This window comes from Neofelis nebulosa, chromosome 4 (assembly GCF_028018385.1).
Source record: "Neofelis nebulosa isolate mNeoNeb1 chromosome 4, mNeoNeb1.pri, whole genome shotgun sequence".
Lineage (NCBI taxonomy): Eukaryota > Metazoa > Chordata > Mammalia > Carnivora > Felidae > Neofelis > Neofelis nebulosa.
The window spans coordinates 2,461,786-2,533,531 of NC_080785.1; positions in this window are offsets into that span (position 1 = coordinate 2,461,786).

Genomic DNA, 71,746 nt, shown 5'->3' on the forward strand with positions numbered 1-71,746 from the left:
TTCCTGCAGTGGTGAATTTACGTGCAAGGACTGTCCTGGGGAGACTGAGGCGTGGGAGGGAGGAGCGGACCACTTCTAAGAGCTCTTCTCAGACAGGGTCCTAGTATCTTAGTGCTTCTGTGGCTCCTCTGGTCAACAAGGTCTTGATCACTAGATATTGCTTCACACCCAAACAGGAGGGATCTAAACTACCCGTGGGAATGCATCTGAACAGAAACAAGGAAGGCACAAAAAAACCCACCTCGGAAACGAACTGGATGGATGCTGAGAAAAGAGCATTGCAGGGTCCTGTTATTCAGAAAAGCAAAAACAAAGCAATTGCATATTTTTGCTGGAGTCTGGAATGCACGAGAACAAAGGTGATCTGGCCACTGTTGTCAACACTGGCCACTTGGGGCCTCTGCATGTCAGAGGTGGCTGCGGAAGAATCGTGAAGGTCCAGGAAACGGCTCCCTAGAATGAGGCCAAAGTGCATACAAGGCTCACCCAAGCAGTTTGGAACTTTGTGTCAGCAGAAGGGCCAGTTCAAGTAGATTTATGGTCATCAAACATACGGGGCAAATGTAGGCAAGTATGACCTAATTGTTCCCCCATCTTCCCAGGAGGACCCTGAACACAAGAATTGAAAGAGTTAAAAAAGATAATTTCAAGAGTCTTTTGCTGCAAGAGAGTTTGGGCTACAAAAAGAGGGTCTGTGAGAGTTGCAAACAGGCCCCACACAGACCCTGGGGGCGGCCGCCCTCACCTGCCAGCCCGGTGGCTAAAGGAGGTGATAAGAAACCACAGTGGGGGGCGCCTGGGTGGCTCAGCCGGTTAGGTGGCCGACTTCGGTTCAGGTCATGATCTCGCGGGTCTGTGAGTTCGAGCCCCGAGTCGGGCTCTGTGCTGACAGCTCAGAGCCTGGAGCCTGTTTCAGATTCTGTGTCTCCCTCTCTCTGACCCTCCCCCGTTCATGTTCTGTCTCTCTCTGTGTCAAAAATAAATAAACGTTAAAAAAAATTAAAAAAAAAAAAAAAGAAACCACAGTGGCTTGGGGCGCCTGGAGGCTCAGTCGGTTGAGCGTCCGACTTTAGATCAGATCATGATCTCACGGTTCGTGAGTTCTAGCCCCACATTGGGCTCTGCGCTGACAGCTCAGAGCCTGGAGCTACTTCGGATTCTGTGTCTCCCTCTCTCTCTGCCCCTCCCCTGTTCATTCTCTCTCTCTCTCTCTCTCTCTCTCTCTCTCTCTCTCTTTCCCAAAAATAAATAAACATTAAGAAAGCTGGTGGCCAGGGGCGCCTGTGTGGCTCAGTCGGTTGGGCGTCCGACTTTGGCTCAGGTCACGATCTCACGTCTCGTGGGTTCAAGCCCCGCGTCGGGCTTTGCGCTGACAGCTCAGAGCCCAGAGCCTGCTTTCGATTCTGTGTCTCCCTCTCTCTCTGCCCCTAACCCACTCGCATTCTGTCTCTCTCTCCTTCAAAAATAAACATTAAAAAAAAAAATTAAGAAAAACAAGAAGCCACATTGTCTCTGACCCCAGGGCCCAAATAGAACCTCTTGGACCATCTTCCCTAAGACTGTGAACTCAAACTAAGAACAATTTCTCTAAGTCACAGGTATTTTATTTTGCTTCAATCCAGTGATTTACAAAAAAAAGCATATAAATAAACAAAAATAGTACTATTTTTAATAATTCCCTAAATTTTCAAGCTCAAATTTCAGAAATGTGTATTGAAACACACATGTCTCAGACACTCTTTAAAAATGCACCAGAAATTCTGGGTTTGGATTCCCAGGTATATGTAGTTAAGTATTTTCTTGATGGCTCTTTCTAGGCAAGCCTACTCAAAAGTCCTTGGTCTGGCATCCAATGATGTCAGTGTATCTCACTTCCTTTCTGCAAACTTCTCCAGGGACCAGCCTTCTGTTTTCATCCTTTGTCAACAAGACCTGTTCCATAGGATTGACGATGTGAATACAAGAATATTCATATGCACAGATGAAAACAACTCTAAATGGTGAGGACCCAATGCAACGTCACTGGTTTAAACCCTCAACGCCAGTGTAATGAGGGAAGCGTTTTTCACTGAAACGCCATTGGGTTTTGAACTCACCTGAACTCCCTCACAAATGTCAGAAGGATGGGATTTCTGTTGTGGTGACTGGACATAGGACGGATCTGTAGAAATACTCAGGACAGGTCTGCCCCTGTCTGTTATAGTGTCCACGTCAGGCTCACTGAAGTTCCAAATGACACAGATATGGCTCAAAGGAGCTTCAAATTAGCCACCACAAAAACTCACGCAGGAAGAAATGTGGCACACAATAATTTCTCGGGTTCCCTTTATCAGTACGTTCAAACTTCAAAAAGAGTTATAGCATTACACAGATTATCTTTTTCTCTTATTTTAATTTTTTTTAATGTTTATTTTTGAGACAGAGAGAGAGCAGGAGCAGGGGAGGGGCAGAGACAGAGGGAGACGCAGAATCCAAAGCAGGCTCCAGGCTCTGAGCAGTCAGCACAGAGCCCGACGCGGGGCTTGAACCCACAGACCGCGAGATCATGACCTGAGCCGAAGTTGGACACTCACCCGACCGAGCCCCCCAGACGCCCCTCTTTTTCGTTTTTAATTAGAAACCTAAGTACATGTTTAAATATGGTTTAAGTGTCCATAATTACACAGTAAGTTTGGAGCTCTGGTCACCAAGAGCTGTGAGCCCTGCAACAGAAGGACTCCAAGAAATGACACATCTCACCTAAGGTCACAGAGCAAGTAGGACCTCCCGGCTTCAGGTCCATTGCGTTCTGTCGCGGCTCCTAAGCAGACAGAGTTCTAGAACATGCCACCGTCCCTTGACAGCTAGAATCACCTGCAGGAGCCTCGACATAGGCGTCTCGGGGTACGACCACCGGAACATCACTGGAGACGCATACAACCTGAGTTCAATCAGTTGGTCGCATGGAGAGAGGACAACATACAACATCGTACACCTTCCAGCTCAGGAGGAAACACAGGGTCTCTCTCTCTGCATCTCTAGAGGGTAAAATAACCTTGATTTTCACAGCGCCCACACTGCAATATCCCTCAGGGCCAGGTCAGACAGACACAGGCCATGAGACACCCTCGCTGTTCTTGGTTTGGAAAAAAAAGTAACACGGCGTATTTATCCATGACTATTCCTGTGACTTCTGAAGGCAGCACAGGTTGCTACGTGAGCAGCAGGATGTGAACCTGGCCAGTCCGATGCCAGACCGCTGCCCCTTAATCATCTGCGCCAGGCGCATGGGGCTCCCCGTCACCTTCTCCGATCCTCTGGGACTTACAGTTTCTGAGGGCCTCGCGTCTCTGCCGCGACTGGTCCCGCGAAGGCCACCCAGGCCGTGCGTTCTTACTGCTACATCAGCAGCTGCCCTTGGCCGGTTCCTACACCGTGCCTTCCTCACGAAGCTCCTGTCCACGAGTCACAAGTCACGAAGACAGCAGAGGCATGTGGCGCCGGCCCTGGTCTGGCACAAAGGCTGGCCCCTGCAGCCCGGACGCTGCTCCAAGTCCCAGGACCGCGACAGGCCCAGCTCCTTCTTCCACATCTGTGAGGGGACCCAGAGCCTCCTCACCAGGCCCCGTCTACGCGGCTCTTCCTTCCCAGCGAGTATTAGGATCCAAACTCCAACCTCTGGACCTTCCTGGTCTCCTCCTGGGAGCCGCCTTAATGGAAGGAAGTACGCCTCGTGTACAAATTCCACCAACGTGTTGATAACGCTCTTCCCCGTTTGTGTGTGTCGGGATTATGTGCCAGAGATGCGTGGCTTTCTGGCAGTGAGGTTCGGGACAGGGGAGCAGAAGAGATATTTTGGGGGGGAGCTCCCCTGGTTCGCACTGCCGGGCCACCCAGGCCTGCCCTGCGCGTACAGGGGCCACAGATCAAATGTGGCTATTTAAACTCATATGTAAATTCATTTAAATAGAGTAGAATTTTAAATTTTAATCTCTCAGTCACACAGCCACATTTCAAGAGGTCAACAGTCATGCGGCCAGTGGCCACTATTTCCCACCATCACAGAAAATTCTGTGGGACCGACAGGTAACAACGCCTCAGGAGAACCTCTAAGCTGGAGTCCACGTAGTACATAGACGTAACGGCGTGACCAGTACTCATTAGAGAGGGCCCCAGGTCGCCCTACAGTTCATTTCCACCAAACGTCGCTGCCCCACACCCTTCTCGTGACAAGACAGTCCCCCTCACGGGTCTCATTACCGTCAACGGGTGCACCCAAGGGGCCTTGACCATTGGCCGATAGCACACACTAAATGTCACGCATTTAAGGAGATTTGTCAGAGGCGACTAATCTTCTGAAGTGATCTGTCGATCCCAGGTGGTTTTGTCTGGCGCAAAGTGTGGGTGGAGCCTCCAGGACCTGAAAGGCGAACTGCGAACAGAGCCAAAGACAGTTCCATTTCCAGCCTCATTCCCTTGGACCGAGGTTTTGGTTCATTACCCATGAAACGTTTCGCTAACGGAGAGCGAGTGGCAGGCGCAAAACAGGCCGGGCGTGCTCACACCAGACATCAGACACCGCTCCAGGCTGAAGCCCACTTCTAACGTGTTCAGAAAGCAAATGACAATGTCGAGAGATGGCCACGTTTTCGTGGCATGAAGACCAGGGCAACCAAACTCCCAAAACAATGTTTAGTTTTAAGTATTTGAGCAAAGTGGCCTTTCCCTTTGTGGCTGGATCCCAGCAAGAAACCAACCTTTTGACTTACAGTTGGGAGACACAGAAAAATACCTGATTCAGCCCTCTCCACGCACGTAGGTCAGAGGTCATGGCACCCATGAGCAAACCAAAGTTCGGAGCACCTCGACGGCTTGTTCAAGGTGTTCAACGACACCTCGCATGTCGTTTGGGGCTGGGGAACCAGGACTACCCTCTCCCTCACCCTGAACAGGAACACTTCTGAAGCTTTCACATTCTAAAGGAGAAGGGACGCCTGGCAGTTCAAGGTGGCCTCTGAGCACACACATCCCCACACCCTCTTTCCAACGTGGACACCAAAATGACACTGCAGGGGATGCCATTATAGACCAGAATTTGGTGACACATTTCTGAAAATAGGAAGCCAGAGCAACCAGGCTGACGAGGAGAAAACAAAAGAAACCACAAACCCCAGAGAAAAACACACTTCGCTCAAAGGAAGTCTCCAGAAGATCCAAATACAAAGAGTTAATGAGCGTGAAAAATAGGAATGGCACACGGCAATCCAGATGGGTTATTTGGTCACTGTGTTGAGAAGAGTTTGGTTGCCCTCTTCTTAGCCGGAAGCAGCTTCATATTCTCTGGTTAAAGTCAAGGACCGGTTCCCAAAGGAAGGGATGAGATCTGCGTGTGGAGGGTGATCCGAGAGGGAATTCAGAGCAGAGCCTGTGCACCTCAAGACCCGGCAGGAAGGAACAAGGGGGGGCTGCCTCGCCCAGGGTAACACACAGCGCCCGTGTTCACCAAAGGCAAAGGTGCACCTCTGTAAGAGAGGCCCAGGGTGGCCCCACGTTGGAGGAAATGATCCCCTGGCTAGTAACAGGAGTCCCACAACCAGGGTCGCCAGGCATGTGGGCAAAGCCAGAAGCTTCAGAGAGGAGCAAAATGAACACAGAAACTCACCATGAGGAAATGGCAACAATTCGGGGAATGAGAAAGGAACTTTGGGAAAGTCTAACTGGTGCTCTTGGGGAGAGGACAGAGAACACGGCGTCCCCGACCTAACGTGCCTCCTTCAAAAAGAAACAGAAGTGAAAAAGTGTTCTTTGACGGCAAAATGCTTACTGAATAAAACACTCTGTGAACGGGCCGAAAGTGACCATGGAGAGGATTCATTTATGCCAAAGATGATGAAGTTGAAACACGTCTAAGAACATGTGGGGGGAGGGAGGGAGAATCAGATAGAAAATAGGAAAGGAAACATAAGAGACGGGAGAACAGACCAGGGAGCCTGATATCCACCCCATGGGCATTTTCGGAAAGAGGCAACCAGGAAAAACAAGGCAGGAGGGGTCTGGGGCCCAAGGAGAAGCCGGGCCTTCAGCCGACATGGGGCCACGGGGGGCTGGACACACAAATTCAGCAAAGTTCCATGCCCGGCTCCCTCCCTGGAAAGAGAAGAACCGTAGGTGGAAGATGCTGGCCCGAGCGCTCCCGGAGGGACACACAGTCAGAATGAGACCACCAACCACCGCGGGCTCCACGCCGGCCTTCCTGGACCCACAGGCGGCACTGGCACCTCAGGGCCCCCAGCATTTCCGAACCCACAGCTCTCTCAGTAGCTGAACCGTTAATCAAACATGAGGGGGAAATGCAGACATTCCCCCAATCCAGAAATGTACTATTATGACGATACTGGGGGGGGCCGGGGGGGATAGCTATTTTACAAAATGAGAGCAGAGTCTAAGAGGTACAAAGGGACACAGGAGGGTACCACCAGGTCAGACTGCTTGGCGGGGAGTTTTAAAGATTCCTTGGCTCTCAAAGGTCGGACCCGTGTCCAAAATGAGTAATGCGTACAGAATCTTAATCCTGGGCACGCTACCTGTTGGCGTTAATTACCAGAGACGTCCCGTAGTCAGATCTGGACCGTTATCACCAGTGATGTCATGTAATGAGCGTGGATGAAGGAAGAATTATCAGTCAACCATCGGAACGAGATGAAAGGGAGGGAAGTCCACGAGAAGGAATGAAGTGAGTGTCCACGGCGTGGGCCCGTGGGCGTTCGTGTGTGCATATGTGCTCTGTGGAGCAGACAAAGGTTCTGGAAGGATGCCTTTGGGCCCGCTCACAGAAGCTGTCCTGGGAAGGGGTGAGGAAAGGTGGAGGGAAGCCCGAGCCCCTGCCTCTCTTCGCTGGTTGTTTTCACAGCGAGCGGGGCTTACACCTGAAAGAACTTGTTTTGAAACGTATGTTCCAGGGAGGAGGGCTGATGCGACTCCAAACTGCCCCGCTTCCCCCTCCAGAGTTTGGGGGGTGAGGAAGCGGGCACGGGCTCAGGTCACCCCCCACTCCGCCCGGATTAAGCTAAAGACTGGGCTCTCTGAAACCCCGCGTTTCCAGCCCCACCGGTCGGAAATGCCAAATCTCCGGGGGGGGGGGGGGAGTTGTCCTTTCAAGCCGGGAAGCTTGCGGGATCGGGGACTCGGGGACGGCTGGGGCAGGGCAGGCCGCGCGGCCCTTCCACGGGCAGCTCCAGGCTTTTCCTCGCCAGCCGGTGCACACGGCGACTGCACATCTTCAAATTCCGTTCGGAAAGAAATCGCATTTGCTAATCTTTTCCATAAACATGTATTACAACCTCGGGATTTTACCAAACTGTGTACACAGAGTAATTACGGAAAGAATGGAGCATTATTTGCATATCTAATATTTAAAGGGTTACTTATGTAATTATCGAATGTAACGTAGAACAAGCTGTTGGATCCGTTTCATCGTGAGCCAAACATCGGGCTTTGAAAGGAATCCCTTTAAACTTCAATAATATAAAGGTACATGGTAATGTTAAGTTACAACTCTAGCTTAAGTGAGTCAGACATAAAAGTATTTATGAAGGTATTCTATGAGCAAGTTCACTTCTGACGCTTTCTTTCTCTTTTTTTTTTTTTCCAAGGAAGGCAAGGATTTGTCGCTCTTGGTGGACGAGAACATTATCTCCATGAGAGATTGCTGTGCTCTTTGCCGTGCGACAGCGTCCGCGGCCCTAACTTTTGTTGCTTTAAGCGCCCAGCTCCACACGCCTCCCCGAGCCACAGGGGAAAACGGTGCCTTTCTCATCACCCGAAACTCATGGTGGGTGGCGGGGGGGGGGGGGGGGGGCGGTGTGGACGAGAACTAGGAAGGTGGGGACAAACCCAACCCGTGGGTCCCGGTGAAAAGCATCACACACGAAAGACAGAAACGAATCGAATGTTGTTTTTCCCTGATGAAAAAGCAGATTGGGTCTCGGCCTGCAGGCCAGGTGATCAGCATTTGTTCTGGAAGAAGCACTTTCCGTGACAAAGCCACTGTGACTGCAGGACCCAGACTGACAGGGCCCTGGGACGGGATCAAAGCCTCTGTGTGTGCCTTCCAAGCTCACCCCGCTGGCCGGGAGCCAGGCTGGTCCAGAAACGTGTCCACGGTCCAACTCCCCCCGCACCAAGAAGCTGGAGCCCCGGCTCGCGCTGCTGGCTGAAGTGTGTGTGCACGCATGCACACGCACGTACACGCACGTGCACGCCCAGGCACACGCACGCACCGCCCGGTTTAAAGAGATTTCAACACGAACTTCAATCCAAGTGCGAAAGAGAGGAGCGAGGTTGAAAGGGATTGAACCTCACCTTTGATGTAAACATCCCGAAGTTTTGGAGGGCAGCCATATCTTTGATCCCACACGAATTGTTAAGAATCAAGTGTCTTGAATCCCGATCAGTTGAAGTATAACAAATTTTAGTGATTTCCAGTTTAGGTTAGCGTGCCGGTGATTAATAGAAGGTTAAAATGACAAGGAGCGCGGTCTCGGGAATCCCTCAACCAAACGGAGACAGTTAAAGAAATTAAATCAGTCCCGGGGTGCTGGAAAACCAAAGCTATTTCCAGGACACTCATTGGACACCTGCTACCAACCTTTAATGTTTTCAAAGTACTTTCTCTTCCTTTTCAGCTTTGCCAGGGAGGTTTCTGAGCCCTCGGCTGTGTTGCTTCATTACGCCTCGCCTCCCTTTCCACATGTATGAGATCAGGTGTTCTAAAAAGAACACAAGGCTGGAAATCAGGTGCGGGGCGTTCTAGACTCACCACTCACTCTGTGGCTTTGGGCAAGTGACTTTAGCCATGAAATGAAAGGGGGAAGCCAGCCAGGTTCCGAGATGCCCTGTGGCCCTCACATTTAAAATTCTTTCCCACCAGATAAGTCAACTCCTGGCTCCAGGGTGGGTTTTGATCCTGGCCGCTCTCTCCCAGGTGGGGGCGGGGGGAGAACTTTTAAAGAACAAACAAACCCACAAACCCCTGCTCGGGCGCCCAGCAGATATTCTGGGTGAGTCGTAGGCCCTGGGATTTTTGAAAAGCTGAACACATAGCCAAGATTGAGAGCCGCTGGTTTAGAAGGCAAGAGGGACAGTATTATTAAAATCAGGGAATCAGGAGCAATGATTGAATCGGGAGATGATCACGTCTCCGTCACCCAGCAGGGAGCGCCGCGGGGGGATGAGCAAAGTTCGGGGTCCAAGTGGAACCTGGGCTGTGTGCCCCCTCCATGACACCGGCACCCCTCCTCCACCTCTCCTCGTGGGGTGGCGCCCTGAGGGGGGCACACGATCCGGGACAGTCAGTGCCTGTTGCTCTGTCCCCTGGACGTGGTGACGGGTTGGCCAGGGCTGACCTGGGAAAGGTCAGTCCTTCTCACAGACTGAAACGTACAGCTTGGTGGGGGGTGTGAGGACCGAACGAGTCCGGCCATAATTTCACACCGTAAAGAGAGAACAGCAGCCCGGAGACAAAGCCAAAGTGGGAGAAGGCCAAGCCAAGGGGCAGAGCGCTACAAAGGCCGCGGGAGCCCCTGGACCCTGACGTGCTTGCAGCCAGCTGGCAGCAGACCTGCCGATGCCTCGAAGGCTCCTCCTTCCCTACAGTGGCCCAGCGAGCTTCCAACACCCTGTCTCTGGAAGCCACCCGGCGATCCGCACCCTCGTGAGATGGCGGGGTGGGACCGAGGGTCTCCAGGGTGGTGCTGCAGCCGGCAGGTGCCTAGAAGGTCAGGAGAAAGGGAGGGGGGGAGCAGGCCCCCAGGATCACGCCTCTGGGAGGGGAGGACACCCCAGCACGGGCCGGGGCCTCTCTCCGGCGGGCCCTGCGCTCACACATCTCACAACGCGAACCACCCTGTTGTCCGTCCCCGGGCCGAACAAGCCAAGGACGGGGTGCAGGTGTCGTGTCCTCAGCGGGCAGTGCCCGAGCAGGGAAGGGACAGAGTTACTCCAGAACCACGCGTGCCCACGTTCTGGGCGGATAGAGCCCTCTCCTCCGTTGTGTGCCAGTGGGGAGAAAATGCCCTGAGGCCAGAATGACAGGCCTGGGGTGCCTCGGCGCCTCCCACAGCCTGACCCTGCAGAGCTCCACGCAGCTCAGCGCCCGCGCCGCCTGGAGCTCACTGGAAACGTGGAGCCTCAGACTCCGCCCCAGACCTGCTGGATCCTGATTTTCATTTTAATAAAATTCCCAGGTGACACCCTGCACATTAAAGTCTGAGAAACGCCGCTCTAGAAAATCCATATGGCCACGCGCCTTGCCCAGAGAATTATGAATATGTACGGCGAAACCCTATTATCGTCAATTCCGAGGGGCAAAGAAATAATCCATCTTTAAGTGGGGAAAATAGCACAGGATGTCAGCCCTGAAACTAGGTCGCCTTTGTGGGGACTTTGAGATTTGAATTCTGCAAGGAGGGATCGGGGCGGTAGGTGCAGTACGAGCGGCTCCGTGCTGTGTGCGTGAAGCCGCCTCTTCCGTGGACCGGAGCTGCCGCTCGCGTAGAAGCGGGCACCCACGGAGCTGTCTCAAGCCCGCAGGGACCCGCGAGTGAGCCCAAGGCCCGGCCCGGCGCCCAGAGCAGCACGGTGGCACGCTGCTGGTTTTGAGGCCCCGAAACACAGCCCCTCGCCGGGCACTGAAAGGGCTGTGGCCGCCGCTTGGCCCAGAAAGACGCCGTCTCCCAAGGGTGTTCTCGAGGCAGAGGCTCACGGCGGACGGGGCTTCTGCTGCTGCACCCGAGTCAACACGTCCTCCGGGCCCAAGGTGCCCGCCTGGCAGGCGAGCACGACAGCATCGTGCAGGGAGGAAGAGAAGGCGGGAGCACGCGGGACAGGACGGCTGTGGACGGGCCCTGGGAACAGGACAGCAGATGCCCAGACAGACCGGCACAGGGAGGAAGGGCCTGGAACACACAAGTGTCCAGGGAGCTGCGGGTCTCCTGCTCTGCCAGCGCCCAGGACCTGGCGGCCTCCAGCGCCAGGGAGGAGGGAGACCGAGAGGAAACAGCCCGAGCAGACTGCAGTGTAGAGGAGAAAGGACGGGTGGCCGGGGCCGGCAGTCAGGACGTCCGGTGAGGGAGCCCCTGCGCAGGGGGAGCGCGGGCTGTGGGTGAGGCGGGCAGGGCAGCAGCGTTACCCCACGGCACACCTGCCACGGGGAGCCGGGCACCTGCCGAGGCCTGGACCTAGGACATCGCCCTCCGCTGCTGGTGTTCCTCCAGAGGTCCCCTGGCCGTCCCAACCCCGTGCCAATGGCGCATGTCACACCGCAGCCCGATGGCCTCTGCCCCCCGCATCAGGGTTGTTGGCAGAGACGGGACCGCGACCGCCAGGCCTCCACCACAGCCCCACCCCGCAGCACCTCACGCACGTGCACACGCGCACACACACACACACACACACACAGAGACACGCACAGATGTGCACGCACCCCACCCAGCACCGTGACCACACCCCCAGCCCAGTATGAGCTCTTCCTAGGACTGGCTTGTGGCCACACGGAGAATCACAGAACTCGAATCTAACGGCTTCGCTGATGCGCAGCGAACCCGGGACAGGCCAGCCACACGGATGGGGTGGGATGCTCAGGGCAGGGGGAGGTGGCCGGGAGGTCCCGGAACATCCAGAATCCTTAGGGCCACACAGCTTTTGTCTGTCTGAGGGTCTTGGCCTGCAAGCCTGAGCTGGTTTAGTGCCCCGTTTCCAGGAAGGAGGAAATACGGTTTCAACAGCACTCAGCCAGAGTCAGGGGCTTCTGGGTCCAGACCCCCAGGGAGCCCAGGCGGCAGGAGGTGGGCGGTCAGAGCAGGACGATGCACTGGGCCCAGGCCGCCCTGGGGCATCAGCCTTCACTAATGACACCACTCCGCACACCTCCCCGAGCCTCTGGGTACCCGGGCCACCGTGCCTACGATGTGGGCATAGCAGGAACCGCCTTTCAGGGCTGAGGGGACCGGTAAAGTCACAGTAGCTACAACACAGTGAGAGCTCTGCTGACGGTGGCAGCCGCCATCCGGTCACATTACTGATAGAAAGGATGACCGAGGAGGGGTCTGTGGACCGGGCCCAGGATGGGGAGGCCCCAGCAGGGAAATTCCAGGGCCTGGGTGTCCCGTATCACACCCCTGTCTTCCCATGTCTGATTTTAGAACCAAACTCCACAAGCTCCAGGAGGCCCCCCTGCTCTATGACATCACAAAACTACAGCGCTCCGGTGATCTCCGCCTCCCTGGGAGCGCCAGGCGAGGGGGGCCTCCACACGCGTGCCCTCCTAGACCCTTCAGCGCCTGCCTTAGAAGGACGAAGATAATTTTAGCAGATTTAATAAGGAAAGGAAAACATAACCAGCTTGGATTATCGGGGTTCCCTTTTCACCTTTCGCCAAGATCGGCTAGAATTCGTGTGAAATAAACATGTTGCTCGTTGCATAAACTCCACCGAACCCACTTTATACTTGGAAATCTCTACCAATTAAGAGCGGGAACCGTGGAGAAGACATGAAATGACAAATCTCTGAAAGCGTCACCGGGCTCATCTACACGCTGACGGATAGTAAGCATCAACACGGAAATCACTGGATGTGCCTGAATTGGACGCACTTGGAAGCGGCCGGGATCCCTGTCGGGTGGTGGCATTAGGTGAAGTTGGGTCCCGCAGGGCACGGGTCCTAAAGCCGTCGCTGCTGAACCAAAACCTGGTTTCCTTCCCCGCCCCCACCTGCTCTGTTCTCCTGGGAACCGGACTCCCTCACTGCCCAGGCCCACTCAGTGCCACTCTGGGCACAGGGAGAATTAGGAGGGGAGGTGGGCCCCCAAACCATACCCACGGGGGCCCGCCCGGGAGCGCCACTAAACACCCAAAGCAGGAGGACACAAGCCACGTCTGGAACATGGGAGTTTCTGGGGTTAGCCATGGTGCTAATTAGTCACGAAGTGATGATGGGATCTGAATTAACCGACCGCTAGGGATAGGAGCCATGGTGACAGGGACCTTGAGGGATGGTGCCACTACATTTCTTTAAGAAGGAGAAATTGATTGTGGTGGAGAGAAGGGAAAGATCCCTGGTGTTGGAAGTTCTAGATGAAGACACCACAGGGCATCCTCTGAAGGAAAGGCCCAGCACGTGCCATCCTTAACTACTGGGAATGCTCTCATGTGATGCTCACACACAGATAAAACAGAAATCACTATTTCTGGTAGGAAATCAGGAAAACGCAAAGAATCGAGCATTGCAAATTGAACAAAACGAAACAAGAAATCCGGTTAATGATCACCTCGGGGGTTAATTCACTTTTTTCTTTTTTTCATTTCCCATAGAAAGTGTGGACCTCACCTTGATTTTGCTAATATGCGTATTGTTTGGTTTAGCTCGCTTGGACTGGTTTTTAATATTCCCGATTTTTTTATATGTTTTACAACGATTCCACGTAGAGAACGTGATCTCTGACTTTCTAACATTTAGCTCCTTTCATCAGCTCACTTGGTCAAACCCAAGTGTGAATCTTAGAAGAAATAGGGTTTGAGCTCAAAGTATTTGGACAAGAAGCCCACGAGGACAGATTTCAGGCGTGATGGGGATTTTCAGGGAATCACGACTTCCGAGCTGGGAATTTAACAATTCCCTTCTAGCTGGAGCTAGAAGCCACTGCACCTGTTACAACTCCTGGTCCCATGAGTGACCCACCCCCAACTCAAAGGCCGTTTATCGTTTTGCATATTTGAGAAGTCTCCAGACAGTTGCGGTTTGACCAGGCTGGGTCTCAGCGCTTGGACTCTGGCAGGCCTCCTCAGGCTGCACCCCAAGACCCCTCCTGGCTCGGGCTCCCTCCCTTCCTCATGCTTTCTCCCACAGAGAGGAGATAGCGTCTCTCCCTTCTGGCCTTTGTCTACAGAAGTCGAGGACGTTTCTTCTCGAATGCCCCAGTGACTGGCTCCTTGCCCCTCCCTGTCTCTTCCTTAGCAATCCTGATGGCTCAGTGGGGGGGGTTTGGGTGGGGTCATCCTCTGCTCTCCCTTGGAGGTGGGTGCAGCCAGTCTCCCCTTCCCCGACCCTTTCAGCACAAGCTCTGGGTTTGGCTGCAGGGAGAAGGAGGCATTGACATTGAAGATCTGTCAGCAGAGTTCATCTGGCTCCAGAACACTTGAGGGGTTTCTTGTGAGGGCTAGCACGATATTTGAAGCTTACTTATTTTTTGCTTTGGTCACGTTATTTTCTCCTGCCCCTTGCAAACCTTGCAAACTTAGGAAGAGGCAAACAATGTGTGGGCGCCGGTCCTGTGGCTCCCCTGATGGCCTCTGCCCGCGGCCCGGGGGGCCCCACAGAAGCAGGAAGCAAACTCCGCCCCCTGAGGGAGACTGCAGGAGGAAGCCGGGAGCGCCTCACCAGCACCCCCGGGGGGAATGTGATGCCCTGGGGAGCCCCTTGTTTCCCCCGCTCGTGGCCTCTTGGTCCCATCTGAGTTGGATTTGCACCAGGTGGTAAAGAACACACAGTCTGGTGTGAGATCCCCAGTCTTGACGCCTACAAGCTAGGTGGTCCTGACAAACTCGCTCACATGCCCCGTGCCTCAGTTTCCCCACTTATAAAATGTGCTGACAATAGTGGCCTCAGCCTGGCACAGAGCGAGCTCTAAATGAACGTTGGCTCTTATGGGGATTCAGATCCAGAAGTCGGGTTACTCATAGGCAATAAAAATCCACAATACCTCCCGTAAAATCAGGTTTGCAGACTGAGCCCCCCACGCCCTGCAGGCACCATGACTCCGGGACCTAAGGGCCTCAGGCCTCACCATCCCCCGCGCCTCGGAAGGCTGTACCAGTGCCCCAGCCTTAAGGAACGTCTTCTGTACGAGCGCTCAGAGCCGCCTGCAAGGAGAGACCCCCTCCCTTAATTAATACAGTTGACGTGAGAGCAGTGTGGAGGTTGGGGGCTGACCCCTGTGCAGCCGAGAATCCACGTGTAACTTTTGAACCCCCAAAGCTTAACGTCCAATAGCCTACTGTCGACTAGAAGCCTTACCAATAACGTAAACAACACATACTGTGCATGTTATGTGGGTTATATACTGCGTTCCTGCAGTAAAGTAAGCTAGAGAAAAGAAAATATTTAGAAAATCGTTAAGAGAGAAAACACATTTACCGTCCTGTCACGTAAACAATTCCGTGTAAGTGGACCCGCAGGTTAAAGCTAAGTCATTCGAGGGTCAATGTATTTATTGACCTGTAGACGACAAGCAAGTCTACAGGCTGGAAGAAAATAACCTGGAAGTCAGAGGCCGGGCTGGGTGATGAAGGGACGTGGGCTAACGGCACCGTGGACTGATTTAAAACACGGGTCTGACGTGCAGAGGAGCCCAAGTCGTGCAATGCATCCCCACGACTCTGAAGGCGACAGCGTGGCCGAGGATATTCGGAGAGCAGGCGGCAGGTGACCTGGGAGGTGACATCAGTGTCTCGTGTGCTTCCAGGAACAGCAGCTTTCGGATGACCTTCCAGCCGCACCGCAGCAAGGGGCACCCTGCCAGCACGGGCACTCACGGCAGGGGCCTCTCCCCTGCTGTGTCCGGCTGGCAACAGGACGGGGGAGCCGGGGGCTCATCCTTCTCGCTGCCATGCGGGGCAGGGCGGCGGGCAGCTTAGGGCCACCACGGGTCCTCCTGACCCGCTCCCAGGCCGACTTCTTACCTGGCGAGCCGTCACAACGCCTTAAGGGCATGTGCGTGCTGCGGGGGAACCTGGGGCCACGGAGGAGGCCGAGTGCGTGGACTTGTGGGCTGAAAAGAGCAGGAGGCCACACCACAAACCCAGAGGCAGCCACTGCTCGGTCACAGGTGGCCGTGGGCCTGAGCTCACGGGTCACTGCCTCTGGCTGTCTCGGGAGGACCGCACAGATGTCATTTCCCAGTAGAGTCACTGCTCGCCCCAACTGAAGTGGAGATTCGCACTGGGAAACATATTGAGGTAAAGTTCTTCCAACTTTCCCACGCGGGATGCCCACCTTAGCTCGGCAAAGGCACCCCAAGAGGCTCGAGTATCATCGAGGCAGATAGGGACACGGCAACACCCAGAGCCAGGAAGCTTTGTGTTTTTAGACGTGAACTTGTACCGGGGCTGAAATCAAAGCATCCAGAAACGGAAGTTATTCTAAGACTTTACTAGCATGAAATAAAAGTATTTAGCAAAGGGTCCCTGCTGTTTCCTCTTATTTGGAGGATGGAAAGGAAAGAGAAAAACACCATGAATTGGAGATGATCCAGAGGGGACCCTTGGAGGTGGGACAGATCCAGCGAGCAGGGCATCTGTGACTTATTCTTAGAAACTAAGAAAACATAACTCTGAGTATTATTTTTAAAACTACCAGCGCAGGGGCACCTGGGCGGCTCAGTCGGTTGGGCATCTGACTTCGGCTCAGGTCATGATCTCACTGTTTGTGAGTTCGAGCCCCGTGTCGGGCTCTGTGCTGACAGCTCGGAGCCTGGAGCCTGCTTCGGATTCTGTGTCTCCCTCTCTCTCTGTCGCTCCCCTGCTCACACTCTGCCTCTCTCTCTCTCTCTCTCTCTCTCTCTCCCCCAAAATAAATAAACATTTGAAATTTTTAAATAATAATAAAATAAGATAAAAAATAAAAATACCAATGCATGAGTGAGAATAGAGGCTTTGGGGATGTTCATCGTAGAATTTGCAAAAAAAAGAGAGAGAGAAAGAGAGGGAGAATCTTCCTCTGTTTGCCCTTAGACTGGTAAAGTGAACCCACTGGTTGCCTCCCAAGTGGCGACACAGCGAATTGTTGAATGTGTCGGTGAAAACCTCTCCACCACCTAGCGGGAGACTAGTCTCCAGATCCAGCGAGATGCCTAAGTAGTCCGCTGACACGAGGGGCAGTCCGTGCATTAAAATCATTGGAAAGCCAGCGTTCCCAACCATCCCCGGGCGACGCTCCCCCTCACTCTGTGACGCCCCCTAGCCTTGGCCACCTTGTTCGCTTCTGCTTTTTATGCAATCGCGGCTCCTGACCGGCCATGTCAACGGTCCCCAGCCACAAAAGCAGTACTATCGGGGTGTAGAAGAGGAAGATCGCAGCCCTTGTGGCGGTGATAGCGAGCGTTGGGAGACACGGCCGTGAGTGGGTGGGTCGCATCACCATCCCTCGGGTCTCATCTCTGAAGCAGAGAGGACGGGAGAGACGAGAAGGGACGTGGCCTGAGAGCCCAGTGCACGGGGGCCCGCCGTGACCCTGTAGACGCTCCAGGGACAGCGGTCCCTCCAGCCCATGCTTTGTGTCCAGGCACAGGTGACGACGTCCCCACGGGATGGGACGCGGGGCCGGGCGCTAGGGGCCGCTGCCCGTCATCCTGGAGGCTGGCTGCGACTCACACCCCCCAGGAGAGAACACTGCAGGGGACCCTCCTCGTGTGGCTGCGCCCAGCCTCAGGAGGTGGTTCTGGAAGAAGGGCCGATGGGGAGAAGGACCCTCGGGGTCGGGGACGAGGTCGAGGAGGCGAGGCATCTGTGGGATGGGGAGATGCCCCGCTCGGCCAGAGCCCTCCCGCCCGGCGTGGGGCGCACAGTAGGTGCCGGACCAGTGGGCAGATCGTGGAGCGATGGTGGGGGGCGATGAGGACCCGATCCACCTCCCCTCAACGCCAGGCTCCCCCCCGGTTCCCCCCGGGTCTCCCGCACCCACGGCCTGCGGCCCACGGCCCCGAGTGGCTGCTTCTCCCGCCTTTGCAGCCGAGGTGGGGAGCCCTGCAGGCCTGGCAGGGGGAGGGGGGGTGCGCTCCAGCTTCAAAGGGCCTGGCACACCGGGATTTCCCGGGAGTGTGAGGCCCCAGGGCAGGGGGCTGCTGGGGAAACTCCGGGGGAGACGGGGGTTCCCCGGGGCAGCTCCAGGCTTCCTCAGGGGCCACCGGGCCGTGGCCCGTCACAGGGCCACAGGGACACAAGGTGACCGAGGAGAAGCCATCCCAGGGAGGCTGGGGCACCACGGTCATTGGCCCGTTCACGCATTCGTGGACGGACCTTCCTGGGTGCCCCATCCCGGCCCCCAGGTTCCTGACTGGTTCTCTCAGAGACCTTTTCCTTGTGTCCCATCACCCGCCACCACGTCACCTCCAGGAATAGAAGTCCTGCTCTTGCTGAGGTTGGACCACATGCTAGGTGTGGGGACTCGGTTTGTGTCTAGTGTGCTCTGGGCTCATGTCCTCCGGGGCCCCCACAAGGCTCGCGGAGCGTCACTGGCCCGGCCTGCCGCAGGGCTCAGCTCCCTGCTCAGCTGGTTTTGTGAGCCCAGGATTGCCTGTCTCTCGGGGCCAGTGCCCTGGCAGGGCTTAGCCGAGAGATCAGGGGCCGGTGGCGAGCCTCCCCAGCCCGAGGTGAGAGCCCCGGGTCAGCCAGCCCCAAAGGCCGGGGCTTACAGAGCCCTGGGGTGACCCCGGTGGGGGGGCTGGGCAGACAGGTGCGGGGAACAGAACGACACACACGTCCACAGCACAACTCTGAACTCGGGCAGGCCTCACAGCTGGGGAAGATGTGGCCCCCTTTAGGGAGCCGCATCCTCTGTCCTCTGAAAGTCCCGTGAACCCAGCCTCCAGAGGATGAACGGCGCCCTCCGCCCTCCATTCCAGTGTGGCTGCCGGATGGCAGGTGGCCCTCGGAGTGGGGAGGCCTGGCTCTGGCCTTGCACCTCTGCCCCCCTGTGTATGGGGCTTGGGCCCCCACCTCCTGCCCCCCGTGTGTGAGGTTCGGGCCCCCCCACCTGCTCCCCGTGTGTGGGATTCGGGCCCCCACCTCCTGCCCCCCGTGTGTGGGGTTCGGGCACGTCGCCCCCCACCCCGACCACTTCTCTGTCCCCACCCACACCTCCCAGGTCACTTGGGGCCCGGCTGGGATGCTGATAAGGAGCAGCCTGTGCCAGAGGATTCTCTGGGTGGGGGGGCCCTCTGGACAGGCCAAGCATCAAGAGCTGGGGCTCAGAGCCGCTTATGCTCAGAATCTGAAGAGCGAGGACACGTGTGAGGACGGGCAAATGGACGAAGAAGATGTGGCATATACACAATGGAGTGTCACTCGGGGATCAAAAAGAAGGAAATCCTGCCATTTGCAACTACGTGGATGGAACTGGAGGGTGTTGTGCTAAGTGAAATTTGAGAAAGACAAAAATCATAGGACAAGAGACAAAACAGATGAACATAAGGGAAGGGAAACAAAAATAATATAACAACAGGGAGGGGGACAAAACAGAAGAGACTCATAAATATGGAGAACAAACTGAGGGTTACGGGAGAGGTTGTAGGAGGGGGGATGGGCTACATGGGGAAGGGGCATTAAGGAATCTGCTCCTGAAATCATTGTTGCACTATATGCTAACTAATTTGGATGTAAATTTCAAGAAATTAATAAATTAAAATAAATTAATTAATTAATGAACATTGAATAAAATTAAAAACTGAAAAAAAAATGCTTCAAGTCTTGAAAACTTGCCCTTGGGGTCTTTCTCTTACAAGGAAAATCCTGTTATGATTCTAAAATCCGAATAAAAGCATTAAAAAAAATTTTTTTTAATGTTTTATTTATTTTTGAGACAGGGAGAGACAGAGCATGAATAGGGGAGGGTCAGAGAGAGGGAGACACAGAATCTGAAGCAGGCTCCAGGCTCCGAGCCATCAGCACAGAGACCGACGCAGGGCTCAAACCCATGAACCGTGAGGTCATGACCTGAGCCCAAGTCGGACACTTACCCGACTGAGCCACCCAGGCGCCCCCGAATAAAAGCATTTTAATGTTAAAAAAAAAAACTTTCCTTGCGTAATCTTTTCTTATCAAAATAATCGTTCAGAACGTCCTGCTCACAGCGATTCACTACGGGGCCTGGAAATGGCTGTCCTTCGATAAGTGAGTGGCACTGAAGTCCTTGCCCTGTGGAACACGCGGCCCGCACGCACTCATTTATGGGAAGAGGCGTATTCGTCATGACTGCAGTCATGCAGTCATGCACAGGACAGAGCACGGGCAGGGCGTGGGGACAGGCTGGCAGGAGAAGCCCCAGAAGAAAATCGTTTGAAAAGCAAGACGGGGGCGGTGGAGAATCAGAACCATCTAGAGTTAGTGGCTCCGAACCTGAGGGTGGGGGTCCCTCCTGCCCAGTCCCCGCAGGATCAGCGGCTGTCTGTCTGTCTGCGATCACTGTCCAGGCCAGCCGAGCCATCCTCTTTGATGCGGCCAGCCTTCCCCTCCCCGCCTCTCCCTGCGAAAAGACTTGCCCCCCCACAGCCCCCGGGGACCCCTCTTATCTGCCACCAGTTGTGTGTGTAGAGGGCACCACAGTCATTCTGTGGGGACAGACCCCACGGGCACACGATAACTTACCCACCGCAGGTGCCCACGACCGCTTGGGAAACTGAGGCAAGAGGGGTCTTTGCTAAATCTCAGTGTCATCCAGAGAATTCAGTGGTCCTGAGCTCTCGCCCCGGGGAGGGAGGAACTGTACCCAGTGTTACACACGCACCGTCTCATGGCCCGCTGACCCATTTGACAGATAAGGAGCGGAGGTTGGCTGGCGGGCAGTGAACCAGGACCCCCACCCAGCTGCCCCGGCTCTCAGCAGCAGTCCCCACACCCTGAGAAGTGCCTGGAGTGTCCACAGAACCAAGGAGGCTGGCGGTCACAAAGCAAGCTTCGGGCTGCCATACACGCAGTCGGTGAGTATCGCTGTGATGCCACCCTGAACATCCTGAGAAACCACAGAGTTCCCGACATGAAAAATCACGTGGCCGCAGGGAGCGATGTTCACTTACAAAGCTGGCAGAGCATTTTAGAAACATAAAATCCCAATGTGGGGAAGGATGGGGAGAACGAGGCGACTAATTTTTATTCACGGTCTGGAGGTCAACTGACCGCATGCATAAAATACTCAAAATATTCGTTTCCAATGGCTGGATGGGTCCCTGCAGGAACTCATCTTGGGTCATAAACAAACGGTCAGAGTCATGGGGCCAACGACGTCGACTGCAGCCTTGGTAACCACGGTGGGACGCTGAAAATGCCACTCGACGATGGGAAAAGGGACGGGTCACTTGTCACACGTGTGGCCCTGCACTGCTAAGAAGGTTTGCTGTGATCTAGGACACTTGATAATATGCGGAATGTGGGTGGGAAAATGAATCACAAGATTGCACGAGGGTCTCATTTACCAATAAAATTCCTACCATGTGCATAATCCAAAGGAGAGATGAAAAAGTATTTAAGGTATGTTTCTTCAGGGGCGACTGGGGGGCTCAGTCAGGTAAGCGTCTGACTCTTGATTTCGGTTCAGATCGCACCCTTCGGGAGTTCGAGCCCCGAATCGGGCTCCACACTAACAGTGCGGATTCCACACCAACTGCTTGGGATTCTCTCTCTCCCCCTCCCTCTCTGTCCCTACCCCCTGCTCTCTCTCTCTCAAAAATAAATAAATAAAGTCTGCTCCTTCATCGTGGATCATAGGTTGTCATTACTTTCTTCTTATTTGATTAGTTTTGTTTTAATTTTAAATTGCTAACTTTTCCACTGTGAAACCGTCTTACTTTTTTCCATCTGTCCATCCGTCCGTCCATGCAATAAATTTCCTTCGCGGGGAGATGTTGGTCAAGGAGTACAGAGTCTCAGTCGCACAGCGTGAAGAACGTACAGTTAACAATGTCGTATCGTGTCCTGGAAATCGGCTGAGAGGGTAAAGCTTCGTGGCGGCCACCACAACAGAAAAGAGAATGGTAACTAAGTGAGGTGGTGGGCATGTTAATCAGGCTTTGTGGCAAATATTTCACAACGTACACATATGTCAAATCACCCACTGTGCATCTCCACCACACGTAGATTTTGTTTTGAGCCGTGGCCCCAAAGCTCTGCCATTTTGAGGTTGCTCTTCTCTGGCCCCTGAAGGAGGCTGTCGTGTGCATACGAGCTCCGCTCAGGACATTTGGAGCTGTCTCTGCAGGGATGTTCCCTCCCAGAGGAAATACTCTCTCCTAGCAGAGCTGGCCCCCTGCTCCCTCAGGCTTCCTCGGTCCCTACGTCATTTTTAAGTGTCAATTTCTCTTGACAAAGCTGGGGAAAAAAAAAACAACACAAAAACTTTCCATCGTGTCAAGCCGCTGAGATTTCGAGTTCTTTGCAAGCGCTGGTTAGTGTCATCCTAATCGGGCACACGGGTCAGCGGTCACCCTAGTTCCAGTAAGCGGACCGGCTCCGAGAGCCGGGGAGGCAGACTCAGCCTCCAAACGTCATCCCGTCGGATGAAGACCTCGGCTCTCAGGCATCATCGCGAACACAAGAGCGGGACAACACGTCCAACCCCAGCTGGCTGGCAGCGTGGCAGAAACTAATAACTGGTAAAATCTATTAGGCTGGAAATGAGAGCTAGGAGGAATAAATCAGGTGGTAATCACGCAGCGAGTGGGGCACAGCGCTTCCCCGAGAGCACGAGCCCTGCACGGCCACACACCTTTGCAGGGGGCCAGCCCGTCCTACCTGCGGGTCCTGTCTCGCCCGCAATGCGATCGTCTTAATTATGGACGGAGGACTCGGAGTTTCCTTGAAATATAAATGAACGTGTCGCACCTAATTATTAAATGCAAGAACAGTTCGACCCTTTCTCAAAACCATCAATACTCAGAGAGAGAAAGTGTTGCTGTTTCTTATTAATTCTGACTTCACTGGCTAAGCTGAAGCCAAGAAGCTGGACAAGGAGAGTCGTGCTAATGCCAGACGGGCTGTGACAGTCACTGAGACCGTCCCCAACATCCCGGGTGACGGCCAGTTGGGACTACAACAACGTCACTGTTAGGACTTTTGAACGTAATATCAATCCCGTGAATAAAAATAACAAAAAATTATACTGAGGTCAACAGACAGCTTTTATTAAATAACCACCAAGTGCGAAGCACCGAGCTAAGCACTGTGTGTGTGATATCTTATGTAACCCTCAGGAACACCGACAGATGGATTTCATAATTTACATGCCATCGATGAGGAACCTGAGACTCTGGCAAGTCAAACAAGTCGCTCAAACAGCACAGAGGAAGCAAAATATGAACAAAAATCTGTCTGATTCCAAGCTTTCACATGTGCATTTTGAATTTTTAAAAAAGAAAATTTTTAATGTTTATTTATTTTTGAGGGAGAGAGAGACAGAGTGTGAGCAGGGGAGGGGCAGAGAGAGAGGGGGACACAAAATCCGAAGCAGGTTCCAGGCTCTGAGCCGTCAGCACAGAGCCCGATGTGGGGCTCAAACCCACAGATCGTGAGATCATGACACTTAACCAACTGAGCCACCCGGGTGCCCTGTGACGTGTGCGTTTGAATCCACAAGCAGGGGCGTGCTGGCCGGATCCAGACAAGCTACCCTGAGACCTGGCGGCCTCTTCTGATGATGTGGGTTGTGCCCACGCCACACGGCCTCGCACACAGGATGCGGGAGAAGAGAATTCTCTACAGTCCTCTCTCAGTTCTTCCCACAGCCAGATCCGAGACCCTAAAACTCAGGAGGAGATTCTGGCTGGGCCTGACCCACACCTGCTGGCCACGTCTCCTCCCGGGGGACCGGGGACACAGACGGAAGGCAGGACGTGGGGGTCGAGCATCCAGCGCTGCCGATTACACGTGACGTGGCCGTGTGGCTTTGCCGCCTCGTCTGCGTCTAGAGGCGAGAGTGCCGAGCACTCCCAGCTCGCGGGGTGGTCGTGAGGATGGGCTGGGCTGGTTTGCACTGGGCAGCCCCCCACCACCTCTGCCCCCTGGGGGGGGGGGGGCCACCTTCTCCTGCGTGTCCATTTCTGGCATTTTCTCTCCTTTCAGCCCAGAGACCCAGGCCTCAGAAGGCACGCCGTGAGGCAGGTGCACGAGACCGCCTCTTGGCCGCCAACCAGCCTTATGGCCTGTGTCTCCTCTAAACTTCAGAGACTAGAAATCGGTGCCCTGATCACCCCCTGCCCCCAGCTTTCCGCTTCTTAAGACAGTTTCTTGAGAGCCTGTAGACCAAGGGGCTCAGGTCAGAAGGGTTAGGGTCTGCACTGAACTCCGGCCCTCTGGACACACAGGCCACGTGCCTTCCTTCTAGAATAAAACCACTGATGTTCCGGGACCGACGCTGGCCTGGGCAGCCATCAACGTCTGATACTCCTTTATTATTGACCCAGAGTCCCGCCTGCCTGTCGGCAGCTGTCTCATCTAGCAGGACAGCCATCGGAGGAAGGCGATTCCTTCCAGCAGCTTCTCGGCGGCTAGGTTGAGACCATCAGTCTCCAGTCCAGGGCAGGGAAAGTCAAGGCCAAGAAGATCGAGTCCAGATGAACCCAGTCCCGCGATGGGGCTTGCCCAGGGCTGTGACGTGGCCTCAACGTTTACCTGCAGCAAGAGGTTGGTGCCAGTGTGGAGGCCGGACTTCCTCACACCAACACGGACATAAACCCTGAGATACAGGTCGTTCCCGCAGACGCTTCTCTGTTCCCACACTCCCACCTTCCAGGAGAAAAAAATAAGATAAATGTCCACAAATGTGCACTTCTCAGAAATAAATGCTTTGGGCAGAACACCCCCGTTCAGCTTAGGTCTGTGGAGAGCCCGCTAAGGCCCCGGACAAGACTACTGAGGGCACACCAAGGGTTCCAGAAGAGCCACAGTGAGGCCACGTGGAACCCTGCCTCTGGCCTGTGCCTTCGTTGTACTCAGAGGTCAAACCTGCCCCACGGTCTTGCTCTAGCCTCCGGTCCAGTGCCCACTCCACCCGCACGCACCGTGGTCAGGCGTAAAGCACGGGGGATGTTCTCCTTCACCAGGCCGCTTTCGGAGGGAGGGCCGTCGAGGTCCCACCCGCAGGCAACGGTCACTCTGGCCACCGGTCAAAATTTGGCCAGCCCCAAGGCTCACTGCACCCCCACCCTGACTTCGGAACCCAACAACTGAGCCCCTGGGGCACAGCCACCCTGAGTGCCTGAGGTTTTGGCTTGGGACTCAGAGGGGGGCTCCCCCCCAGTTACAGCCAGTCTGTAGAGGGGCTTTTCCAGAAACAATCAGGAGAGAAGAGCGTTTTCACAGGCAGAGATTTGAAAAGAGGCGGGGGGGCCCTGGAAGTGGGGGGCTTGCCCTGAGGCTGCTGTCCCCCAGATTTCCCTGAGGGCTGCTGAGATGCCCCCCACCCAGGGGGCAGGTTGCCCGTCCCTACACCCAGAAAGCGTGCTTTGAAGGCCGTCAGCAGAAGGAGCTCCCAAGTCCCGGGGCTGTGGGGAAAGGTGACTGGAGAAGAGGGCGGGGAGACCCCAGAGCCCCCAGGTCCCCGCCTCCTGGGCCGTGTCCCTAGCTCTGAGCTGAGGGACCTTGGGGCCTGACTTCCCATGGAGCAGGGCAGGGTGGAGGGACTCACTGCAAAGCCAGTCACTGAGGACAGGCCAGAGATCCCTGTGCGTGAAGGGCACACGGTTCCCCAGGATCCGGGATAAACGCCCCATGTGCCCACCGGGCTCGTCCATCACTAACCGTGATGGCAATAATCTCTTCTACGGGCACCGAGTTTTTACACCACTAACAAAGAGGACCGTCTAAGCCCGAACTTCAGCTTCCCGTTTCTTTCCACCGTTTCCCCTCCCGTCAGCCCCGGTGCCGGGCGCCCACGAGCCCAGCACTGACAGAAGGCGGCACCAGACCCAAATCTGTGTTCCTTTGCGGGGAGAAAGAAACTCTAACAACGCAAGACAGTTCCATTCCCCCAAATCAAAGTAATCACCTGAAGATGCATTAAGGGTTTACTCTTTCTACCCCCAGGAAGAAGCATAATTGATGTAGTTTAAAGAAAGGAAAAAGGGGCATCTGGGTGGCTCCATCGGTTAAGTGCCCGACTCTCGGTTTTTGGCTCCGGTCATGATCTCACGGTTGGTGAGTTCAAGCCCCGCATCAGGCTCTGCGCTGACATCACACAGCCTGCCCGGGCTTCTCGCTCGCTCTCTCTCTTTTTCTGTCTCTCAAACGTAAATAAATAAACTTAAGACGGTTTTTAGAACTGAAACAAAGGAAAAAAGAACACTCCCAACCCCCAAAACAAAGTCACCGCGGTCAAAATACACGCCTGTCTGCAAACTGTGGGCAAGGCAGCGCACTCCAGATTTTCAAAGCGGCATCCTACGTGGGGACACAATTTCCTCACTCCAGGCCCACTGTCCTTCCTTTGCCAAAGCATGCTGTACACGAGGACCCTCCACACAGGCCCACCCAAGCCTCTCCTCTCCCGCTTCCAGAACTTACAGGCCAGGGAAACCCACACCGTCAGGGCGCCAGCAGGCCGCACTCCGCAACATCTCTGTGGGCGGCCCTCCCCTCACGGTTCCGGAAGGCCGGGCGCCCAGAAAGAATCCGGGATCCCAGCAGCGTCAGGCAGGTGGCCGAGGAAGGGTGTGGGCGAGGGCAGCGGAGGCCCGGTGGGGCCGGAGGGAGAGGGGACCTGTCCCGGGAGGACAGTCATCTGCTCGCCTAGCGTCCCTCGCCTCTGCCCCAGTAACCGCGTCCAGTTGCACAGTGCGGGCACCAACCCAGCCGCTGGCTCCGGGAATCCCGCCCCCAGCGGGCTCGTGGGCTCCGTACGCGGGAAGCGAAGCCGGCAGACCCCTGCCATCCCGCTGCTCATTTCACGCGCAGCATGGAGAGACCTTCTTTTTGCTTGCTAACATCTCGACCTAAGGTGCTTTCGGAAAACTATAAAACATTCATTTTCCTTTCAGTGTTTTCAGTCTGGATACTTCGGGATTCTGTGCGCACGCAGGGCGGGACCTGACGGTGGGACCCGGACCAGGGAGCCGGTGGGAGGTCGTCCTGTAACCAGACGAGGCCTCTGTGGAGCAGCCCCCGGCCGGTCCCCAGGTAACAGCAGGGCCTTGGCTCACAGGCACTGGGAGCCCAGCTCACTGGGTACAAACAGGCCACAGCCTCTCTTCTGTGGATCATCCTCGCCAAGCCGCGAGTGCCTTCCTCCCTGGGGTCGGCCCCATGCGTCTCCTCGGGGCTGGTGGCCCCTCATCTGCCCCCGCCCGCCCGCCCGCCCGCCGTGGCCTGGCTTTCCCGATTCCCGCTCTTCCCATTCTCCTGGAGCACAGACGTGAGGACGGGCCGGCCCAGAGGGTGGACCTGGGGAAGCTAACTCCCTTCCCTGGGTCCGGCCGTTGCCATTTGTGGGGTGAAGGGAAGCCAGATGGATTTCTCAGCCCCTTCCGTCCACACTCATGTAAGGTCCCAGCACTAAGTGATGCCACCGGTCTCCAGCCTGCCCGCCTGTGCGGGGTCCATGGTGCACCTGGCTGAGGGAGGTGCCCCGAGCCCAGCTCCAGAGGACCAACGGATGCGGCTCGAGTGTGGGTCCCGCCGACATAAGTAGGCAGCAGCAGGGGTTCCGGCCGGGCGCGGAGGAGTCTCTTGGAGGGAGAGGCCGGGTCCGGGTGGACTGGGGGCCACATCCAAGATCGGGGGCTCCGTCCAGGCAAGTGACAGCCCCAGGGGCCAGGACGGGCCAGTCTGTCACGAGGAGCCCAGGAGATGTAACCCAGAGAGGGGTGGGGGAGCCCACAGCACGGCAGCCCCTTGTTCCTGTAAGTCGTGGAAGAAATGGGCGCTGCGTCCCCATCTGGGAGATGGGAAAATCGAGGCTCCGAGGGGCTCAGTGAAATCAACCAAAGCTCTCAGGACTCCTGCAGGGTGGAGGGATGCGGTCGGAGGTGAACATCTCCGTACCCACCACGCATGGGCCAACAGAGTGACCCTCCTCCGCTGGGGCAGCGTCCAACTGTCCCGTGACTGATGAGGCTGCAGAAACGTATCGTCTCAGGCTCTGGAGGCCAGAATCCAAGGTGTGGGCGGGGCCTGCCTCCGGGGAAGCATCTGGGGAAGGATCCTTCCTGCCTCTTCCAGCTCCTGGTGCTGTGGGCCGTCCTTGGTGTCCTTGGCTTGTAGGCCCCTCCCTCCTATCTGTGCTTCCACCCTCCCCTGGCCATCCCAGTGCACCTCTGTCTCTGTGTCTCTCCTCTTCTTACCACAATGCCAGTCATACTGGATCAGGGCCCCGCCTCCTCCAGGGCGACCTCATCCTGGCTGTATGTGTCATATTCATAGAGGTGGGACTGAGGCTTTGACATATCTCCTGGGGGGACACGATCCCACCCACAGCCGGCACTAAGCAGAAGTTCAGCTCCAGCTAAATAGTGGGCCCTGGGGCTCATCACCAAGAGACAGAGGCAGAGTCCCCGGCTGTGTGGCTGGAGTCCCAGGCAGGAAACCGCCCCTGGGGGAAGGGTCGAATGTGGTCACCGAGTCCCGGCAGCAGAGGACAAGAGCCAGGTGCCGGTGTGTAGGAAGAAGGCAGACTCAGGGATATAGAGGCAGGCGGGTCCCGCACGGGAGCCAGGAGAGAGGCCAAGCCCTCTGAGTGGGGCGCTGTCCACACTGCTGTTCCGGCCACGCTGGAACCAAAGGCTGGCGTGCGGAGGCGTCCGTGGTGGAGCCTCCAATCGGCTCTGCTGGCAGGGAACAGACATGGGAGGCTGCCAGGCCATTACATAAGGGCTGTTTCTCTAAGCTAAGAGCCATCTCATGTACAGTAAGAACAAAAATAACTACTCAATTAACCGACAGTAAACTCGGCCCCATCCGCCCGATGACCATCATACACTCGCAAAGGCCGCGCGAACACAGGGGCGTGCGAGCGTTAGGAATGTGAGCGAAGGAATCGGATGTGCTCCTGACGGCAATGGCATCTTTTAAACCTCTGGGGAGCAAAAGAGACTGGGAGGGAACACCCACAGCTTAAACAGGTTGCTTTTGAGACTGGGGTGACTTTTCTCCAACCCTTCTCTTCCAAAGTGATATTACCGTAACTATTCCTCGGGGACGAGACATGGTTTATTTTAAAATTCTCAAGTGAAATGGTTAGAGGATGGGAAATTATTCTTCAAATAAGCAGAAATTTCCTTTTTTTAAAAATTTTTTTAACGCTTATTTATTTTTGAAAGAGAGAGAAACAGAGTGTGAGCAGGGGAGGGGCAGAGAGAGGGGGAGACACAGAATCCAAAGCAGGCTCCAGGCTCTGAGCCGTCAGCACAGAGCCCTACGAGGGGCTCGAACCCATGAACCGCGAGATCATGACCTGGGCCGAAGTCAGACGCTTCACCGACTGAGCCACCCAGGCGCCCCCCGAAATTTCTTTTTGTTATACTCTTCCTGTTGGTCTTTCTAAGGCAGAGTGTGTGTTTTCCTGCAGGAGAACCCAAAGGAATCCTTCTGGAATATTTAGGGAACTTGTCAGACGCCTCCTCCTTCTGCCACCAGTCATGGCTGGGGCAGTGGGTTGCAGGTAGAGGGGACAAGGTCAAGACACCCGACCCAAGGAAACCCACCGGGAAGTTTCAGGATATCACATTTCTGGAGGGCTCGTATGATGCTCTCCCGAGGGGGCATGAGAAGCAAACTGACCAGTGTCCCACCAGCTCTGTTCGTCGGGGGCAAGAGTGTACTTTCCGGGCCAAGGAAGACCGTGGAGCCCAGGAGGGCGCTCAACCCCCTCCACCTCTTGCGGGCACATTCCTCTGGCTTTTAAGGTTACCGCCACCACCCACTCGTCGCTCATGCCAATGAATTGCAAACTCTAGAAACTATTTAATTTCATCGTGAATTTGTTCCAAGAAATGGCAGCTTCCCACAGACGAGCGTGCGTGTCTGGGTGGTGGGGCAGCGTTGTGGGGGACGACGTTGGCTCCGCGTCGCAGGAGCTGGAATGCTCCGCTCCTTCGGTGGCACATCCCCCAGGTGCCGTTCTTTAAGGGCGCGGATTTAAGATGGCTGTTGCTCTTTCGAGCATTTATTGCGTTCAACGTTCAAACGTTATCAGAAGAAAGCGATTTTCTCAGAAAGCCAAGGCAAACCTTAGACTCCATGTTTGCGTCACCGAACATTTCTTTTCCTGTAGTTTGCTCCTCGTGGTGTAACCCTGATGCTCTATTTGACTTTGCAAAGTCCAGGAGGATAGAGACGGAGTCATTCCTTCAATTGGCAAGGAGGTGGGACTAGTGATGATGACAGCCGGACGCTGCGCGTGACCCCGCGAGATCCCCGAGACTGCCCGGACCCTGAGGAGCGACAGGAAACGCCAGCTTGCCGTGGGAAGCAAACTAATGTGACACCCCTTTCCGTTACCTGAACCTGAAGTGGGGGTCAGCGTTTGCCTAGGCAAGGAGGTGAGGGTAATGATGAGCAGAGCCCAAACTCAGCGCACATGTCGTGGGGAGCCACTGGGAAGGAACTGGGTCCCAAGAGAAATGTCACTGGTCTCCCAGGAGCCACAGTGGGAGCTGAGCACAGTGGTTAAGAAATTAAAGGCAGGGGCACCTGGGAGGTTCAGTCCATTCAGCATCTGACTCTTGCCTTTGGCTCAGGTAGTGATCTCACAGTTCGTGGGTTCGAGCCCTGCGTCGGGCTCTGTGCTGACAGTTCAGAGCCTGCTTGAGATTCTCTCTCTCTCTGCCCCCTCCCTGCCTGCACTCGCTCTCAAAATAATAAATAAACATTAAAAAAATGAAAAGCCATACAAATCTGCTTTTACTCCGGGACGTAAAGTGGGTCACTCCTTTGATTTACTGAAGGAGTGGGGACTTCATACGGAGCACATATGTATATTGAAGGCAGCCTGGGTGAAGAGAATGTTATTTTCACTTTTTGACAAGACATAGAGGAGGATATTCGGAAAATGGCAAATAACTATTTGAAGGTCCTGTGTTTAATTTTATACAACTTAAAATGTTACTTACTTCTGGTTTTCTCCAGATGGCAGGTTTACGGATTTTCTTCACCCTTTTCTCTGTGTTCTGACAACTAACAACAAACATGAGCTGTATATTTTTTTGTTATTTAAATTTTTTTTTTTACATTTATTTATTTTTGAGAGACAGGGAGAGACAGCGTGAGCAGGGGAGGAGCAGAGAGAGAGGGAGACACAGAATTTGAAGCGGGTTCCAGGCTCCGAGCTGTCCGCACAGAGCCCGACGTGCGGCTCGAACCCACGAGCTGTGAGATCATGACCTGAGCTGAAGTCGGACACTCAACCGACTGGGGAGGCCGGGGTGGTCCAGCAGTGAGCCTCTAGCAGAGGAGGAGGCCTCCTTCTAAAGGGCGAACGTGAATGTGCCAAGCCCTTCCCAGAGAGCAGTGTTACAAAATCGTGTCTTTATGCCTCAAAGGGATGTTCTCTGGGAAAGTGGGGACACTGAGCACTGCTGAGGAGCTAATCCTTCAGGTCAACAGTGGCCGGGGGTCCTCCGCTGTGTCCTTCTGCTGCAGATCTGTGCCCACGCACACGCACGCTCAACCCCCATAGCAGATACTCCCACATGCACACACACACACACTCATGCACACACCCCAACTCCACAGGAGATTTTGTCTGCAGTATTAGGGCATCCCCACAACAGAGGAGTATTGACCATTTTCCAGAACGCCTTCACGCCCATGAACACGTGAGCCACAGACACAGACACGCAGAGCAGAACTTAGTGGGCCGCTACGAGCCTGCGGGTCTGCGGGTCGCAGAGCCGAGGGTACAAATGTGCAGTGAGAACCATTTCGTTCGACACGGAAAGGAAGCGGGAATCTCAGATCCACGTTTTCCCACTCACATGAGCTGAGGAGGAAACACATTCCCCAGGGAAGGCGAGCTCAGAAATGACCTCCTCCGGGGGGCGGGGGTGGGGGGAATGACGACTTCAATGGACGGTGGACATCCGTGTTAATTAGCTGGTTATTTGATCTCGTGTCGTCAGTGAGAGGGGGCCTCAGAGGGGACTTAAGTGTGCTTAAGTCGGAGACTGCTCAGAACCAAAACACCCTGAAAGGTAGGGTCCCACCCGATTAACAGAGAGCTTTGAGCCAATTATGTATGCCATAAAATAAATGCGACGACAAGAGGGGTCGGGCCCCGGAGCCAGGGCGAGGAGTAGCACGAAGAACAGATCAACCAAAGCCGGCCTGTCGCCCCGTCGAGAGACAAGCACGTCCTTGTAAGGCGCAGCCCAAGGAGATGCTGGGGGTCACGCTGGGGGTCGCTGCGGGGTGGGGAGGAGGGACGGTGCCCCTCAAATCCCGGTCGTCCTGATCACTCACCCAGCTTTGCTCTCCCCGTCATCAAGAAGCAAATAAATGCACCTGCGAGTCCGCGGAGTGCTCCAGTTGGCCAGTCGGTTGGGACAAGCACCCACCATCTCCCGGTCCTTCCCCTCCCATCTTGGTGGTTTGGTGGTTAATCTCCGCGCCAGACAAAAGTTACCGAAAGATCACGGGTGTGGCTATAATTCACTTCTGGAGGCAGATTGTCAAAATGTCTGAATCCCTGGGGGACTCCTTCTCCTGCTCTGACAGCAGCGACCAAGTCGCGGCTCCCTGTTTAGAAGATGAATCCAATTCAGAAAATCCCCACATCCGGCGGGACGGCTGGCTTTAAGTGGAGCGCCGGTTTAAGGAAGAATGAAAAGCAAACCAATTCCAAAGTAACGAAGGCAATTGGCAAATCTGAGCTCACAAATTACCTCTAATTGTCACTATCAGTGAAGGGCTTGTTAATGTGCCCTTTATCCTTTATCCTTTAAAGAATGTCAGAGACAGAGAAGAGTTGGCAAAAAGCAGAAAATCAAACAAGGAGGTCCAAATATTTTGCATTCCCCAGAGTTACTATCTCCTGAGCAGACAAAGCCCTGGGAATTGTTTTTGAACAATAATGGAAAAGTGGGACCGTGAGGCACCCTGAGATGCTGACAGCCCACAGTCACCGCGTACGGAAAACACCGTGTTCCTGCCGCTCACCCAAGCCCGGCTTAAAGTCTCAACGGAAAACCCAGAGACCTTGTTATAAATATTGAAGGCGAAAGGAAACATCGAGGTGCTTTTCTTTAACACATCCACTGTGCTCCGCCCCGATGGCTTAACGCTTGTATTTCCTTCTTCGTAAAGGAGGTTTGATGGAGAGAACACTGTGCGTGCAGCCAGGCCCCTGGGAGGTGTTTACTGAGCCCAGTCACCATCCGGGCACTGCTTCCTGACCCTCTGCTGAATGTGCCGCTTCCGACACGCGTGCGTCGCACAGAACTCCACCCGTGGGTCACCGGCGCCACCACACCCACGAGGGATCGACTCCCGCCAGGCGCCCCAAGGGAGAAGGGGGACATGCGCTCGTACCCAGTGCACGTGCCTGGCTGCGTGCTGGCAATTCTCCACACACTCGTGAGGAACGTGTCCTGAATCCGGTTTTGGAGAAGATGAAATGAAAATTTGAAGACAGTTCGGGCAGCGGGTAAACGCTGGTGCGGGGACTAGAACCCAGGATTCTGTATCAGAGCCCACAGGGCCCCCGTCCCAGGTCATGGGTCCGTTCAGATTGAAGCGAAAGACTAACTGCAGCCCCAGTGAATGTTCCGCATCGTGACAGCATCTGAGGATACGGGCTGGTCTAAACCTTATGGGTATAGCTAGATGTTAAATTAAATATGTTGAAATTGTATATGTGCACACATTTGTATGCTCGTGTATAAGAGGCCGAGTATAGCCTCTCGTAAATACGAGTGGTCAGTAGCATCGGGTCTGGGTCCCCACGTCTGTAATTCTCTGGGAACTGTGCCACCAAATGACGCCAGCCAGAATGAGCGATTGGCTGGTTACCAAGAAATGACCTGCTTTCGTCCTTGAGAATATCAAGCACGAGCATGCTGACTCACAGAGCTGCCAGGAAAACCCACCCCCGAAGGTCCTCTGTCACGCGGGCGGTAGGGACACCAAGGACAACGGGCAAGGTGACTTGCAGCGGGGGCCCCCGACCCAGCTGGGGCCTGACCCCCGGGGCTCCTCCGGCCCCGGCAGCAGATCAGCCCGGGCCCGGGGTGTCGACCACCGTTGTGACTTCGGGCAAATCCTTCCCACCTCTGGGACCCGGTTTTCCCATCTGAGAAATCTCTTCCCCCAACTTGACGTAATAGGATAGAAGGCCGAATGCGTTCACGGGCTCCGTCCAAACAGCCACTGGTTCAAAGCTGGGACCTGCAGACCACAAGGTTGCCAGATAAAACACAAAACATCCTGCGTAAGTGTATCCAAAACAATAGTCAGGGCATACTAAAAAGCGTATTCGTTGTTTATCTGACATTCAAACTCAGCCGGCACTCTGGATTTCTATTCGTTAAGGCTGGCCACCCTACCTGGGCCGGAATCTAACCTGCATTCTGTTTTTTAAATAAAGTTTTATTGGCACACAGCCACAGGCATTCCCTCATGGGTCATCTGCGGCTGCTTTCGCCCGGCAACGGCAGAGTTGGGTGGTCGCGACAGAGACGGTCTCGCCCGCAGAGCCTAGAATATTTACTGTCTGGTCCTTCACACGCACACAAAAGTTTTCCGACCCCTGATGTAGCTGATGTGTGCCATGTGTCCAGGACCGACCCAGATGCGGCTTCATAACCCGTGCCCCACAATTTGACGCGTCAGCAGGGGCTCTACGTGCACACCTGTCATATGGTGTGTTTCTTTCCGCCGCAAACAGTTGATGAGCTCCTGACGTTACTCTTGCTTCACAGCGGGACGTTCACGGCCCCTAACACCGCATTTGCATAAGTGATGGACACACAGTGAGTTTTCACGTGTTCATAAACAGGCGTTTGTCCAGGGCCCGGCACCTGCGTGGGGGTAAACACGGACCTCGGAGCTGGAGCCCACGGGTAACCTAACAGATGGCAGGTCAGGGAGCTGGCCCTAACCCCCTTGCAGACCGTCCTGAAGGTGCCATGAAGGTGCCCCGTTGATCAACGATAGGATACAGGACACCACGGTCAAGACAAAGCTGTTTCTTGTTAACAGAATAAAGTCCTCAGGCAAGATTTAGGACGCGGGTCCCATGGTCAGTACGTTTGTCCCATTAGGCAGGCAGTTTTCATAGGCAAAGCCTGACGCACTGAGCTTCTATGACTGCAGGGAAACGTCTGTGAAGGATCAAGCCCAAGACACCTGCTAAGCCCAGAAGCACACGAGCGAGCTCCTCCGTCCTGCCTCCAATCATCCACTGAACGCTTCCCCAAGGGCTTTGAAAGGGCCGCTCGCCCGCCATGCAAGGAAACCCCAAGATGGGCCTTATTCCTCCGTTTCACAGGGAGGATAGGAGCCCTGGTGGGTCCCACGGAGGAGGTGAGAAGCAGGGGCCTCCCCAGCTGGCAGCGAGCGCGCTGAGGGCATGAGGAGGGAACGCCAGGGTGAGCGAGGAGAGGAGCTGCTGAGCCCCGGCCCAGACAGGTTTGCCCTGTGGTCACCTGAGCGAGGAGGGGTGAGTTCTGAGGACAAGCGTCAACAGGGGTGAGCGGCTTTCCGAGTGCTGACACCCGTCTGATGGCCTCCGAAACTGTTTGGAATCTTCCTCAAAGCCGTCGGTCAAGACAGGCCTCGTGGCTCAGGGGGGCACAAGCCATAACCCCCCATAACCCCCCATGAGCATGTGTTTTCTTGTCTGCTCCGATGGGGAGGCAGCCGTGGGGTTCACAGAGGCCTCCGAGAAGTCCTCGGGGCTTGAGCACTATTGATTCCCACCCCAAACTCCCGCCCTCCTCTTCCCTTTCAGTCCTACATTATCCTCAATGGCAGGAAATCCACACTACGAGGCGGCTCTTCTGCGGAAAATCATGGGCCACAAATTCTCTTTACAGTTGCGTCTCTGCTTTAGGGAAGAACAGTGGTAGTGTCTTTAGTAGAAGAAGACTTTTCCATGCCCCTTTTCGAGAACAAGGCCGTGGTAGAAACTCATGTACAGTCCCCTGACTTGGCTATTTCACGTTCAAGTGAGGGAGTTTGCTTGGTCAACAGTGGCCGAGGCGGGAGCCTTGGGGCCCAAGTGTTATATTTATTTTCTCTGAATAACACACGAAACATACCATGGAGGCTCTGTTCTTTGTTCAATGCGCTGGTAAAGCCCCTTTGATGGCACCAGGAAGACACAGCATTCTTGTTATTTCCTTTTTTCTCGATGAAGTGTCAAGAAAATTGGAATGAGGGTCAGGAAATCTGCATTCTGGCCTCAGATCTGCCACTGTTATGTGACTTTTGGACAAATTTCAGACAGCTGCTTGACCTGAGGCAGGGTGACTTGCCCCTCGTGGCCACCATTTTCTCATTTATAAAACCAGGAGCTTAAACTACGGCTGGGGTGGCCTGATCGACTAGGGCCGTGACTGGCACAGTCGCATAGAGAAGAGCCTTCGCACATGTGCGCACGTACTGACCCTGGGCTCCCCGAGCCCCCCAACAGCTGTGGCCTTCCGGGCAGCCCCTGCAAAGAGGGTGGAGAAGTAGGCACCCCAGCTGCCCACCAGTGACGATCGGTCACAGTTACATCCCGGAACGCAGTCCTTGTGCACATGCGGGGTCCCATTCAAGTGTGAAGTCCAATCCAGCAGGTCTAGGGTGGGGCCTGAGATTCTGCATTTCCGTGTTTTTAATAAGAATTATTTTATTTTTTATAATGTTTGTTTATTTTAAGCGAGGGAGAGAGAGTATGTGGGCACGGGCGAGTGCAAACAGGGGAGGGGCGGCGACAATTTTAATCTGTTGGCACAGAGCCGGACTCGGGGCTCGATCCCACGAACCGTGAGGTCGTGACTTGAGCCCAAATCGGGAGTCAGAAGCTCAACTAACTGAGCCACCCAGGCGCCCTGAGACTGCATTTCTAAGAAGCTCTCAGGTGAGGCTGTGGCTGCTGGCCCGGGGACCACACTGCAGGCTAGGAGGGGTCGAAACACAAGACAATGCAGTTACTGGGGCATTCAGTTTGGGTCACGGACAGTCATTTTGTGCCTTTTGAGACAATTTGCTTCAGTTGATTAGAGAAATGAGGCCAAGGTCGTGTGCTCAAACTTCCCTGATCGGCTCTGCTCCAAAACAGTCCCTACCAGCCGTCCCTCAGAAGGGACGTTTGGGGACAGGCTACAGGTGAGGGTGCACCAGCTCATCGTCACGGTCAGAGCTCCATAATGTGTCCAGGAGCAGGTGGGCAGCCTCGTCTCAGGGGCCAGAGCCCAGCTTAAGCCACCAGGACACCTTCAGTGGCTCGTGCTGATGGAGGACCGGTTACTCCAGAGGTCAGCATACCTCAGAGTACACGGCAGGAAGCCAGTTCTAACCCACAAGGCTCCATGCCTTCTTCGTGTCCTCACCTCTTTCGAGACCCCTCGAGCCCAAGGTAAAAATCCTGGGGCTGCCACTGGAGCGTCCCCACCGGAAAACAGAACCCTGCCCTGCTGGGGGTCGGCCGTGGCCAGCAGATCCCCCAGCTTCCTTGACATTCAGGGCAAAGAACAGGTCTCATCTGTTTACTCGGGCTTGTGCCGGACGCAGCAAAAATAACTTACAGGTATTGAAGCTGCCACGAGGGAGTGGCCCTGGGGAAGGACCCTTTATGTGGGTCGTAAAGGGTGTAAATGAGTTCAAGTAGTGGCAGCAGCTGAACTGTCTAAAAACGGGAAATCAGTTTCTCAAAACTCCCAGTAATTATTCAAGGACTTACTATATGGCCGGCACCATGCAAGGCACCATTTCCATTTTGATTTTTAGATGGTCCTAAGTGATCTTTTGTTATAAGAAATGTCCAGAAGTCATCGAAAGAAATGTGCCACGTCTAGGTTTTCAGATAAAATAGGCGACACCCAATTAATTTCAGATAAATAAGAGATAAATTTTTAACACTTCGCAACTGTTGCACCGGGAACACTTACACCAAAAAAAGCATTCATTATCTATCTGAAGTTCAAATTTAACTGGGTATCTTACATTTTTATTTTCTAATCCCATGACCTAAACAACACGTGTACATTTAGTCTAGACCCCAGAAAGCTCCTGTTTGAGGTGGGACAAGAAGGCAAAAACGCCACAGTGAGTCCCCCCCCCCCGTCTGCCCCCCGCAACGAGGAACACTGAAAAGGCAAGAAGGTCTGATTGGAAACTTCTGTTTAGCATTTACACATATGTCTCTCTTTGGAAGTACTAAGAAAACCTTAAAGTGTAAATATCTTTATTTAAAGTACTCCCTTCTTCAACATGGAGAAAAGCAACGATCTGAAAATAGAAACAAAATAGTTTTGTGGAAATAGAAAATACTACTCACTCTACAGACAACAAAGCATATGTGCATTTTAAATCGTACTTTTCTGCCATCGGCCAGCACCGTTTACCTCCCTTACCCACCCGGTCCCCGGTCCCACGAGCCCATGCCCTGGGTGCCATCCGGACTCCGCCTACCCACTCACCCTCACATCCAATCCTTCCAGCTCTCGGGGATTCTGTCCATTAATGCCGCTCAAGTTCGCCACCCTTGTTCGACGGCCACCACTCCCACTGTTTTGCTTTGAGCCTTCGTCAGCTCTGGCCTGGATTCTTGCTATAGACCCACCAGTCTCCACCTGGTACCGAGTGATCTTCCCAAAACATAGACCCTGTGCTGTCCCTATCGAGCTCGAAGGCTTTCACAGGGTCTGCCCCACTGACCTTTCCCACATCTCCCACCGTTGCCCTCATGTGCCTCTTGGCTGGATCACGTCAGACTTCTGCAGTTGTGTAAACACATAGTCTTTACACATGACTCTGTGCCTCCTGCCCAGACAATTCCTTCTCCTGGGGCACCTTCCCTTTCATCTTTGTCCAAGTAATTCATGTTGGTCCCTTGGGTCGTGGTGAACCCCCAGATCGACTTAGCTGTGTTTCCTCTGGGTCCCTATGGGTACCCAGCCATGGCCTTTCACACACTGTGGGCAGGTGATGCTGGCTGACCTCTCCTCCTCCTAGGCAGTGTGCTCCTGCAGCACAGGGCCATGACCTACTCACTCTTATATCCTCCGCACCAAACTTTAGCACACACATAGTAGAGGCTAAATAAACACGTGTTGATGGGGCACCTGGGTGGCTCAGTGGGTTGAGCGTCTGGCTCCAGCTCAGGTCTTGATCTCATGGTTCGTGAGTCCCAGCCCTATGTCGGGCTTTGTGGTGACAGCTCAGAGCCTGGAGCCCGCTTTGGATTCTGTGTGTGTGTCTCTCTCTGCCCCTCCCCCACTCACGCTCTGTCCCTCCCTCTCTCTCTCTCTCAAACATAAATAAACATCAAAAACATTTGTTTCAAATACACATGTGTCGAATGAATGGATACCTATGGGGTGCAGTAGGAGAGAGAGCAGCAGCCTCCTATTCTGAAGCAGGACTGGCCCTGCTTGACCAACAGAACATGGCAGGCGCAATGGAGTGAGACCATCAAAGCTAGGTCATAAAAAGCATTGTGGCCCCTGCCTGGGTCTCCTGGGTGGCTCACCATGGGAAGCAGCAACATGCAGCAGAGACACTCAACCAGCCCAATGGGGAAGGCCATGCAAGGAGGGTCTGAGCACCAGCCTGGCAGCTGTGTGAGGGCACCGCCTGGGGAGTGAGCCACCCAGCCCCAGTCCAACCTTCAGATGAGCCTGAGGCCTGACCAGCACCTGGCTGATACTCCATGAGAGATCTTAAGTGAGAAATGCCCCATCAGGTCCTTCCCAAATATCTGACTGAGACAGACAGTGAGAGAGAAAAAATGTTGATTGCTATTTTAAGCCATTAAGTTTTTGTGACCATGCAGCATTAGGCAAGAAGGAACACACACACACACACACACACACACACACACATTGGTGTAAAATAATTGTACTCGTTTTTTGTTTTTTGTTTTTTTTTTTATTTTTTTTTTTATTTTTTTTTAAATTTATTTTTGAGACAGAGAGAGACAGAGCATGAATGGGGGAGGAGCAGAGAGAGAGAGGGAGACACAGAATCCGAAGCAGGCTCCAGGCTCTGAGCTGTCAGCACAGAGCCCGACGCGGGGCTTGAACTCACGGACCATGAGATTGTGACCTGAGCCGAAGTCAGATGCTTAACTGACTGAGCCACCCAGGCGCCCCTGTACTCGTTTTTTAATAACATACCCAAGGTCATTCATTTATTCATTTGTTGAAAAATCTTTTATTGGACACTGACCATGAGACCCAAGAGAAGGATACAAGTGAAAAGATAAAACCCTTGTCCTCAAATACTTGGAGGCCCATCCAAATTGATGTCTGGGTGACTCAGTGCAGCACAGCACTTGGTCTTTCAAGAAAGACACATCTGACTGAACCTCCTTCCTTTAAGAAATAATATACAAAGTATATTGAAATGTCCAGTTAATTGCTTTAAAGTCAGTTAATTTCTTGTTTGTTTATATATTCAAAAATGGCACCATCCTGCTTAATTATTAACCTTTTTTCCCCTAAGAATTTGCTCCAAATGACTTAACCATTTCCAGAATCCAAGTATACCTTCAGAAGATGGAGACTCACCAATGTTGAGGCTAATCCAAAGAAATTCCAAAGTCCATCCCCAAAGAGGCATTCCAAGGGTCAATTTTGCCCACTTGCTAAAACACGGGGTCAGCAGACGGCTTACCCAAGAGATTCCGTAAAACACACAGTATCCATTTTGAGGGTAATCTCTGTGTCAGTTAAAAAGTCAGTCCCAGGACATCATTGACCTCTCCCCACCCCTGTATTTTGGAGGAGCATGCCTTCATCTGGCCCGTCCAGCAGCATGTACCCCATTCATCTCAACAAGTTTGGCCGAGCGCCTGCCCTGAGCCAGCCTTGGGGTTGTGCAGCCAGAAGAGGGGCCACTCACCCTCCGTGGTCTTGCACACTCCTTGGGGAAATAAAGCACTGACCCCAAAGCCACTCATGGGCAAAACAAGACGTGAAATCCACAGGGAAGGCAGGGTGGCGAAAGCCATCTGGAGGCCCAACTTTGGAGATGGGGAAGCAGAAGGAATTACCGAATGTGCAGGCAGAACGGCCAGCTGACTTCCGGCTATGATTTCAAGGACCCAGGCTCTCCAAGGCTGCGCTGACTGCCCCAAAACATCTCGCAGGGCGCCAGGGTAAGATCACTCACTGGACCTTCATAGGACGCAAATATGTGAATTTTTCGATGTGCAGAAACCACGTGGTCTGTAGACAGAGGCGGGCACCGGAGTTCAGGAGCCCTGAACCGAACTCCACTCTTAGTGCCAACAATTGGGCAAGTTCCTGAGATATCGTGAAACTCCAGCAACACAAAAGATGTAAAATGCTTTACAAAGTTAAAATGTTGCATGGTGAACCCAACAGGGGGAGCCTGGAAGGCCCTAAGCACAGCAACCTAAATGAGTCCGACAAATTCACTCGCACAGAGGTCGGGTTTTTAAGGGCTGAGACGGGAGGTGGCTAAGTCTCAAGGAGCGAGAGACGGGTTAGCTTCGTAGGCCGCGTGAGGAGGAGAGGTTCAGGCAGGGCTGTACGGTGGGCAGAAGGGAGCTCAAGGGCCCTGGCGGTTTGTGGGAAGGTACTGGACCACCACACAAAATGGGACCTGAAGGTTCCAACAGAGGCTGGAAAGGGACGTGACTAATTTCATCAGCATCATAACTGTGCCCAGGGCCATTCTTCGCCTCCTTGCTGTCCCCTTATCTGACTAGGGCACCAAGGTACTGGGCTCTGTACCGTGACGATCACGGGGCGGCATTACATCACTAACACTTGTAAGGTATTAAAGGTCCCTTCCTACTTTAATTCATATTTTCCTACCTGAAATTGCTGAGAGCACAGGTGGCTCAGGGCTTCCCCAACATCCCCGGCACAGGACCCTTCGCCCCACATTTCTAAGATCTGGATCCACACCGATGCGAACCCCTTCCGCAGCCAGCAAGGCTGGTGGGGGCACAAGGAGGCACTGTCCCCCTCGGCAACTGGGACACGATGTCTGCCTCCAGCTCCTGCCACCCTCCTTCTTCTCCCACGACCCCCTCTTCTGGGAGCACAGGTTGCTCAGGTTTTATTTCTTTCCTCCTCCCCCTCCCCCTCCTCCTCCTTCTCAATCAAACTATCTTCCTGGCTAGCCCACGTGTTGAAAAGGAACAAATCAATTCACATCGGGATGCATGTGACAAATGATAACTTAATAAATTCTGGTTCCTAAGGATATCCTAGTAGAGACTAATCCCTTTATCCATAGAAGTGTAGCAGCAAGAAGGAACTTCTTGGGCACTCGGCAGACCGGTGCGGGGGATGTTTTGCAGAGAGAATCTTCTCTGGACACACCTGAGTCACCTGACAGCCGCCCACACTTTTCCACCAAGCTCGCCATGCCTGTGAGGCTCTTCCGCAGCTGCCAGCATCCGGGGCACGTGTGCGCTTGCGTCTGGCTCCGTCCTTACACTGATGTCTAGGTCAAAGCTGTAGCAGCTCTAACGAAAATAATGCCCACACCACAGACCCTTCCTGTAGATGGAAGGTGAGGGAGCATTTGAGCTGTGCTGGAGGACAGGAGGACAGGCCTGGGATACCGCCCTTTGAGGGGCTAAACCGAAGTGCTTTCCTGGCTTTCTTCTCAGTTTCTGCATTTCACATAAGAGGACATCAGGGTCCCCCAAGAGAGAATCTTTTCCCTGCCTTTGGAAGACAGTGAAACCCCGGGCTTCATCCCATAGCCCTCGGTGCAGCCAACTAAATCCCCAATTAGCAATTCAAAGGGATTAATTTGCACTCTTCCCTGCTATCAAGCAGGTTTGGAGCATCTTAATTTTTCCTGCCACTTAAAGGGAACCAGCTGGATTCCCGCAGAAGACGGTGACCTTTCAGAGGTTTTTGCCCCCCTCTCCAGATATACGTGAGTTGCACATTCAATCACAGAGTGTCCAGCGGAGACAACTCCAGAGATGACCCTGAGTCCGATGTATCACTTTCTAGATGAGACTACTGAGGCCACAGGGAAAGCTGACCTGCCCGCGGCCACCTGACCGGTAAGCAGAGCCTGTGAGGACCCTGACTGTTGACTGCACCCCCCGGGTTCACGTGATAGTTCTGCTCCACTCTTGAGAGCACTGAAGAAGGGATCATATTAACTGTATCCTCCAGCGGAATTTTAGAGCCGTTATATATTTTAAATAAAGTCTTCATTTTGGAATTCTTTTAGATTTACAGAAAAAGTTGCAAAACTAGTCCAGGAAGTTCCCATGTACCCCTCACCCAGCTTCCCCCAGTGTGACCCATGATACACGGGTCAAAACTAGACGTTAACACCAGTGCCGTTCTAGTAACAGGCTCTTTTTAGATTCACTTGTTTTCTCCCTAATGTCCTCATTCTGTTCCAGGCTCCAGTACGGGACTCCAAACGCCATTATATTCTAGCATCCTGAAATCTATAAAGAAACCAAAGATCCTCCCTGCCCAAACCCACATCACACCTCTGCCGTATTAGTGTAGGTGGCTGGTGACTAATTAGCTGATTCATTCATTAGGATACAAGACACACATATTAATCACTGCGATCATTCGTTTCAAGAAAGCTGTTCTTATTTCATTAGTGCCTGTTACTGGAAGGTCATGTGCTTGGATTCCACATATCCCGCTTTTCATTTCATGGACGACGGTTGTGGGCGAGTGCTACTAGATATTGACGTTCTCCATCAAGGCAAGAGATCTAACGGGAGATAACAGTTCTCTTTCACAACGGAGCCATAAACAAGAGCCCTGAATTTTCTCACTGTTCTTTCTGGCTGCAGCCAGGAAAGAACAAAGAGGCAGAACCATGTGAAGACGTATTTATTTGCGGAGCCTCATTTGTGGTTTTCTATACTCATTAGGCCCGGGCTAGAGCGCATGAGATGATCTTTGAGGACCCACAGTCTGTTTTGATGCGATGTCTGAGATACAAAAACACATTTGCCCATTCAAAGGCAATTTTTTGTGCATTTCACTATAACCAAGATGGAACACCTCTCTTACAGAGAGAATTAATCTCAGCAGCAACAAGGCATGTGAACAAACACATGTCTTTCTGGCAGCCCTGAGACAACAGGGGCCATTTGTGAGCGGGCTCTGTTGGGTCCTCCCCGATCACACCAAATAGTGGCTGCTCACTTCTCCCAGGATTCCTGCTTTCCGTGAATGTGGCGACAAAGCACCGTGGGGGGTGGAGAATGCAGCTCAGAGTGCAAGAAGTCCAGTGAAGTGTGTGCTGGTGTGACCAAGGAGGAGCTTTTGTGGGAGCGGGCCAGGGAGAGGTGCCACCGGGTCACTGTCACACGCGTTGTGGTATGTCAGCATTAAGCATTACTTCAGAGCCGAAGACTTTCGATAACTGCCCGAGTGCTGTTTCAAAACCCCAGCGTGGCCCCCACTGGTAGGAAAACCCCACATGGATACGCCGAGACAGGCAGGTGGTCCAAGGGGAACGTCTTCTGTTCAGTGCCCAGGACCAGGCTGTAGAGTCGCCTGCTCAAATGTGCGGCTCAGATGGGTTTCATGTTTATAGTTAGAATCATGAAATTTCATCATCCAAAAGCACCTTAAAGTCCACCCAGCCCAACCTCTCGGCCAGGATACCACCCCATTAGATAACCTGCTGGACTCTACATAAAATACCCCTAAACTGGAGCCCTCGTGATCTTCTCTTCATCGACACTTTTCCTTCGGAAAATATTTATTAATCATCTACGACACACACACAACGAGCATAACATGTGGCTAGATATATACATATATACATATTCCAGAAGTCAGGCTAGGGCTGTAGTTTTCTCTGCGAGGCCCAAGCCACTAGCATTTCTGATTTGTCCCAGCTCTGTGTTGCAGAAGCTATATTCCAGGCAAGAGCAGCTCGGAGGTCTGAGGATCTCTTCTTCCACCAAGGACCCACTCATGGTTCAAAACCTGTGACTCAGGTGCGGCCCACCAAGGCCATGGGCCCTGATCACCCTCACCCCAGCATGCTTTGAAGGCAGAGATTCCATTCCAAGAGACACGAGCCAAGACGACCAGCGGCCAACACCCCCACCGGTTTCCTGCTTGTAAAGCAGGGGTGTCATCCAAAAGAGGCAGGCCACTGTCCCCTCCCTTAGTTCTAGAGAGCAGAGGCAGAGGTTTTTTTTTTTCCCAGGAGGTAGGGATAGGCCTTAGGAACAGAGAGCTCTGTAGCTCTTTCCAAGGAAACTGACTTTGTTTGGAACAGAGCAAGAGGAAGTTCTACTACAGGTGCTGTCAGAAATGATGGAGATTTTGGTAGTAAGAAATTAAGAAGAGGCCGGTCACTTCATGAGTACAAGGTGAACTACAGACTAGCTAGTCATTTACCAGAGAGAGCCAGCAAAAGAGACAGCTAAGAGCCTTTCTGGGACTGGAGCAAGGCTCAAAGACAGGCCCCAAATACCCCACAAAGGGGCCTGAATTTAATTGAACCTGACTGTGGCAGTTTATGCCCAGGGGCCTTGTCAAAAACAATAGAGCAATGCGTCAGCATCAGTGGAGGCTAAGAGCTGAGTGTGATACCAACAGAGGAAGACAACTTAACAGAGAGAACAGGGAAAGAGACAGTCAGAGAGAGCCCTGCTAAAGCCACTGTCGTCCCAGGGTGGCTGAACACAAGCCCAAGACTGTGCCCTCTGGGGAGTGACATCAGAGGTTGCACACTGTGAGCCAGGTCCCCAAACAAATAAACAAGCAAATACTAACAAGCCCTGCAGACCAAAGACTCAGTACTCGGAGTTGCTAAAATATATTATCTAATATGTCCAGTGTTCAACAAAAAATTATGAGACATGCAAAGAAACAGCGTGACCCATATAAAGAAAATCGGGCAACAAAAACTGTTTTTGAAAGGGCTTAGCTGTTAGACTCAACAAAGACTTCAGAGCAGCTGTTATATGTTCAAAGAATGAAAGGAAACTGTGTTTAGGGAAGTAAAAGAAGGTATAATGACAATGTCTCATCAGGTAGAGAATTTCAATAAAGAAATTTAAATTATTAAAAAAAAAACAGCCAAAGGGAAATTCTGGAATGGAAAATTATATAATAAGCCCAATGAAGAATTCACTGGAAGGGCTCAATGGTAGATCTCAGCTTGCAGAAGAAAGAATCAGTGAACTTGAAGGAAGACACATGCAATCTCAAGAGAAAAGAAGGAAGAAAGAGCAATGGGGCCATAGAGAAATGTGGAATACACATGGCATGCCAACACGTGTGTGATGGGAGCACCGGAAGGAAAGAAGTGACACCAAGGAATATCCGTAGAAATAGTGGCTGAAAACTTCCCCAAATCAGTGAAAAATATTAACCTACACAATCTAAGGAACTCAATCTCAAGTAGGATGCATGCAAAGAGAGTCACAAACAGACACATCGTAGTAGAAATGTTGAAAGACAAAGAAAATCTTGAAATCCGCAACCAAAAATCAACTTGTCACTTGCAAAGAACTCCAGTAAGATTTACAGCTAACTTCTTATTAGAAGCAATGGAGGCCAGAAGGCAGTGGATGGCATAATCAAGGTGCTGAAAGAAAAAACTATCAACCAAGGCTCTTATATCTAGAAAGACTATCTTGGAAAAAGGAAGGTGAAATAGACATTTCCAGATAAACAAAAACAGATGGATTTGTTGCTAGTAGACCCACCTTACAAAAAAAGGCTAAAAGAAGTTCTTCAGACTGGAAGCAAGTAACACCAGATGGTAATTTGAATTCATACACACACACACACACACACACACACACACACACACGAGTGCTGGTAAAAGTAATTATGTTAGTAATTATAAAAGACAGTATAATTACATATATCTTCTCCTTTTTCTCATAGCCAATTTAAAAAGCAATTATATAAAATAACATGATATAATTGTATTGTTGGGACTGTAACATGGCTATGTAATATATCTGACAATACACACAGGAGGTGAGTGGTAGCAAAGCTATATTGAAGTAAGAAAATAACACCAGATGGTAACTTGAATCTGCAAGAATAAATTAAGAGAACAAGAAATGATAAGAAGATTAATATAATGAACATCAAAAATACATATTTGCTGTCCTTTCTTCTTCCGGTTTCTTTGAAAAAATATACAATTATATAAGGTGATAATTATAACAATGCATTGTTATTTTTGTAACACATATAGATGCAATATGTATAACAAGGGGACTATATAGGAGTAACATCCCAATATCTCCCAGAACTTTTAGTATAAATCTGGAGTTGATTCTAACTTAAGGTGTATATTATGAGCACTACAGCTACCACTGAGAAAATAAGTTTAAAATATATGGTGAAACCCATTACAGAAATTATAATGTTATACTAGAAAATATCACTTAGTGCAAAGGAGAAACAGAGAAGTAAGGAGAACACGCTCATAGAGAAAAAATTAAATGGTAGCCATAAATGGTAGACATAACCATATCGATACTAACACTAAATGTGAATGGATTAACAATCTAATCAAAAGACAGCTTGTCAAACTGGATTTAAAAACAAAGATCTAACTATTCTTCCCACAGGAGCTACACATAGATTCAAACATTCAACTAGGTTAAAAGAAAAAAAGATGGAAAAATATTTCTTATGCAAACAATAATCATAAAAATCTGGGGTGGCCTTACTAACATCAGGTCAAATAAATTAAAATTTTAAAATGTTACTAGACACAAAGGGGGACATTTTATAATGATGAAAGGGTCAATGCATCTGGTAATATAAGAATCATCAACTTGTATGCACCTAAGAACATGGGAAATAAAAACTAACAGAATTGAAGCAAGAAATAGAAAATTCCACAATAATAGTTGGAAACTTTGACTTCCACCTTCAAGAATGATAGAACAACAAGGCAGATCAACAGGCAAATAGAAGATTTAAACAACAGTGTAAATCAAGTGGCCCTAACAGATGTCTATGGAATGCTCAACAACACCAGAATACACATTCTTTTCAGGCACATACAATACATTCTCCAAGATAGATGACATCCAAAACCATAAGCAAGCTCAGGTACATGTTAAAGGATATAAATCATACAAAGTATGCTCTCCAATATCAATGGAATGAAATTAAAAATCAATAACAGAAAGAAATTTGGTAAATTAAAAATTATGTGGATATTAAACAACATATTCTAAATAACAAATGAGTCAAAGAAGAAATCCCAAGGGAAATTAGAAACTACTTTGATATGACTGGAAGTAAAAAAGATAGTCTACCAAAATGTAGGCTACCAAAATGCAGCTAAAGCAGTACTTAGAGGGAAATTTAATGCTATAGCTACTTATATTAAAACTGAAGATCTCAGGGGCATCTGGGTGGCTCAATCAGTTAGGTGTCTGACTCTTGATTTCACCTCAGGTCATGATCTCATGGTTCATGGGATCAAGCCCCATGTCAGACTCTGTGCTGACAATGGGGAGACTGCTTGGGATTCTCTCCCTCCCTCTCTCTCTGCCCCTCCCTCGCCCCCCCCCCCCCACTCGCACTTTCTGCCTCTCTCTCTAAAAATAAATCAATAAATTTGACAAACAGAGAAGATCTCAAACTGATAACATAACTTTTCATGGTAGGATCCTAGAAAAAGAAGAGAAAACTAAATCTGAAGCAAATAGAGAAAGAAATAGGAGGGACTTACCAGAAATACATAAGGAGTAAAAAAAAATAATAGAGTTAACTTTTTGTGAAGATCAATAAAATGGACAAACTGTTAGCTAGAAGACTCAAATTACTAAAATCAGGAATGAAAGAGAGACATCCCTACCCCAATCTTGTGGAAGTAGAAAGTATTATAAGATAGTGCTGTGAACAACTGCATGCTAACAAATTAGATAATTTAGACAAAGTGGACAAATTGCTAGAAAGGTAGAAATTATCAACACTTCCTCAAGAAGAAACAAAAACTCTGAACAGACCTACAACAAGTAAAGAGATATGATTAGTAATTTTAAAACATCCAGCAAAGAAAAGCCCAGGACCAGATGGTTTCACTAGTGAATTGTATTGAATATTTCTTAAAGAATTCATATCAATTATTCACAAACTATTCTACAAATATTGTCTCAAAATCTATTTCAAAAGTTTGTTCTGTGTGGCTAATATCACCCTGATACTGAATCAGAAAAAGAAATCACAGAAAACAAAATTACAGGTGGAAGGAAGAAAAGAAGGAAGGAAGGAAGGAAGGAAGGAAGGAAGGAAGGAAGGAAGGAAGGGAGAAAGGGAGGGAGGAAGGAAAGAAGGAAGGAAGAGGTAAGGGAGGGAGGGAAGGAAGAAAGGGAAGGAAGGAAGGAAGGAAGGAAGGAAGGAAGGAAGGAAGGGAGGAAGGAACAGAGGGAGGGAAAAAAGAAGGAAGAAAAGGATTGGAATTTTTCTTTTAGAATAGTTTGGAAAAGAACTATCTCTTGTCACAGATGACGTGATCTTGTATATAGAAAATCTTAATGAATCCACTACATAAAGTATTAAAAGTAATCAACAAAAATAAATAAATTTTAATAGTACCTATATAGATAATTAACATGGCAATTAATATATGTAGTGGGTTATGAAACATTTTTCTATTGCCTTAACACTAATTAAAATTTTTGATTATTAAAAATTAAAAAATACTAGTAATAAGTGGGTTTAGCACAGTTGTAGGATACAAAATCAATATGCAAAAATCTATTATGCTTCTATACACTTGCAATGGCCAATGGGAAATTAAGAAATTAAGAAAGCAGTTCTGCTTATGAGAACATTGAAACGCATACAATACTCAGAATAAATGTTAGAAATGTAACAAAGGAAGCATGTAACTTCCACCCCCAAACTATAAGACATTGTCAACAGAAATTAAGGTCCTAAATAAAAGAAAGGCCATCCATGGTCATGGATGGGGAGACCTCACTTTGTGAAGATAGCAAAGCTCCCCGGGTTGATATACAAACTTGACACAATTCCTGTAAATACCGCAGATGCCTTTTTCTACAGAAATTGACATGCTGCTCCTGAAATTCATTTGGAAATGAAAAAGACCCATAATAGTCTAGACAGTCCTGAAAAAGAAGGAAGTCGAAAAATTCACACTTCCTGACTTAACAGCTACTTCAAAGCTACCGTAACCAAGATAGTGTGGTACCCGCACAATGCGTGTAGATCAGCGAAATTGAACTGAGAGTCCAGCACTGGACCTCACATCTGTGGTCGGCAGATTTTCAGCAGGATCCTGACACAATTCCATAGGGAATGGCCGATTTCCAACGAACTGTGCCGAGGCAGTGGGACAGCCACATGCGAAAGAATGACCCGGAACCCCTACCTCACCCATAATCAGAAATTCGCTCAAGACAGATGGGACGCACCACCGTAAAAGCCAAAACTATAAACTTGTTATGACTCTTATTTCTAAATGAACCGATAAGTGTCTTTAAATTTTTTTCATGTTCAATTTCGGATGGAATAAGCAAAAACTCTTTGGGGTCCTCAATCATTTTTAGGAGTGCCAGGGGTCCTGTTCAAAACGATGTGTGAAAACTACTGAGTCAGCAAGTTAGCCAGCAAAGCTGGTGGAGCAGGAGGAGGGACAGGTGTCCCTGAAGACAGAGCGTTCAGGAAGAGCCGGTGACTGACCGGACACAGCGTTTCCGAGGGGATGGCGTCCTCCGCGGTACAACTGCTGGGGACCTAGGGACTGCCGGAGGCACGCAGTGAGAGCCCTCATTCCCACGAGGCACAGGCAGGGGAGACGGGGAGGGGAAGCACACAAGGGGCAGGCTGGCGGCGGTGGGGCCGGGCTTCCTCTGGACTCGCGGGGCCACAGATGAGAGAGGAAGCCTCAGGACAGACATAGGGACTGGAACAGAAGGGGGGCCCCGCAGAGGCCGAGCTGCAGCAGTGAGGTGGGGACAGCATCCCTGGCCACGGGAGGAAGTCCCGAAGGGCTCTGTGCTTGACAGGGGCAGCACGCTGGCCGCCCAAGGCTGTCTCCTGAGCAGAGCGGCCAGCAAGGGTGTTTCCAAACCCACCACAGACAGCGCTCTTGGGAGGGACGTGCCACTGTCTCGCCGAGGACGTGCACTGTCCACCTACACGTGTCCCACCGACACCAGGAGGCGGCAGCAGCCTCCCCCACCCCCACCCCCCAGGATGCTCCCTGTGGACACCCGCAGGCGCCCTGACTCGGCGGGTTATTTAACTACTGTGCCTCAGTTTCCCTGGTCGTCACACGGGGACGACAGATCCGGTGGAGCACAGACAACAGGGGTTGACTCACCGCTGTGCTTGCCCCGGTCTGTCACCGAGCTGGCCCTCTGCCCCGTCTACCTTCCTCGTGCCCCCAGTCGTCCTTGTTGGAAGCACAGAGCACAAGGTATGCAGGAAGCGATTCATCGCTCGCTCCCTCGTCAGGGAAGAGGAACCCACGCCCCGAGGGGACCGTGACAGCCACGCCCCCAAGGGGCCGCACTCCCGGGGACTGTTGGAATTCCACGAAGGTGGATGCCTGGGCCGGGGAAGCGCCGTCGAGCAGCCCAACCTGGGAACGCGGCTCGCAGGCTTATGTTCTGGCGCTGGGCTGGAAGATTCTCCATCTGCAAAAAGAAGGGGCTACAGGAAATGGCTTCTCAGGGCCTGTGTTAGACAGGGTCCCCTGCGCTCTCTCCCCCAGAGGCCAGCTGAAGGTGTGCAAAGAACCAGGCCACCCACCGTCTTCCCTAACGGAGAGCTGACGAAGAGGAACGAGCACGGGGAGGCGGGGCGGGGGCGCACCTCACTGGCGGCCCCTCCATCCAGTCCTTCGGTCTGTCCGCCCTGCAGGCTGCAGCGTCCCGTTCTGGACCCCCGCCCCTCTGCAGGGAGTTGACTCTGCAGCTGCTAGCCAGTGCCGGGGCAGAAGTTTCTAGGCCCTCCCTACGCAACTGCACTGACCCGAGTCGCCATCGCACTTTGCCAAAGTTACTGTAAAAAGATGCTAAAATAGAAAAGTACCAGGGGGCAGCTCAAGACCCTCTGACTTCCCCCATTCCCTCGCAAATGTGTCCTTTGGAACAACCACCTCAATTTGGCCAACGGGCGGTTTCGGCTTCAGAGTCTTGTTAAAGAGGAGCGGGAGACCGGCCTGGCCTCACCGTCGCTGGGGAGCCTCCGACCGTAATTAGAGACACTGCTCCTGGTGCCCCTGTTCTCTGCCCCGCACAGAGGCCCCAGGCCTCCTCTCCAGGGTACAGGAAGGGCTGCGTTCCGGGGGCGGCACCGGAGAGAACAATTGCACGGGACCGGCTGTCTGCAGGGCCGGGTGCACCCCGTTCCCTAGCAGTCACTACCCGGGTGCCCTCCTCACAGCCTGCAGCCCCCGGCAGGCCCTTGGCGTCTCACGGCCTAAGCAGCCGGACTGACCTTCCCCCAGGACCTTCTCCCAGCAGCCCCTTCTCTGCCGCGCGCGAGAAGACAGGCACCGAGGGCCGAGGGCTGGGAAGGGTTTGCTGCTGAGCCTGACCCCCTTGTTTCGTACACATGCCATAAGGGTTTGGCACGGGGCGTGCTTCCTATAAATCTAAAACGATACATCTGGGTTTGAATGAACCATAAAAACGTCGCTACCTTGGCAAGGTGGCGTCTTTTCTTTAGGAAGAAAAAGGAAATAATCCTGCTCATAAAGTCAAGTTGAATGGGTGATGCTTTTTGATAAGAACATTCATAAAATGAGTAAGAACACGTTTTCTAAGCGCAGGAATCTCCGGCGGGAGGTCATCTGGGAGGCACGAAGGGGGGCTCGCTGGTGAGGGGGCGGTCAGGGGGCAGGAAGTCAGGTGGGCGTGGACAGGACCAGAGCCGCCTGGAGCAGGCGGGAGGGGTGAGCCCCATCGACATTCTGGGTGATGATGACACTGGCCCCCACTTCCCGAGGACACGCGCTAAGCACTGACACAAACTGGCCCGCTTGATCTGAACAAGCAGCTGCAAAGCCCCTGTTGTCACTGCCCCCCTTTCACAGAAGAGAAGTCCAGGCTCGGGGTAGTGAGCTCCTCGTCCAGCAAGAACAAAGCAGGTCTGCGGGAGCCCAAGGAACGCGGCCTTCACCCGATGCTGCGCTGGTGAGCTTGGCCCTGTGTTGATCATGACTTACTTAGGGATTTTTCTAGCATTTCACGTCCTTGAAAACATGTGCATGCCGTTCACATACAAAGCGGCAGGCGAGTGTTCAGGGCAGTTTGGCCCCAACCGGGAGTGGTCAAGACGTCCTCGGTTAACCAGGCCGTGGTCCAAGCCCACGGAGCCCCGCTCAGCAGTAAGGGGAGGGGGCTCCTGGTCCCTCCCTGTATCCTGGGAGGGATACACGTGCCATCCCACAGAGGGTGCGACCCGTGGGGCGGGTGTGACAGGGGCTACCCCGTGCACCTGCTCCTGCTAGTGAGGCTGCCCAGGGCCCTGCGGTCCGTCATTCCACGTGACGGCTTTCAGCCGTGTGCAAACCTAAGATGAGCCCAAAAAGGTTTTCAGACCCGAGTGTGATCCCGCGTGCGTGAGGATCTTCAGGCCCAAGGGTGATCCTGAACGTGGCCATTGGAGAGGTGCCCTCCCCTTTCCTGGGGAGGGCGCGGTGCTCGGGGAGGGCGGGGGGCAGGTGGGTCCCCAGCTCAGCCTGACACGCCAGTGTCCCCACGCAGGGGGCTCCCGAGGTGGGCGGGTCAGACTCTTCTCCACCAGGTGGTGACCTTGGAAGTCCCAGCCGCGGATCCACGTTGGGGACAGGGCAGCGCCCGCAGGCTGAGGGATACCACAGCCCTGGCACCAGGCCTCGGCCCCGCCTTCCCATCCATGGCCCTCCCTCTGCACAGGGCTGACTCCAGCCCAGGTAAAGCCAGTAGGAAACTGCTGGACGTTTCTGGAAATGAGGGAAAGGGCCCCTCCCTCTGTGTTCAGCTGTGGAACAGACGGGTGGGAGGAGGACCCGGTTCTCAGTGAGATACCCGCAGGGCTCCCCTCAGGGCCTCGGTGACTCCTGGTCCCCACCGGCTGTGGACTCGAGTGAGGTCTCCCTGTGACCCGCGGGACTGTTGACAGGCCAGGGGCACAGCGGGGGCCGCTCTGGGCTCCCACCTCCCCCCTGCCTGATGGCGCTCACCGACCCTCCACAGCCACGTGGGCCCTGCGTGTCCTCAAAGCCGTGACCGGGGGTCACACGCCAGCACACCGGCAGATGCAAACTTGATTCCATGTCCGGCTGCCGTGGGCCTCGCTCCGACCCCACACAAGTCATCGCACAAGTGTTAATCATTCCAGGCTCAGCCCCGCACACACATGTGACACACCCTCATGCAAGCAGGGTGCGAGGCTGGGTTTTTCAGAGAGGGGCCGGGCTGGCGGGCAGGCCCGTGTACACACAGCCGCCCTCAGGGAGCCGCGGGGCGGGGCGCCGGCCGCTCGACTTAGCAGAAAGTACCAGGCACCTGGTGAGAGCCCCACAGTGTCATTTAGGCAAAAACGCACTTTAACATGTGATGGTGTGAAAGGAGTCTGAGCCCTCAATCCAGGGTAGCAGCGTTAACTGCAAAGGCTGAAACCTGGTTGGAGAGTCAACCCGCTGAGCCGCCTCCCAGGTGGAAATCACAGGGACAAATAAGGACAGAGCCATGGAGACACAGGTGGACGGGTGCAGGCAGCGGCCGCGGGGACACGGGAGCGCGCACCCTCGCCTCCCCGGGAAGCAGAGGGCGACAGGTCATGTCCCGCTGGAATGAGGAGGAAGAGAGGGCAGAGAGGGTGGAGGGCAGGGTGGGGGGTCTGCGAGGATCCAGCCCCCCTCGTCCTTCAGAGGAAGTGGAGAGCTTGTGGAGCTGCCCGAGCCCCCAGGACTCCCCGCCCGGGGGGTCGGGGGTGCAGACGGGTGTCCCCGCATCCGGCTCTCCTGGCTGTCAGATCTGACGCCCCCGGGGCTCCCGGTGTGACATGTGGCCAGGTTTCCTCCCCAGACCAGCCCCGCTAGAGAAACCCCTCCCTGTGCTCTGCGGGGGGCTGGGGAGGGGGACCCAGGAGCGCTGGGAATGAGGCACGGCCGTGCCAGGGGCTCCAACAGAAGTGACCTCACCATTTACTGCCTCCCGTGGCACGGATATCTTGATGTCCTCATGCACCGTGGCCTGGAAAGAGCTTGGGAAGGCCCTGTTGGAGGGGCGTGTGCCCGCGCATCGGCACGCGGGGGTGGCCCCCAACACCGCCTTCAGGGCCGAGGACCCCCCTGGAGAATTCGCCCCAGCTGGATGGCCACCCCGGACTTTTACGTGGGACGTGTGCCGGGCCCCAGGCACGGCCCTGTGGTGCGGGGAGGTGAGCCGGGATCCCTGTCCACAGTCCCCAGGAGAGGTGGGCGGCTAACACCATTCTGGGCTGTTCCAGTGCTCTGAACGAGTCGGTAAGAGGCCACCTGGGGAAGATGAGGGAAGCAGGGTCCGTGCAGTAGCCTGGACGCAGGAGGCACTGGAGGCAGGACCCATTCCATCCTTGACGCCTGGTGGACGGGAAGCATCAGGGTTGACGCCACGGCTGGTGGGCCCAGCTGGGCGGACAACGATCTAAGCAGAGGGCAGGACGGTGGGGGCGAGACGGCGTGAAGGAAGGGGTCCTGTCCCGTCACCACTTGGAGGGGCCCGTGGGGCTTCCGGGTGGGGCGTCTGGCGGGAGTCTGTGAACAGCGGTCAGGGCCCGGCAGGGAGGCCCCGGGAGCCGTGGCAGGGCACCCCCCCCCCCCCACGGGAGAGGCATGGAGCAGGCACGAGGGGCACCCAGGAGCAAGAACAAGCATACGGCCGGCCGACGAGGGAGGCCCGGTCAGGAGCCCACCGGTGGTGTCAGTGCCACAAAGCAGTGTCCCCAGATCAAAGGCAGAGGCCCTGAGAACGCCCCCCACCCTGCACCGGGGGACCCTCTGCGGCACACTGCGTCTGTGATCAGTAGACACTAACGAAATCCCAAAAGAGAAGCACAGGCGAAACTGCAAAACCCACTAGCTCTTCTTGGCCACGTGCGGGACCCAGGACACGCTCCGTCTCCCCTCCTCCTGCGGGGCCGACGCAGGGCGCCGGCTCAGGGAGGCCGATCCGAGTCCAGCACTGCCAGCCAGCTTCCCCCCCCCCCCCCCGGCTGAGGGCCTGTCTGCAAGTGTCAGTCACGAGGCGGAGGACAGGACAGGACGCTGTTCTCCGCCTCCTCCTTCGCCGCAGCGCGTCGTTCCTTAGCCGTGAGAAAATCCTCAGCACCCCAAGTCCGGCTGAAAAGAGCAAACTAGAGAAATAACAAAATCTCACACGGCACATTTCTTTAGGGTGACCCAGCCTGCCCCAGGCTCAGCGTCCACAGATCCCGACTTGTGGCCCGGTGGCAGCCCAATTCTCTCGGCGGCACCTGCTGAGGGCTCATGCGTCCACCCGCCGGCCTCCCTTCCCTCCAGCCCCTTGGGGGGGGGTCCCTTCCCAGGCATCTCTGAGAGTACCGCTCTCCCGGAGGGGTAGCTCCTGGAGGCTCCAAACCCCCCTTGCCCCGATTTCCAGCCGTTCTGCACGTCCCGCACGGGCGGGGAGAACACAGTCACATCTGGGTGTCCTTTGTTCCTTCGGCCCAGATGCCACACAGCCTGGCCTGGAAGGTCCCGAAGCCGTGAAGGAGCCGGCCCCCCAGCAGAGACCAGCCTTGGGGGACAGCCTGCCTTGAGTCTCCTCGGGAGAAAGCATGAGTGACGAGGGCAGAAGCTGGGGCCCCCACGGCCAGCCTGCCCGCCCTGGGGACCAGCAAAGACTCCGCAGACGGTCCCCGGATCCGGGACTTCCTCCTCTCGTGGGGGCACAATGGGGAGCTACAGACAGGACGGAACCTGCAAGGCGCTGTCTGGTCCCCAGCCGAGCAAGTGCACACTAACGTCTCGCGGGAGGGACGGACGGACGGTCAGCTGGGTTCCGCTGACGTTCTGACCTCACATGGGACACGGAGCGACTTCACGTGTTCACACTGCCCACGTCCAGTGTGTCAGACCCACCAGCACCGAACGAGGGCCCAGGCGACCCCAGCGGGGAGAACGTCGTTCCGGCCGGGGCTGGCCTGCGTGTGGGCCCTGTGTGTCACGTGCCAGACATTCGGCACCTGCACACGCACGTGTGGTCCCTGTTCCGTTGTGTGCGTGGATGACACATTTGCCCAGAGGAGGTCGTTCTCCCTAGTCTCACCGCCCTTGTGCCATTGTCCCTTAGAGATCCTTGATGGCAGAATTCAGGTGGCCACCAAAGCTCCGAAGGAAGGAACCAGACTCCCCTCCTGTGACCTGGGCACAGTGTCAGCATGCTGGGCCTGCCTCCCCCCTTCCCATGCGTGCTTTCTAGGGCAATGCGCCCCGAGTCCTCGAAGCCCCTCGTGGCAAGACCCGCACAGGCCCACAGAGACACACTTTGCCCACCATCTCAGGGGAGACGGGCCCAGGTGGGGGACGGGGCCGTGGGGAGGGGGCTTCCGGGCTCTCCCCTCTGGGCGCCGCCCACCCCTGCTTCCTGGCTGCCCTTGGATCCGGCTCTCCCTCTCGGATCAGCCCCCACCCACTGCTGAGTCAAGTTCAAACCTCGTCCCAATTCCTGGGGCCACTTTCATGTGGTTTCTGTCTAATCTGAAAACACCTCCCTCCCCATTGTCTTTGTATTTGTGGACTGTTTCTGAAGTCACCTTTTGAAAACCCCGGTGCCTAGGAAAGTACATATTTCATGTGTGTGCGGTCAGTGTGTCTATGCAGGATTCCCTCTGCCAGGCTCGCTGGTGGGGGCGGGGCAGGAGTGGAGACCAGGCCCCTCTCGGGGCCATGACCTGTCACAGCCCTCCGCGTCAGGGTGCAAAGCGCGTTCCCACACTCCGTGTGCGCTGCCTCACGTCAAGTCCACCCGGCCCGGGGACCTGGAAGACGAACAGGTCCTGGGAGGCTCAGGTCCTGGAAGATGAACCCCGGAGTCTATGCTGCGACCCAGGGCCTCGTGCAGGCTGGGCCTTGCCGTCCTCCTGCACCACACCCGCCCGGGGCAGGGAGCCCACGGAGCACCCACTGCCCGGCCCCGGGAGCCGGGGGCCCACGGAGCACCCACTGCCCGGCCCCGGGAGCTGCGGGCTTCTGCAGGACAGAGCTCATCGCTGCTGAGCAGCAGGGTGGAGGGAGCAGGGCTGTTTAGGGTGCAAACTCCTCTCCAGACGCCGACCGAGAAGCCGCACCTTCCACACCCCCTCCGCGTGTGGATAGACAGCCTCGCGCGCGTGATTCCGTTCCGCGGGGTCGGGTCCTTGGCTCTCTTTTCCCTGCCGGGGGCAGAGAGGCCCGCTCCAGAACCTTCCCTGCGACAGATTTAAATGCCGCTTAAGGTTTGACAAGTTACACTCGCGGTTTTCAAAAGAAATCATTTTTTTTTTCTGAAGAACTACCTTTCTTGGCATAAAATGACTGGAAAGTACCATGGATATCTCAATAAAACACATCAAAAGTAACTTTCTCTGGCTTGTTTTGACACGTCCACTTGTGGTTTCTGTCAACTTTAGCTAAACATCGGGTTTTCTCAGACAGAACAAACCATTAAAATATTCAACAGAAAAAGCAAATAGATATAATTCCTTTTCTGTTTGCCTATTTTCAAATAAAAGGCAATATTGAAAGGAGCGGCCAGCCCAACTCAAAGCGCATTTTTCTGATTCATACGTTCGCCATAATTATTTGCATAGGATTTAAATGTCTAAGCCCTGGATCTTACCGATTTTTTTTTCAAATGTTGCATTGTAAAGCCGAAACATACTAAGCCAGTTTCGTATTTACAAAGGATTGTCCAGTTCTGTTGAGTCTGATAAAAGTTAGAAGGGACTTGTGAAGGTTTGAGATTAGACCGTTCGTTGCAGGGGAGGCCTGAAAGAAACCTCTTCCTGTTTGAGACGAGGGGGGATCTAGCCCGTTAGCCTGGATAATTCCCTTCTTAAAGCTTCCCAGGGCACAAGACAAGCCACCTCGAGAACGTGGATCCTGGCAGCAACACCAGGGGAGGCCCGCTTTCTTTGCAGCCGGGCCTTGAGCTTCCCGGTAGCAAAGGCAAAACAGAAAGCTTGCCCAGGAGCATAATATACATCTTCTAACAAAACGACAACTTGCGGATTTCTCTCAAGACACAGAACAAGACAAAACAGAACGATAACTTGCCCGGAGGAGCGGTGGCCAGAGTTCTGTGGTCACACCGAGCAGCGCCTTCAAGTACGGCTTAGAAACACACGAGGACAAAGTCCTTCCAGCCTTTTGGAAAGGGAACAGCCACAGCAGGTTTCGCAAACCAAGGGAGACGCGGTATCAGGAGGCTGAGTCAACACCACGACACCGTGTCCCAATCCACGGGTGTCCACGTAGAACATGTAAAACATGGGCCTCCACCCCCCCCCCACTTGGAGAGCGGCTTCTCCAAGAGCGGCTACCGTGGGGGGGGCCCAGGGCCGGTCCCCTGGGTGTGGCACCACACAGCCGCTCCCGACATCGTCCCCACTTTGCAAGTGCAGGACCTGAGGCAGAGAGCACGTCCTCGCACAGGTCACAGAGAGCGTCCCTGAGCCCGAACCCGTGCCCGGGGCAGCCGGCTCGGAAGCCAGCCAGCTCAGCCCACCCCGAGCGTCTGGCCAGATGCTGTGGGCGTTTTCTGCCCTCGCCACATCCTCCACAGACCTTTCGGGCAGCAGAAATAGGCCCAGACGGCCCTGGTCTGATTCTTAGCGTGTTCTTTTGGGTACCGTGTTGGGCTGGGCCGGGCCTGATGCCACGAGCCAGACAAGAAGCCCCATTTGTGTTCAGTCCTATGGAGGATGCCAGGATGCTCTGTTCAGAGGCTGGGATGCACGAGGCCAACAGGGTCTGTTCTTGCCCTCAAGGAGCTCACGGTCCCCCTGGATGTCAGTCAGCAAATGGACAAAGCCGGCTGAAGCTGGGCTCGCAGGGGTGGGGCGCAGGGGCAGAAGACGGGCTCTGGGAGGTGGGTGGCTGGGGCGGCAGGCCCCGGAGGTCTTCGGGCAGCGGGCAGGTAGAGGGTGAAATAAGCAGGGGCCCCGGGGGGAGCACAGGCCAAGAAGAAAGATGCACAGACACGCTTTCGAGTGCAGTCTGGCCGAGGGGTGGGGATGCGGAAGACAGGGGAGGGGGGGGGCCGCGGCTGCTGCAGCAGAGACCCGGTGGGGCGTGCGGAGGGACAAGGGGTTCAACTGAGTCAGAGGCGAGCTCAGATGCGCTGACCGCACGAATGTGGGGACAGAGAGACAGACACAGACAGAGACACAGACACAGACAGACACAGACCCAGAGGGATGCCCAGGGCAGGTCCCAGCAGGCTGGTAAAAGAAAACAGAGGCCGGATGTGGAGGGAGAGCCCAGGACGCCAGGTGGATGGCAGGGAGACAGCGAGTGGGACGCGCCCTGTGAGGACCAGGTGAAAAGCAGGTGAGCCGAGTCTCGTCCGGGTCCCAGCAGAGGAAATGTCGGGCCGGGTCACGTGCCTAAGTAGCCACCCCAGGAAGGGCGGAGATCGTCTGAGGTTAGAGGCGCGGCCACAGGAGTGGTGACTGGAGGTCTATCCCTCGGAACGTTCCCCCAGCCAGCAGGCACTGTGTCTCCCCAGGTCCGTGGCCCCTCCCCGCTCAGAGCTCGGCCCCTTCGGAACAAGGGTCATGCAGGCGCGGCCACACAAGACGGGGCCATCAGCGCGGGTCTAACCCAACACAACGGCGTCTGTGTTCAGAAGGGAGCTTTGGACACAGAGGTGTGCAGGGAGACAGCCACGAGGGGACGATGAGGGCCACCAGCCCGCCGAGGAGGGCACCCAGAGCCCAGCACCCCCCCCCCCAGCCTCAGGAGGAACCAGCCTCGACACCCGGAGCCCAGAACCCCGGCCTGGGGCACCGAGCCGAAGGCAAAGTCCGTGTCCGTCGCTGGTGGCGCCCCGGGTCCAAGCCCCAGGAACCTCGGCCAGGGTGCGGCGCTGAACTGCCCCCCTGCGGCCTCGTCCCCCCAGGAACACTGTCCTCCTGCCGCAGGGAGACGTGAGGGAGGCGAGAACTCAGGGCTGCGTGGAGATGGTCACCATGGAAACCAGACTCCCGGCCCGGGCGAAGGATGAGGTGGGGGTCCTCGGCCAGAGCTCCGGGGTTTCCAGGCAGACGCCTGCCTCCCGGCCCTGGGCAGGACTGAAATGTAAACACGGTGCAGGGCAGAGACAGCTGAGTGCTTATGTAACAGCGCACTTGAGGACGCGGCAAAATGATGAAGTCACCGAGCCCAGCGCCCTCAAATAGCCGGGGGAACTGATCTGCCGGGAGCCTGATTTAACAACAGCCGTTTAAGCGGCGGCGAACGCCTTCCAGCTACAAGAATCCTGCCTGAGATGTGACTGATGCTGTGCCGCTCCCCCAGGCCTGACTGGCCGGTGGGTCCAGTGACCCCAGGCCGCCCCTAATTATAGGCCACGCGGCTGCACCGTCGGAGGTGCCCCTGCTCCAGCAGAGAACGCCCGTCGGCACGAGAAGAGGGGTGCGGGCATCAGGCCACGGCCTGTGCCACGGCAGCACCACAGCGGATGGACCTGATCCAGACTGCCCTCCAACCCGGGGCATAAAGCAGACAGGAAGGGGTCTCCCCTACAAGGTGACAAGAAGGCAGAAACTCCCAGAGGCCGTAGCAGGTGCCGTGCGGCTGAGGGCCGTCAGTTCTATTTGGAAGACTGGCCATCGTCCTTCAGGCCAGCCCTGGCCACACAATGCCAGCGGCAGTGTCCTGAAACTTCTAGTCCCAGAGGACTTCTAGGCTGCTCGGGTTTAGTTCTCCTCTCGTGCAGAAGGAAGAGCCATGAACTCGGCAAACACCCTGCGGTCGTGGTCGGTGGTGTTGGGGGTGAGCTGGGACCCAGGGCAGCAAGTGTTGGGAGGGACGGAGGGGGCCCACGTGTGCCAGGGACCCAGATCATTCCTCCTCCCGTGGCCCCGCCCAGCCCAGTCCCCCAGATCCTCCCCAGCCCCGGCAGCCCGTTTCCATCCGTGATTCCTAAGCACTCAGTTCTGCACGGCCCGTGTTTGGACAGACGCCTTCTCTCATAAGCCCCTGTGAGTGAGAGGGAAGACCATCCACCCCCCCCCCCTTTCCAGCACCCAAGACCCCGGAGACAGAGCCCGGCACACGCTTGGCATCGGGTGAACTGGACAGACAGATGGCAAGTTCCAGGTTCTCAAACAGGACAACCGCTGGGATGGGCAAGGAGCAGACGGAGAAACACGGCCGCGTCCAGATAATCAGCATAAGGCCAGTAGTAGCCGGACAGGGGAGCAGGGCCGGGCATGTGGCAGAGTAACTCCTCCTTGCTCTCCCGTGCTTAGACCCGTGTCGAATTCTGCGGTCCTTCCAGTTCGGGCTGCGTGTCGGATAGATGTGTTAGCTTAGGACTTGTCACCATAACATACAAAGTGCTAGAAAAAAGATGGGGATAGCTAACCCATGGCTAAGAATAGAATCTCATTTATGCAAGTTGATTATACTTGTAGCAAGAGTGATAATTAGAGATATTTTGAAGGGAAAAAAAAGAGCTCAAAAGTGTAGATAATTGGAAGGTTTACTTCCCCTCGCTACTAGATAGGAAAGAATGAGATCTTTAATTACACTAATAAGAAAATAATTATTGGTAGTCACAAACAACATCTCTATTGGTTCTGGGAAGCCCATGATCTATTAGAACTAGATAATCAATTTGAATCCTACAGAGGGTTTTCGTAACAAGGACAGACCCTAAATGAATAAGCAGATCGTCTGAGGGGGAGCGATGTTCTCGTTACCAAAGGCGTGATGGGTGATCACTGACATTCTGGAAGGAGGAAACCCCCCCCAAAGGGGAGGTGGGGGGCACGCTGAGTCCTGGAGACCTCTGGCCCAGGCCCCCACCTGGTGGGTTTTGTGGAAAAGTCAACGGGACGCCCCGTGCGCTTTCCCTGCTCCCAAATGCCTCTGGCATCTCCAACGGTGTGGACCTAGGACCATTCTCCTCGCTTCGGATTTGGAGAGGTGTTCTTCCCGCTAAACTCACCGGGAGGAGGCTTCTCCGAGAAGAGACCGTACCAAGCGGACCTGCTGTGGGCGGCCCCCTCTTCTGCAGCCCCGGGTTCCCCAGCTTCCCTCGAGCCCCCCACGCGTGTCTGGCCCCGCGTCTCCTGCCCTCTCCTCTGCCTCCGCAGCGGCCCCACGCCCCTTCTTGGCTTCCGGCGGCAGCTTGTTCCTGGAAGACCTGGTCAGTCCCTGTTCTCCGGTGACCAGAGGCCCAGGACACATGAAAGCACAAAGGTCCCTTGTGGGTAAAGACCCCCCAAAAGCCATCCCGTCAGTTAATCGCTCTCTCGTGTAGACACTCTCGCTCCGTGAGGGCTGGACGGAGACCAAACTTGTCGACACGGTAGGGAGAACTTCACCATCTGGACCAACTCGCCCGGCCATTCCTGGCCGTCCCCTCTCTCCCCCACGTGAAGCTTGCCCTCCCCAAGCTCCCCGACTCAGCCTCATCCCTCGAGACCCCCATAGACGCCGTGCCTTGGGAGCCCCGAGTCCCCGGATTGCTGATGGCTCCCATGCACCCGTGGGGTGCATGGTGGACACTGTCCTCACAGCCCGAGCCCCACGGTAAGGTGAGCCTCTGTCTCCCCGTCTCTCGTCCACCAGACCCGGCTCCCCACGCGGGGCCCTACCTGGCCACGTGGCATTCCCAGGGACAAGCAATGGCCCGACGCTCCGTAAGTGCCTGGAGTGGATGAACGCATTCTGCCACAAAACAAAATTCCAATGAACGCAGGGCACAGACCATGGAACCCACTGTCAAGCCACACTTCAGGCCGAAGGGTGACAAGGAAGAACGAGAGCAGGGTAGGTACGCGTGCGGTCAGCATTCGCTCCACACCCCCTTACGTGCCGGGCACCGGGCTAAGTGCTGCCCAAGCCTAGATTCGGGGAAATTCACAGATTCCTGCTCCCAATCGTATTCTGTTGGAGAACTAGGGGCACGGGGATACCCCAAGGGTCAGGCCACATTTCTCGAGACTCTAAGCGCATCTGCAGAGGTCTGTGCGTCTCGTCCATTGCGGCAGGATGTTGTTGATGTGTAACAGCATCGATCCTTTGAAAGAACCGAAAATTAACTTTTCAAGGCCCCTCTCTACTGCTGCTGAGACCTCGTGGTCATATAGACCAGCCCCCTGTTTCCGGGAATGAACACAAGCCAAAACAAGACAGCAAGCTGCACCTGAGACTTGTCCCCAAACCCCCGTCCTGTGCCCTTTCCAAGCGCTGCCTCTGCCCAATCCAGCTTCCCCAAAAGATGCTTCTTGCAGCTGGGATGTGCTGGTGGGTTACAGACGCAAGAAAATGACGGTGCCCATTAAGGAGGGAAGGACATTTTGCCCCATCCAGGCACCAGGGATTTTAATACTTAAAAACACGTAGGGGCACCTGGGTGGTTGAGTATCTGACTCTTGATTTCAGCTCAGGTCATGATCTCAGGATCATGAGTTCAAGCCCTGGGTCAGGCTCCTTGTTGAGCACGGAGCCTCCTTGGGATTCTCTCTCTCTCCCCCTCTGTCCCTCTCCCTGCTCTCTCTCTCTCTCTCTCTCTCTCTCTCCCCTTCTGTCCCTCTCCCTGCTCTCTCTCTCTCTCTCCCTCTAAAAAAAGAAAACATACTTAAAAACACTTAGAGTCTCCAGGATTGAAATTCCAGACAGAGAAGGAGGCCCCTTTGCATCAGGTAGCCTTTGCTGCAATAATTTGGCACCACAAAATCAAGGGCTAAATGCAATGAGAAACTTTGCTTCAGCTTATGGGTCTCAAGGTCGAGCTGAACTCACCTACTGGGGTGGCTTAGGGGCTTCTGTTGACTAGGCTGGGGTTGGCTGGCGGGTGGCCACGAGGGGATGTGCCAGCAGGATGACCCGGAGGCTCAGCCCTGCCTCGCATGCCTCCCCTCCAGCAGGCTGCCCCTGGCGTGCCCCTGGGCCGTGGCTGGGGGACGAGAGCACAATGGTGGAGAGAGAAACTACCCGAGCACACTCCGGGTGGGTGGGGAGCATGCCAACCGTACCCAAAGGATGACTGCAGGCAGGGGCCACACACTGGGACCCTGACAGCACCCCGGAAGGCCCCCTCTCCGCAGCCCATCTTTTCTAGAGGGCGGCACACACACAATGGAAGCAACTCAGACCAACCCCTGCATGATCCACTTCTGATTCCTCTGCTCTGGGTCCGCACGTCTCTGTCCCCTTCTGCCGCCCTGCCTGACTCACCAACCAAACTTACTGCCCCAGGAGAGACACCCTTTATTGGTTGTCTGCGTCACCCCGCTGCCTTTTGGGACGAGTCATTTCACATCCCCTTCGGGATGCTACGTAGACGGCATCCTTCTGCAAGGACTGAGCCCCTCCTACAAGGACCGAGTCTGTCCTGCAAGGACTGCATCCCTCCTACAAGGACTGAGTCCCTCCTACAAGGACTGAGTCCCTCCTACAAGGACTGAGTCCCTCCTACATGGACTGAGTCCCTCCTACAAGGACTGAGTCCCTCCTACAAGGATTGAGTCCCTCCTGTGGGTACTGAATCCCTACTACAAGGACTGAGGCCCTCCTACAGGGACTGTGTCCCTCCTACAAGGACTGAGTCCCTCCTACATGGACTGAGTCCCTCCTACATGGACTGAGTCCCTCCTACATGGACTGAGTCCCTCCTACAAGGACTGAGGCCCTCCTACAGGGACTGTGTCCCTCCTACAAGGACTGGGTCCCACTTACAAGGACTGAGTCCCTCCTGTGGATATTATGTCCTTCCTACAAGGACTGAGCCCCTCCTACAAGGACCGAGTCTGTCCTGCAAGGACTGCCTCCCTCCTACCAGGATTGAGTCCCTCCTGTGGGTACTGCATCCCTCCTGCAAGGACTGAGGCCCTCCTACAGGGACTGTGTCCCTCCTACAAGGACTGGGTCCCACTTACAAGGACTGAGTCTCTCCTGTGGATATTATGTCCTTCCTACAAGGACTGATACCCTCCTACATGGACTCAGTCTCTCTTGCAAGGACTGAGTCCCTCCTACAAGGACCGCGTCCCTCCTACAAGGACCGAGTCCCTCCTACAAGGACCACGTCCCTCCTACAAGGCCTAAGTCCCTCCTACAAGGACCGAGTCTCTCCTGCAAGGACTGTGTCCCTTCTGCAAAGACGGAGTCTCTCCTGCAAGGACCACATCCCTCCTACAAGGACTGCATCCCTCCTGCAAGGACCGAGTCCCTCCTGCAAGGACCATGTCCCTCCTACAAGGCCTAAGTCCCTCCTACATGGACTCAGTCTCTCTTGCAAGGACTGCATCCCTCCTATAAGGACCAAGTCCCTCCTACAAGGACCACGTCCCTCCTACAAGGCCTAAGTCCCTCCTACAAGGACCGAGTCTCTCCTGCAAGGACTGTGTCCCTTCTGCAAAGACGGAGTCTCTCCTGCAAGGACCACATCCCTCCTACAAGGACTGCAACCCTCCTGCAAGGACCGAGTCCCTCCTGCAAGGACCATGTCCCTCCTGCAAGGACCACATCCCTCCAACAAGGACTGCATCCCTCCTGCAAGGACTGAGTCCCTCCTGCAAGGACTGCATCCCTCCTACAAGGACTGAGTCCCTCCTACAAGGACCACATCCTTCCAACAAGGACTGCATCCCTCCTGCAAAGACTGAGTCCCTCCTACAAGGACTGAGTCCCTCCTACATGGACTGAGTCCCTCCTGCAAGGACTGAGTCCCTCCTGCAAGGACTGCATCCCTCCTACAAGGACTGAGTCCCTCCTACAAGGACCACATCCTTCCAACAAGGACTGCATCCCTCCTGCAAGGACTGAGTCCCTCCTACATGGACTGAGTCCCTCCTACAAGGACTGAGTCCCTCCTACAAGGACCACATCCTTCCAACAAGGACTGCATCCCTCCTGCAAGGACTGAGTCCCTCCTACAAGGACTGAGTCCCTCCTACATGGACTGAGTCCCTCCTACAAGGACTGAGTCCCTCCTGCAAGGACTGCATCCCTCCTACAAGGACTGAGTCCCTCCTGCAAGGACTGAGTCCCTCCTACATGGACTGAGTCCCTCCTACAAGGACTGAGTCCCTCCTGCAAGGACTGCATCCCTCCTACAAGGACTGAGTCCCTCCTGCAAGGCTCCATCCAGCCCTCCTGCAGGGACGGCACCCCTCCTGTGGAGGCTGATGGCACTGCCCATGAACCTGTCATCAGCCCTCACTGACAAGTGGTAACTCACCCCATCTCCTCCCTCTAGGGACCCAGAGGCTAGCAGGCCTCTGTCTCTGCTCCCAGTGCCCAGGGTTGTCTTGGGGATGCTGGACTGACTGTCCATTTTTCCATCTTCTGTGGAGACAGCCCCATGGTGAAGCCTCGCATGGGGCAAAGTCCAGGCCGGCCAGGCTTTTTCCTAAGTGTCCTTGGGAACTGGATGGAGGGGGAGGGGGATGGAGTGACACCTGTGCCTCCCCACAAACGGTCCTGACCCAACGCAGGTGATGAGGCCTTCAGGACAGAGGGGACGAGCCACAACCCCCCAGGAAATGCGCGTGTCTGTTATGCACTAGAGGTGGTGCTGAGCTTACCCCCAGACCGTGGTCGGCCCCCATTGAAGGATTTTAGCACATATCGTCTGATTCTGTCTCAGAGAATAGAGGAGACGCTGGTGGTTGGGTTCCAGGAACTGTGCTCTGGGCATTAACACTAAGTAGAAAAATGGCGGCCAAATCGCTTACCGCAAAATAACGTGCTGACGCTTTCATGATCTTGGCAAGAGCATGAATCCACACAAGCCCTGGGCTCACTCCGCTCTCTAAGGAGGCTGTGTGCCCGCCCCGATGTCCAGGCCCGGAGTCTCGGGGCCTCGAATGCCGCAGTAGCCTACCCCCGCCACCGGAGAAACCGGGAAAAGTGCACCTGGCCTGAGTCCCAGCCCCTCCACCTGCCAGGTAGTGCCCTCGGCTGAGATGCTGTGCAAAACAAGTCACAAGGTGACGGCCACGACCACCTGAGCAGCGAGGCGTCTGACCACAGGGAGCGCTCCGCAGGCGGGAATGGCTGCATTTGCCGGGAGGGCAGCTGTACGGCCCCCGAAGGAAACCTGGTTTTCAAACTGTCAAGAAAGATTCAGATGATGTGACGAGCAAGACGGCTGATGAGTTTGAGCAGATGCCTAGGCAGCGAGGGAGATTTTCTTGTGCATCTGGCTCTGGGTTTTATTTTTAGCCTTAAGTCCAGGCACACATATGTAATTAGGAACCGGGGTTCACTTTCTCCCAGGCCCTCCTTAGGACACTGCACATCACGTCTCCACCTGAGCTTGGCATCAGAATCGCCTGAGAGCCCCACCCCAGATGTTCTGAGTCTGGGTCTCTAGGAGCGGGACTCAGGCATCCAGACACCCAACGCTGTCTGTGGGCCAGGGTGGCCTTGGGCAGTGGACGCTTGATGCATGCCGTCACCCCAAGCTAGGCAGCAAAGAAGCATTTAAATGCAGAGTAGCCCAGGACGGTGAAGCGGGAATCTGTCCCTCCTGCCCGCTCCCCCACAAGGCGTGGCAGACACCTGTGCCCCTGTCCCTTCCGCCTCTGACTTGGCAACCTGGATGCCGAGATGTCACGACTGTCGTGTTTCAACGTTACTATCTTTCCGGTGAGCCACCCACTTCTAAGACCGCACCCTCGCTCTGCCTTCCTGCTGTGCTGTGTTCAGTCTTCTCCTTCGTCATTCTGAGGACACCGAGGACACGCTGTTTTCCTCTGCTCTGTATGACGGCTTGTATCTCAGGCCGTAGCACCTCTTCCTCATGCAGCAAGTATGTGTTGAGTGCCTACTGTCTACGCTGGGCTGTGCATGAGGGACATGGGAAGAGGGGAGTCCCTGATCTCCAGAAGAACGCAGAATGATGGAAGAAGGACAGACATGGGTCGCAGTGGGAACAGAGCGAGCGGGGACCCAACCCAAACCTGACTTAGTGCTGGGAAAGAATATATATAAACCATCTCAATAATTATTACGTTGAACACATTTTAGCGTGATAATATCCTTGATATGTTGAGTTAAATAAAACTGCGATTAAAACCTTTGTGAAAAGCCTCTCTGCGGATGATCTGCACAGCCAGGAGAGGGGAGGGCTGCTACAAGGCCCGTGGCCCCCCGGGGCCCCGGACAGCCGCCAGATCACATGGTGTCTTTCCTCAACACTTTAGTTCTCCAAGGAAATAACTGGGAGAGTCTATGCGGAGAAGTTCAGGAACCAGAGAGATTTGGAAAGGGCTGGGACAGGGGCAGAAAGACGGAACGATTACAAAGTGATCGTGACCCCCAGATGGCCCAGCAGACCTTGTCCCTGGAACAGGGGAAGCAGACAGCTTGCTCTCCATACAGCCTCCTCAAGACCAGTGCCCCCGGCCGGTCGCGGGTGAGCACTCACCCCCTCCACACGCTCTGCACCCTACCTGGGGGTGGAGTCGGCACCTAAGCTCCTGCATAAGGTAAACGCAGCATAAAATCATCGTAAACATGCAAGCCTCTCTGGGAAGCTTTCAGTAAATATGAAAAGATCCGCCTTCTGGAACAAGGATTGCAAAAGAAGTAGGTTCCTTCAGGGTAAACATAAATATTCCTCACGTGGGGAGCAGGGGACAGATGTGAGGCCAGGAAACTAAGAGGAGATACTTGATCGATATAGCTAGATAGACAGATAGATCTTGGAGATAGATAGATAGATAGATAGGGTTAGATGATAGATAAATAGATAGTAAATAGATAATAAACAGATGATAGATAGATACATGATAGATACATGATCGAGATAGATGATAGATAATAGAGAGAGAGAGAGATAGAAGCAGATAGAGGGATAAGAGCGGGGCCCTGGGCAGGTCAACATGACAGTGTGCCTGAAGTGTGGACTGAAGGGCACAACAAGTTCAAGCTCTACACTTGAGGCACAAAACCAACAACATCAACATTATCAATTCTTGCCAGAAAATGAGGAACTTGTTACAATCCATTTCCCTACAAAGCAACCCGGTCAAAGGGCGGGAGATTACTGGGGACTCTGAAGCCTGGGAATTCTCGATCTGGCCTTGCCCCAGGAACCCCGTCGTCGCCATGTGCCGGGGTCTCCTCGTGGCAGAGGCCAGCCCGCTGCCCTGACTGCTGGGGGAGGGCACACCAAGCGAGGCCGCCCGAGGAGGCTGAGTTTTTATAAACTCAGGAAGCGTGCTACTCAGCACTTACCACCTGCCTGGAACGTGAGGGCCCCGAGAAGGGACTTAGCCTTTGCTGGTGAGATCAACCTTAGACGAAACCTTTAGGGCACGATGTTAGGGCAGCACAAGAGACCCACATGAGACTAACAAGCGTTGTGAGCAGTCCACAGGAAAAGCCGGTAGCGTGAGCAGGATTAGCTAGGAAACCTCATTGGAGAAGGTAAAATTTGTGATGAGACTTATTTTTAACTGGGAGAGGCCAACATAATTAAAATATAACAAGTCCCATTAGGAGAGGGCACACCTGTGTTTGCTTACGCCATGGGTGCAGCCAACTCAATTTACCCCAAATTCCAACAAACAGAAGAACTAATAAAGATTATTTTCATCTACAGCTGTAGACCTATGTATGCAATGCTAATTGATGTTTATTAAGACATCTTTGGGGAAACAGAAAAACCCCAAAGGACCTTATTATCCAAAGAGTCAATTACTTCCAAATTGTTTGGATGTCAAGAGTAAGTTGGTACGTTGCCGATTCACATTCAGCCTGGTATTTGAGAAATAAATGGAGACGTTATGTGTCTGTTCACTCAGTTAATTATATTCCCCATAAATCTATCCATACAGAAGATCTGGGACTAGACAGTAATTTGCTTAAATTCAGTCTGCATATTAAATGATCATCTGCTTTTTTTCTCTTTGTTTTTGCTTTATTTCCCTTTTGTTTTCCTTATTTATATTCAGTTACTGCCTCCAGCATCCTAAAAAAACAGAAAGCGACTGTAATTAATTTCTAATAAGGAGGAATACAGACCCAGACGTCATGTAGGAAGTTAATCTTTTTAGCCTAATTCCACAGAACGTCCTCGGGACTTTCATTCTGTATTCATTAGTCAGGCAATCATGTCAAAGGCAAATTCATTTCCAGCAAAATGGGAAAACAGATTATTTTAGATCCATGAAAAATAAAAAAGGACTTTGCTCAAAATAGCTGACCTATCACAGATTTTTTTTTCTTTTTGCTCAGTTTTTCAGAAACAAGATATTACGTAAGTATGGTATGGTGGGTTGATTATCCAACATTGGACTAGCTCAGCTCCCGTCCGCCGCCTCTTATCACTCATTCCCAGCCCACGCCGGGCCTGTGCTGTTGGACAACTACGTCATCTTGATATACTGGATGGGGAACAGTTGCGAGCTATTGCCACCATCCCAAACCCAAAGGATGATAAATAGTCCAACAAATGACCGAAAACAAAATGGACGTCAATGCCCCTGGCGAAAGGCAAATGGATTATTTGCACAAATGGAACAGCGCAACTGGCCGGTAGAATTTTCCAACGCCAAGCTTGGGAAGGAAAATACTCCTTGAGTACCAATTTGGTCTAGAACTATATAACTTCATAGAATGTCAGGAGCGTTGCTCAGGAATCACCCACTCTTTCACGGGGACTCCGATTTCCGGCCCCCGCTCACGCTGGGGCTTCCCCTGCAAG